Genomic DNA, 72089 nt, shown 5'->3' on the forward strand with positions numbered 1-72089 from the left:
TTTTCCAGATGCTGTCAGACTATTGCTTAGGCTCTGAAGGAATTAAATTATGTGAGTACTCATGCTACTGTCAGAGGCTTGATGCTTTCCAAGAGCAAACACTGCTATCTTGAAATGTATCTAGTATGCCTGAAGATTGTAAGGTTCTACCTCATTGATCAATTTACTAAAAAGCCAGAAAAACACTCCCATGAAAATCTAGAACTGCTAATTATCAGTGGTGTGTAGGATGGATGTATACCAGAATGTGAATCCAGCTTCTCTCTATTAGAAGTTACAAAACTCTGGAAAATCAGAGCTGGCCTAGATTGAGGTCAGGCTGGATGTGGCTCTGAGCATCCTGATGTAGTGTGAGGTGTCCCTGCTCATGGCAGGAGGGTTGCAATGAGATGATCCTTGAGGTCCCTTCCAACCCTAACAATTTATGACAATATGACCTCAAGCAGTTCTGGGCCCCTCAGTTTAAGAAGGACATCGAAACACTTGAAGGTGTCCAGAGAAGGGCAACAAGGCTGGGGAGAGGCCTTGAACACAAGCCCTATGAGGAGAGGCTGAGGGAGCTGGGATTGTTTAGACTGGAGAAGAGGAGGCTCAGGGGTGACCTCATTGCCCTCTACAGCTACCTGAAAAGTGGTTGTAGCCAGGAAGGGGTTGGTCTCTTCTCCCAGGCAACCAGCACCAGAACAAGGGGACACAGTCTCAAGCTGCACCAGGGGAAGTTTAGGCTTGAGATGAGAAGAAAGTTCTTCACCGAGCGAGTCATTCATCATTGGAATGTGCTGCCCAGGGAGGTGGTGGAGTCACCATCCCTGGAGGTGTTCAAGAGAAGATAGGACATGGCACTTGGTGCCATGGTCTAGTAGTCATGAGGTCTGTGGTGACAGGTTGGACTCGATGATCCTCGAGGTCTCTTCCAACCTTTGTGCTACTGTGATACTGTGAGGCACTAGAAGGAATGGCTTCTGTAGAGGCAGTGTCTGCAGCTTTTATAGGTGAGGTTTTTCCTTTTATTTTGACAGGGTTGGTTTTGAAAAGCTTCCCATGTCATTCCTAGGACAAAGAGCAGACAGGCAGAATTCGTTTTGCTAAAACCTTTGCTACATCCCGTTGGCAAACTGCCTTTTGTCAAGCTCTTTTGTTCGTAGCGCTCGCAAACGACGTTCCGTCGCCGATTTTTGTCAACAGAATGTAATTTTATTCCAATCATTCTGTCAACAAAGAGAAATACCATAAAATCACTTTGCTCACAAACATAAATTATATGTTGATTTTTGTTTGTAGAAGAAATGAAAGTATTGAAACTTTTTCTTTCTTTTTTTTTTTTTTTGTGGTTTTTTTCCTTTTCTGGGGAGACAATGCAGACAGATCCCGTTCATTCTGTGGACAAAATATTCGTGTCACAGGCAGCAGTTGGTAATTTCCAGGCTGGCTGGAGGGCAGAGCATGCATGAAAATCAGGGTGAGGCAAAGGAGTGTATGAATGTGCTCATTTCAACCCTAGTTGGGCACATTGGGATGAAATCAATGGGCTTTGGATCAGGCCTGTACACAGAGAAGAAGGCAAGGAGCCCCCGAGAGGACCTGTGCCTTCATGGAGAGGTGGCTGGGATGCCAGGAGGATACTGCAGGGCATTTCACATGGCATGAGTGAGCTGTGTTTAGGTGGCAGAAGGGAGTCCCAGTTCTGCTCTTTCACTGGGGATGTTTGTGGGGTTTTGCCCCTAAATAACTGCTTTCTTGCACAGCGTAAGTAATACATTAGTTCAAAGATGTGTCCTTTTGAAGTGGCTATTTACAGTGCAGGACCATTGCTCAAGAGTCTCCATACTCTAGGAGGAAAAGCTCTGTGTATTTTAGAGCAATTGCCAGCCACTTTCCATTTTCCCTGTTGCAGTACGTGAACAGCCTCTTCCTTTGTCCTTGCCTTTCAGCCTAATAGTCTAAACATAGCAAAAGAGGCATCTCAAATAATTGTTGGATTTTGAGTGCTTGGCTCACAACTGTATGTACTTCCTAGCTGCTGGTCACAAACATCTCCACAGAATACAGATTTCATTCAGATGTATTTGGGGAACATGGCTTTTTTTTTAGCTACTAGCTTTTCAAGAAACTTGGTACACAGTCAGGGTATCAAGACAATGCTGCAGTATTGACTCCTCACACCACAAATCATCACTAGTGAATAACCAGTGTAGTCAGAGGGTAGGAAAAAGCTTGTCAGTTAAAGATTAATTATTTTTTGACAGTTACAAGCAACTTGTAGAGCTGTGTTTTTTTTTTTCTCCATTAAAATGATGGTAAATGGAAAACCAGGTTCAAATATTGGCCTGGATGAGGATTAGAGATCTTTGAGATCTTATTTGTCAGCTCTGCCACTGATCTGCTGGGTAACTTTGGGGAAATGATTTTGGTTTTCAATGTGCAATGGTCCCATCTGTGAAAAAGAGGCAACTGTTTATGTTGCTGTAGTGCTTAATACCTGTGTGAGGAATGCTGCAGATAGACCAGGTTTTGGATTGAATTAATGACCACCTCCTTTTCAGTTTTTCATTTTGATGTGTCTCCTTTCCTTCTCTGTGTGCTTGGATGATGGCTCAAGGATGATGGGCCTTTCTCCAAATGGTCTCAGAGAGTGATCCTCCTTCCCTTGCTTGCATGCAAAATCTGGCTGATGCTCCTACTCTTCATCTTGACTGCTGCAGACTACTCCTTACCCAGCCTTTCATTTTCTCACAGCTTCTTCCTTGAAGTGATCTGAAACACTGCTGCCAAAACCTTGTTCGCATTCATGCTGTGGTGTGGCTCTGACACAAACTTGTATCTGAACATCACTTCCCAGTCTCTTGGCATGCTGCTTTCTGATCTCCATCTCCCCTTGGCTCAACTTAACAGTACCAGATGTGCTGCCAACTTGGCTTGTTGCCAGCACTTACCTTTCCCTCTGGCTCCTCCTCCTGTCCCAAGTCTGCACTTCCCTTCCAGGCCACCTCCATCCTCCATGGATGCTACACTGGAGGGAGGATTGCCTAAAACAGGTGGTGCTTCATTGTGGTAGGTTCTCAGGGCTGGGTCCAAAATGAAGCAGGATGGCAGCAGGAGCAGGGAAATACATCTGCATTTTTGGTGTCCCTCTGGAGAAAGCTACAGGGAAGGCAGGTAAGATTTTTGTGGTCATGAGAATAATTACCATGGAAGCTACTGTGTATGACAAACTGACTTTCAACATCATCTCCTGCGAGAAGCCATGCACTTCCCTCAGCCTATCTTCTGGTCAAAGATAGAAGCCAAGCAGAACATGAAATAAAATGTGCATCTTCTGATTAATTCTTACAAGGTTTGTGCTGATTACTTAAAAAAAAAAAGATAAAAAAAAGGTGAAAGCTGGGATTAGAGGCTTAGCAAGGGGAGTGCATATTTCAGCACACACTGGGCTCTTTGTCATTCTGTCACACTCATAAAATGAGACTATTAATGCATTGTCCCAGCTTGGCTGCATTATAAAGCCCAGTGGCTAAGTTAAATGAAAAATGCTCTAAGAAGAGGAGAATCCAGCTTCCTGCTGCTCTCTCTTTCCTGCAAACCTGTCTAGGTGAGGTGGGGAGATACAGGGGATGAAATCATAGGAGCTTTTCATAGAAGGGAAACTCATGATAAGCAGTAAGCTTAGTGGGCAAAGCCAGTTTCCAGTCTCTGCTCACTGTCTTACAAGTTCTCCTGACTTTCTGAAGTGCTGTTTGCAGCAGGTGGCAAAGACTCCCTCTTTGTGTGCAGGGAAGGTATGACATGGTGGACTGTACCAAGATTGTCAGGGGCATGGAGGGGCACAGAGATCCTGCTTTTAGCCATAATATTAGGATGAAAACAAAGTCACCACTTTTGCAAAGCACTCAAACTACAGATTGTACATCAGTCTGAGTTATCTCTGGGTGAAGGCTTGCCTAGTAACTACCTGGTACACCAGTGACTGGCAGGTTCAGGTATCCCTTGTGGAAGACAGGAGGACCAGCAGTGGACTCAGTTCACTTTGGGAAGTCCCATCTCTTAATATCAGTTAGGAGGTCAGGTATGTTAGTTGAGCTCCCTAGCAGTGGTGTAACTCACACTTTTTCTTGCTTCCCAGATGTCTGCACTTGCAGATAGCTGCTGCTGAGCCATATTGGCAAAGTTTGCTGTTATTCACAGAGTTTAGTTGTTTAAGCAACTGCAACCTATCTGAATTAATACTATCTCCCTCAAATTTTGGCCACCCCTATCAGGTCAATCCCTAAGGTAGTTGCTTAGGTTGTGCAGCAGACCCAAAGCCACCACCCCCCCACTTAGCAAGGATGAAGCAACCTCCCTTTCAGCACTGGCTATCCAGTGGCTGAGAATGAAAACCCACTTTTGAGAAATTAGTGCTAATTACAGCTCATAACAGATGTCTCCACCCCACAGTGTTAGCACAGGAGTCTCCCATGAGACCTGCTGTTGCTTTCTGAGACTCAGAAATGAGTGCTGAGGTCTTTCTTCTGCTGTTTGCACTGCTTCAGCATCCCACCACAGCACCCAGGCAGCTGCTGGACCAGCATGGACCACAGTGTGAGAAGGTCTGGGCTGGCTGAGTGGACCACAGTGTGGAGGCCAGGCTCTGCCAGAGGGGCTGTGGCAGGATCAGGCGGATGTGCTGAGCCCATGCCTCCTCTGGGGTGGGTTGGAGGAGCCACTGTGCCCTACTGGCACCCAGGGTTTCTCTTCCCGTGTCTGAAAGCCTCTTGTGGTGTCACCTTGCACAAATTCCTTCACCTGCTCATGTCTAAATTCCAGTTGCTATGAACTCTGTTATATAAATGCCTAAAAATCCACGCCCTAGCAGAGTGTCTATTGTACCAGACATTTCAGAGAGAAGGAACAGAGGTCAGGTTATGCTAGGAAAAACTACTCTTTTAATCCACAGAAATGCCACATAGTTTAATGGACATTTACAGAAGGCCTGGAGTACTAGAGTCAGGAAGAGTGCTATAAAGGCAGAAAATGTTGTTTTGACATGATGCTTCTCAGCTGTGGTTCTTCTCTTTCCAGGACTGAATGAGTTGGGAATGTCTCTCTTTTTTCCTCCCTTAATACTCACAATGTTTTGTTCTCTAGTTTGTATCCTTCACAGGCAACACTGCAAATGGGAAGAGCTGCCAGTATGAAGCAGACCATGTCTCTGGGAGTCACTTCTCCCATGGGTTTGCCACACAGAGGCTGCTGGTTGACAAATAGGTCACAGGTAGCTTTTGATGGAGCAGAGCCTATATCCTGCTGGGCTTTCAATGCCATCTGACTGCTGGGGTCCCTGGCACACTTTTGGGGGGCCCATCCAGCCCCAGGTGGGAGTTAGCATGCAGCTGCTGCAGGTGGTCCAGCAGCATCCTGCTAATCTACATCTGACTGGGTGGGAGCTGGAGGGACATTTCTTCCCACATTTCTCTAGCCTGGGCAGAACCGAGCTGCATTTTGGGCTGCTGTCATGGCAGAGATGGTGTTAAATGTCAGGTAATCTGGCAACCTGTCTTCCTCCTGATTCATTCTGTAGGAAAACCAGGCTGAAATAAAAGGGCCCTTTCCTTTTTTATTTGTCCTGCTACTAATTGGTGTGTTACAGCATTTTCCAAGACCGATTACACCCTGTTTGGGGAGACCAGCAGAGTGCAAAACCAAGCAGGGTTTATGACACAGCGATGCCTCATGGAGGGAAAGGAGCTGAATTCAAGCCCTTAAACCATTTGGTGTATTTATCCCAATGCAGGTTTCATATATACATGTGTATAATAGGAGCTGCACAACAGTCAGCAATGTTTAAAACAGAATTTCTTCCCCACAAGGGAAGGAATAAGAGTCATTTGTCATATGTTTCCTTTAATTCATGGCTACAGAGCAGTTTAGAATTGCTTGATGTAAATCTGTCTCATCTATTTGACAACTCTGATATTGAGTCATTCATTTTTATTCTATGACTTAAAAAATTTCTATATTGCAGCTGGAGATGGGTGGCTAAAGTGCTAGTTTTGGACTATGGCTTGAATGTAACAATAGCTTTTGACCCTAGCTCCAGTCCCAAGGAAAGTGAATTTGGCAATCTCATTTCAATTCATAGTGAATAGCTGTTCACATAAAAAAATCAGCACCTACCATTTGTCATACTTGGCAGCTTCTGCTTAAGAATGGTCCAGAACTGCATTACCATGGAAACTAAATTACCTACTCCTACTCCTGGCTCAGAAGGTGATTTCAGCCGGTTGTGGAGGTTTCATATTGCTGACAGAAGGAGATGGGGGTAATCTGGGGGAACTGCAACATGTATGACCTATAAGTGCGCTTGTATCAGTCCTCTGGTTGGGCTATTGCCATCTTCTGGTCACGTGCCGTTGGGCTCAGGCCAAATGGCTTTCTTGCACATCATGGTTTATTTACTGATTTTTATTATGATAACAGCTACCAGCTCCAATCAAGGAGCAGGACTGGGTGGTGGTTGGTGCTGCACATACATATGTTGAAAGATGGTTTCTACTCTGAAGACCGGGCAAGCATGGGAGGCTCCATATATTCCTTTTTAAGTAGAAAATTGAAGCAAGGGAAATGATTTGACTGAGATTACACAGGACAGTGGTGGCAGACCTAGCAAATTAATGACCCTTTCATTAGACTCAGCCCTGTGTTACTTCCCCAAACCATGTGATCCTTCTTCAGAATTATTTCTAATCTGTGCTAGACAAACTGGGAATACCACGAGGTTTGATAGTTTTTGTTTCCTGCCATCTACCAAAAGGTTGGTGATTCCAGACCAGTTTATGTAAGACTGCTCAGTCCTGGAATGAGCAAACATAATGGATTTGAGATCAATGTTTGCTAGTCTCTAAAAGTTTTTAAGGTTAATTTTATACTGTATGTTGATTTTTATAAATGCAAGCAGAAACTCAGCTGTAACCACTCCATCCTTCAATAATGACTGAAACAAAAGTTCATTTCAATCTGCTGAGCTGCATATACCATCCTTTTTCCTCCTAGATACTGCCTCTTAGTGAGATGCACACTGGTGGAAAGACTAGACAATAAATAAACATACAAAAGCAGACCAATATGAATTACTCTGAAACTCCTGGAGCTAGGAACTCAGCAGAGAGAAACAAGAAAAACAAAAGCAGCTTTGCCATTCCTGGTGTGGTGTCTGTGTGAGGATGTAGGAGTCATGAGCATCCCATGGTAGTTTGGCTTTTGAAACCTGAGCCCTGACATTGGGTCTGTGATGCAAGCAGTGCAGCTGGGAGAATTTGGGAGCAGATCCTGTGGCTGAGCTGTCTTTGCTTTAGAAGATAACAGCTCTGCAAAGGTTACCAAGTCTTGCTACAGGGCTGGTAAAATCAGGCAGAAAAGCACACAGAAGCACTGAGGCTGTTGAGGACTTTCTCACCCTATGGAGAAGCCTCAGCCCAATAGAGAAGGTCCCTTCCTCATGTAGTGATCACCAGCTCCAGGGCTGCTGCTTTGCAGACACTGACAGGGCAAAGTCCCCCCACCCTTCCCCATCTGCTCACCCTGAGCAGGGTGACCACACTAGAGGTGGCCACAGCTGAAGCCTTCTTCTTAGTGATCTCTGTGCCTCCTGCCATGACATTCCTTTGTCTTCACCCCAGCAGAGCCAGTACCTGAGTCTTTTATTTTGAGCTGGGCCAAAATGTGCTGTCTGGGCTGGAGTGGAAGGACCTGGCTGTTTGTGGCTGTTGGCCCATTGTTGGTCCTTGACCTCGTGCCAGTTTTGCACTGTGGAGGAAAAGAGTCCTTCACTTCTGGGCTTCAAGGCAGATGCTGCTGGGAGAAAGCTGGGCCATGAGCACCCATCCCTGCAAGAAACCCTGGTGCCCAGGTGCTTCCCACCCCACAGACCCTTGACCATATCCTCCTCCACCCACGGACATGGACTGCTCTCACTCCTTGGGGCACAACAGTAGCAGGAGAGCTCTCTCTCTTTGACATGTCCCTTTGCAGGATGCTGATGGTAGACACCCCTCTTGCTTTGCCCTTGTCATGGCGTTGGCAGAGTATTTGGGTCCCTTCTGCTCTGCCTTTGCTTTTTATATGCATCTTTCTTATTTAAGTGTCACAGATGACTGCACCAGCTGATTAGCCTATACATGGATGGAATATAAAAAAGCAAGTCCCTAAGTTGTAGGTAAGACCTTTTGTGAGATTGACTGGCTAAAAATAAAACAGAAATTGGCTCTGAGCTTTGGAGAATCTGCCTCTTCCTCAGGCCATGGGAAAGCAGAGCAAGGGGTAGCATTTCATAATTAATTGTGAATTTATAATTAATTTCAAGCCTGAATCAACAGCCTGCTGGTAGAGCTGGTATTACTTACTCTGTGTTCACACAGTCTGCCAGAGAGTTTGATCCTCATGAGGAGATTTCAAAATTTCAGGGTGGTTTTTTTGTTCATTTTGCCTTTTTTTTTTCCCAGCCTATTAGTCTTGCATACAACTCTGGGGTTTGATAGTTTTTCTGTTTAAGGGGCAAGATCAATAGCAGTAATTTGGGTCCCTAGACTATACATGTGAGTGCAAACAAAGTCACCCTCCCTGGGCAGGAAAAAAACCCTGTTTATTTGTGTAGGTTTATGCATTATTTTGAAGGTTCACTCTTTTGACAGATCAGCAATGCAAAAGCATTCTGTGCTTCTGCAGCACATAATCCGATGCTCATCGTATACAAAGTCTCCTCACTCTGTGCAATAAACACGACAAAACTTCTCTCCCCACAGGGTTGCACAGAGCTTAAGCAGATTGGTGGGGTGGGATTTTGGAAAGCATTAGAGGCTGACCTTTCCCTACCTCCCCCCTAAAGCTGGTGGTTAAAATTCCTGCTGAGTTCAAGGGGAGCAGAGCTGGGTCAGTGTGGAACACTACTGAAAATCCCACCTGTAAAGCCTGCAGAGTTCATTATAGGGGCACAATTTTGTATAAAGCCCAGCAGGAACATACAGAAATTGTTAGCGGCTTATTAATGGCCTCCATGGTGGATGTGTGTATTGAATTTAATTGGGCTGCATCCCAGTAAGGTTCTGATATGCTTCTGATTAATTTTCTCTACAGTCTACCCTTTACTTCTCCTCTTAGAGGCTGGACAGACGCTCCACGTTTGCACTTGCATAAAAGACTGGCAGTGAGATAAAGCGTGCAGGTAATTATTTATTGTGCCTCCAGGAAGAGCACTGAGCAAGGCAGGCCCTGAGTTAATGTAGCTGGGTGCTAGCAGTTTGGTATCAATCCCTCTTGATGTCATCCTAAAATAAAGTAGCATTAAATGTGGTACTGTTTAATTTTGTGGGTGCGAGCGTGATTAAGGTTCTTTGTACAAGGTCTGGTTAGCAGTGTGAAGACTGAAAGTAAGCTCTGAGCGCAGTGACACACTTGAAAGGGCAGGTTATATTTATTCTGTGTTGTGTCAAGGGCATGCTGCTTGCTAACTGCAATTAGGCAGCGTATCTGGAGGTCCAAACAGTGAAGACGTCTTTGCAGAGTATAAAAGGGCTATTGTGTTAGTCCTTGGGTCTCAAAGAGTATGAAGATGCTTCCCTCTCCTGCCTGTTATTACTCATACTTGGTTACTTTTATGTAAATCAAGTGACAAGGAGTGCTGACAAGACTGTGACATAGAGAAATTTCACCTTTTCCATTGAAGCAGGGCCTTTCATTGTTGTGTAACACTGTCTTAGTCCTCTGCAAAGGGAAGAAAGAGATGCTGTTGAAAATCCCATAATTAGCAGCTTAAGGTATAAACCATCTAAAACCCTGTGTTCTACCCTAAACTCCCTAATTAGCTTTGTAGGGTCTGTTTAAAAGCAAACAGACATGCATCCTTATCACGAAATAATTATTTGCAAATAAACTCAGCACATCTTAGGAAAACACAAGATTATTAGTTGGCAGAGTTAAGCCAGCTGAGTAGCTGAAAAAGCATGAAAAGAGCTACAGAAGTTCTTTTCAGAACCCTGCTCTCTTTAGCTTCTTCTTCTTTTTTTCCCCCCCCTCTAAAGCTTGATTTATCAAGAGGAGAATACAGTATTTGGTTTCCCCACAAGTAAGCTCTTTTCATGTTTTGTCTTTGAAATGAAAATCGTCTTTTGGAACAAATATCTGCTCTATCAGATAACTGCATGCTTGTCATCCCTAACAGTGTGCTGGCAGGAAGGCTGGGCGAGGATTTTTCTGCAGTACATTGAGTACACAGTGCTGGCAGCAGATCAAGAATCAATTCCTCTGATATCGAAATATTGACTTTGCATGGCCAGTCTGATTTAAATGCTTATCATTCTTGACTTTGTAGGCTACATACATACTGCAAACATTTTTCATGTGGCTCTGAGAATAAACATCTTTACAGCTGCCTGGCCATTCCTAGCGGAGTAACAAAGGGGCTGTGTGCATGTATGGGAGCCTGTGCGTGTGAGCGAGGCTGCCAGCAGATTAATGCCACATCTGCGCAGGGCCCGCTCGGAAGAAGTTGGGAAGGGTATTTTTAAATCCTTGGATTTCCCCAGTGTTGTCCCTCTGAGTGTTAAACACAGGTTTCGCTGCTCACCGTTGGACGGGTGTTGACCTCAGAGCTGGGGGGCAGAAAAGAAAGAAGAAAACCACCCCAAAAAAAGCACACAAAGAATCCCTAACAGAATTATTAAAACGCTTTAAAACCTTTGTGGTGTGAAATAATACTAATGCTACTAATAAAAAGGGGGGGAAAAAAAAAAAAGAAAGGTAAAGATGATTTCCCACAGGCAATCAGAACACCTATTAAGTTAGCAACGACGTCTAATTGGCATTATCGCATGCTTGAGTGAGGAAGACAATGGATCCTGCGTGTGCGCAAGTGGAACGCATTTGCATTTCATAGATGATTAAAATAGATTTGATTGCATTTGTCTGAAGCCTGGCAAGTGAGGGCACATCTGCTGCATTCGACGTGCCCCCGTGTTTCCTAGGACTAATGGAGTGCACTGAGTCACCGAGAGACGGGCTTTTACCTCTCAAAGTCCCACGGCACCTTCTGCTGCGTGGCCAGCTCCTTTGTTAGCCCCGGAGACCTCTTCTTATAAAGAATTGATGTAAAGTGGAGCAAGATGGGAAGGATTCGAGGCAGTGAACTTGTCTTCATCTGGTTATGCAAGAGCCCTTGGGCTTTCTGCTGCTTCAAGGTAGAATTTATAAGGTGAGATGAAAGGTAATTTAAGTCATTAATTTGTGTTAAGGGCTGGCAGAACAACAACGGTGCATTTAATCTCGCTGTGGAAAGAAATGGTAATGTGCAGAGTAGGGGTCACTGTTAGGGGTCTGATTTCCTCTTCCACTCTGCTTTAAAAGAGCTGCTTCAAAATGGAGATTTTTATTTACTGGAAACATAAAGCTGAGTTAATTGACTTTGAAAAAAACATCCAAGAACTTTAAATATAATCTAGAAAGCAATTAATTAATGGTACTAAAATGTTTTCCTTGTGCTTTTCATTACTTTCCCATCTAAATTCAACATTACAAATACATTCCCAGCAGCACTTCAGCTCAGACTCATCACTCGCCACCCGAGCCCAGGGCTGTGGTGAAGGGCAGGTTCTGCCCTGCTCTGTGCACTGGGGTGAAACCCTCAACTCCTGTGAGCCCACCTCTCCTTCCCTAGCCCAGTGGCTACTCAGCAGCTTTACTTTTTGGCAGTGCTGTGCTTTTTTCCCAACCATCATGGCCATCCTGTGGCTAACAAGTAACTCACAGTGCTCTTGTCCTTCTCTATTACTTCCTCTGCTGCCTCTGGCATGTTTCCTGGCCCCTTATCAGGGACTATGGATTTCTGCTCTTTATTGTTTTCTCCACTCTGAGGTGCCTTCTGGTTTTGCTGCCTTTGTGTTCCCTCTGCTCTTGCTACATGTCATGCTCTGCTGTCCCTTATTCTCATGGTGCTGCTCTCTTTCATGTGCCAAATGACTGCTCTTCTATCTTTGAGAAATGTCTCTTAAAACACACTGCCCCTACATCAAAGAGTGAAATAAAGATGAGCTGGCTTGACTGGGAAAACCTGGAAAATATGCCTCCTTGTCTGATGAAAGTGGCTTGCCCTGGGCACTAGTATTTCAGAACAGATGGACACATTCCACAGCAAAGAGGATGGCTACCTAAAGGAGTAGGCTGCATGGGCTACCACCTCCAGTGGCCCTTGGCTGTTAGTGAGCACGACTCTACCCGTTCTCATCATGGTGGGCTGTTAGGGTTCCTCATCTTGCCTTTTGGTTCTGGCCCTTGATCATTGCATCCCTGCCGTAACTACAGCTCTGTACTAGCTCTGGCATTGCCCATTTCTTTTCTTTCATCCTTTCCACTGCTCAGTTCTCTCAACAACAGCTTGGAGGGAATGGAGCAAATGGACCTTCTGCTCTTACAAGAGCTCAGATACCACACCTGCCTTATGCTTTTCAATAGGATCTCCCTGCAGCCCCTGCTTGCTGAACTGCTCCTGACTGTGGCTATGCCTTGTTGATTTACACTCTGTGATGCAGGACATGCTTCATGGCTTGGGTGACGGCCATATGGAGATGCAATGCACAGGTGCTGGAGTTGTGTTCCAACAATGTTGTGTTTGGAAGGAAAACAGAAAATTACCAGTGATGTATGTAATAGTGTTTAACTAATAATTACATTTTGCCTGTTGTGAGACTAATTTTAATCATGTATATGCTGCTGATAGTTTTGTTTTGTTTTGTTTTTAACTTGAACAAAGTCGTCCTGTAGAGTGCTTACAAAATATTTGTCACCACTTACTGCCAAAGCTTTTCCCTCCAGCTTTGTTGTTACTTAATCTTAGCCCCCAGAGGCAAGTTGCACATATTAACCTGTCAGAGCAATGTTAAAATTGTGTGACACTTAGGTATATAACCAGAAAGTCCATAAAACCATCATAATGGCTCTGGTTTTCCTCCTCATCTGGTCATGCACTGTAACAGCATTTCCCCATATACTGTACCTCTGACCCTATTGTTTGTTTAACATGGTCTTCCAGTTGGAAAAGGCTTTTTGGAGGCTTTGTTTGTGTTCATCACTGCTCTAGGGTCCCTAAGACCTCAAGATGCAGGCAATGGAGACACAATTCGAGGCCTCCTTTGAGTACTCCTGCTGGGCTGTGAGAAAAGCAGCAGGATGGAAACTAGAGCTGAGTCCTTCTCAGCTAACTGCTGGAGTGGTGTTGGCTGTTATCTCTGTAGAAAAATTAGCAAGCTGCCTGACCTGTGTCTGCTTATGCACGACTCCCTTTCATAAATTACTGATGATTGTTTGCTGTAAACCTCTAATGGACCAAGGAGATTTATTAACCTATGGGGAAGGTCTGTTTTCTCAGGTGTCCTTGGCCATCATTTCTGAGGATGGAGAGGGAGAAAGAGAAGTAAAGACCAGGGGAAGAGGAGCTTGAGGAGTAAGAAACTGTGGTTAACATCATCTACTTATGAATAACATTTTCACCATAGGTTTCAGATTGTTGAACACAGATTTGGGCAGCCAGCTTTAGACACAGAGAATCTGGGAAACAAACACTGTAGGTGGGTGCCCTGGATGCTGCAGTTGAGAGGAGCCCCACGTAATACAAATTGTTCTTTCTGCATGACAGCATGGACACCAAATCGAGGGGGTAATATGGCTTTAGCTTCAGTAGTGCTTATCTGTGATAAGCTTCTGGAATATTATTTATCAGGGCATATAAATGTGTCGTGGTGTTCAGGCCCCTCCGCTTTGGAATGTAAAAATCATCATTAATACACAGGTCATGAGTTTGTAGATTTAATTTTTATTCAGATAAGGAAAATGTTTCTTGTTTGCAAGTCAGTAAGCATGTACATGCTAAAAAATTGTTTACCCTGTTTGAGGAAGGCAAACATAAGGCTCAATGAAGCTTGAGCAGCCAAGTCTGACTGTACCCTCTTTAATACAGCACGGTCTGCAACTCTAATCTTGAAGCTTGCAAGCTGTAGAAAAAGCCTAATTTTCATTCACCTTTGGGAAAGTGGATCCTTCCCTGGTAGCTAAGAGGTTTCTCTCCCAAGCTCAGAAAGAAAAATGTTCATGTGCAACAGAGAGATCTTCATTTGAAGGCAAAAATAGTGCCTCTCTGTCATGTGCTCTAATTAACTTGCTGTAATGTCGCTCTGGTGATGGACACAGAAATAGACATTTGCTTTCCTAAATCCTGAAGTAGAAAATGAGGCATGAGTCAGGAGGATACAAGAGGGCAGAACTCATTTTCTTTTAATTACTTTTATTCAGGTTATATCATCCAGCAGCTGTTCAAGTTTCATTTTGAGAAGTTGAATCCTCCTGAAATCCCAGCATGTCATTTTCGATGTGGGACTAGCTCACTTCTGCTTTGTACATCCCTAAGTTTTTGGGTTTTATCTTAGTGCTGATAAGGAAAGCAGACGTGGTGAACAGTGTTCCACTTCACCACTGAAGGATATCTAAAGGATATAACTGGCCACCAACTCTCTGCCAATAAAATGGAGAAGGAGGAAATGCTCAGCAAAAACAAATGTGGCCAACTAATATGAGAGTTCTGATGGCTGAGCAAAGAGCCAGGGAATTGTTTAACCTTTTCTCAGGCTGGCCTGCTTTGGGGGAGATCAATGAGATCTGCAGTTGAATGGCAAGCTCTGGATGGATGTGCAGGCTCCTCACAACCTCTGCTTAGCAGCTGGGTTTGAGGGAACTTTGCTCACTGTGGCACTATATAGAATTGGCATAAGTGAGGCTGTAACCAGATTAGTGTTATTCCCTAGTGGCTATCTCTACTTTTTAGTCTATGAGGTGGGCATGGCTGATGGCTGAAGATGGCCCTCCAGAGGTATGTTTCTGCTGTATTTCCCAGACATCTGGACACTATCATCAATGTCTGTGGTGCTAATTCAAGCCCTCAGACCCTGTGCCTCAGCTACTATCCCCCAGAACAAAAATAATAAGATTCTGTTCTCCAAAACATATGAAAATAAAGACATAATTCCTTGTGCTACCAATCCCCACCCTGCAGTTGTAAATGATGCTGAAGTTAGTGTCTGTGTGAAGCAGACAGGGCTCATCCTCTTCTAGGGGAGAAAATGGATGGACTTTCTGAGGACTTCATGGACTTACTACTTCAAATATTTTTTGTGCCTTTTTGAGAAAGAGAAGGAAATTTGGCATAAACACTACTTAGGAAATCCTGATTTTCACTTCCTCTTTTGTCTCAGTCTCTGAGTTTTTGTAGTAATGGGCAAAGTACTGGATGTTCCTTCTGTGTGGTGGCCTTATTTTTGATTACAAGGTTTGTAAATGCAGTCTCCTGTAGGAAAACACATCTATGATTTGGGGGGTGGGTGGGTGTTTGGTGGGTAGTTCTTTCTTGCATCATCTGAGCACTGGAGAATGGGTGACAACCATTTGGCCTTGTGATTTGAGATGCGACTCTTATCTGCTTGACTTCAGAGGGGTTACAGAGTTCCACAGTTTTGAAGCTATTAAAAGTTTGTTAGGTGTCTGCAGCTTGTTTTCTGTGTATGTTTAGGATTCCTTGACAACACAAATTCAGTATGTCACTATTGAAAACATAGGAAATGAATTGTGTGTAAAATGGAGTACCTGAATGAATTTTGACAACAGTTCCTATATGCATTATTAATTTCTTATTGTTCTGTCTTTTACAGATATGGATGATGACTGAGCCACTAATGTAAACTTGTATCCTGGTGGCTTCCAAACATATTATTAGCCTGGTTCATAGTAATAATGTAGTTTAGTTATAAAATAGCTTCTGTTACAAACAGCTTTACAAGCTTAAAATATAGACATCAAACTGCTGAATATGTAAGAAACGCTTTCATCCATACCTGAACCACTCTTACATGGAGTGGATGATTCCTAACTGATCCAGAAGACATATAGACTCCTCCCAAGACATTTAGGAAAGGAAGTGAAGGCTATTTTAAATTTATGGGGAGCTGGAACTTAAAGTGCCTACAACAGTGAAACTTACACACAAAGTCCTCTGAAGAGAGAGTATCACACCTTAGGATTTACAGACTGACCAGGGATGTGATTTCATTTTCTGCTTCCAAGGAACCACCTCTTCCTACCATCATGAGTAGCACATTGTGCCTCTTGTTTCCCAGTTTGACAATGGCATCACTGTCAGTCAGCATCTCCAGGTTATATAGCACAGATCTGTATCCTGAAGTTCTCACAAGACCTTGGGTCCATCCTTGATCAACTTTACAGTTACTGACACCATTCTTTCCAAGTCAAATATAAAAGCTTGATACTCTAATTAAACCCTGAAGCCTGCTCTGGTTTAGAGCATTTTTTTCTCTCTGCAAGTTCTTTACATTTAAGATTCTTCCAAATGGATGCAAATGGCACTTATTAGAATACCACAAAACCACTCCCAGATAAAAGCTATCCCAGCATGTTTTAGTGTTCAAATTAGAGTGCCCTCCCTAGTGCTGAAATGGGGTTTATAATGGAACTGCTGACATCCTCCCCAGACTGTATGTGCCTGTTGCTCTTTTGTCCTGCAAGTTATTAAAATCTAGCCTGGTTGCCTAAGAGATAGGGTAGCTACTTAGCAGCTATTTAGCCATCAGTAAAAATTAATGTCCTACAACGTATTTATTGGAGAAATACACTTAATTAAGTGCTCAAGTTACACGAACCACCCACCAACTACAACTGTGTTCTGGCAACAGAAGTATTGTTGTTACCGTGGTTCTGCTTCATGATGTTATTTTCTTAAGTAAATGCATTTTTCAGCCTAACAGTTCAGGCTACAGCACATTGATAAGATAACTCTGCACTAAAGGGAGCCATAGTATTTTTAGGCTCTTGTTCCCGGCTACCACTAGTTCATTAGTGATACTGTTGTGAGAGTGTTGATTCATTAAGAGTCTTTTCATTAACAGCCTGACATTCATACATAGAAGAAAAACCCAGGGAAAGTAAGGAGGCACTCAGCATTTTCTGCTGGGATTTTTGGGTGCTTTTATCTTTTGTAATGTCAACAGAGGAGCTGGCAGCTTTCAAGGATGTAGGTTTTAAGATCATAGAGTCATAGAATCGATAAGGTTCATAGACCTCAAAGTTCATCAAGCCCAACCTGTCACCCAACACCTCATGACTACTAAACAATGGCTTCAAGTGCCACATCCAATCCCTTTTTGAACACCTCCAGGGATGGTGACTCCACCACCTCCCTGGGCAGCACATTCCAATGGCCAATTGCTCTTTCTGGGAAGAACTTTCTCTTCATCCCCAGCCTAAACTACCCCTGGTTCAGTTTGAGACTGTGTCCTCTTGTTCTGGTGCTGGTTTCCTGGGAGAAGAGACCAACCCCCTCCTGGCTACAGCCTCCCTTCAGGTAGTTGTAGACAGCAATAAGGTCTCCCCTGAGCCTCCTCTTCTCCAGGCTAAGCAACCCCAGCTCCTTCCACCTCTCCTCACAGGGCTTGTGCCCGAGACCTCTCCCCAGCCTCGTTGCCCTTCTCTGGACACATTCAGAAGTCTGAATATCCTTCTTAAATGATGAACCTGAATGTGTGCAAGTGTTTGGGGTTTTGGTTTGGTTTGGGTTTTTTTTGTCATTTGTACACTTAATGTGATTTCAGGGACAAATCTGTATATTGCACACCTAAGAAGTCTGGTAGGTGGCAACTGCATGGGAAAAGTAGATGTAAAAGTTCTGTTCTTAAATTGCTTTTAATTGGAGCCTTAAAGGCTATCATGGAAACACAGGGGAAAATATGACTTTTGCTTTGTTATTTAAATGGGCTCTTGGCCATATCCCTAAACTTTATCTGGCTTTGCCTGGATTAGGAGCTCTCTGCTAAGCTATCAAATATGTCATGCTCATGTAAATTCCTAGCAAATATACAAATATGAATTTTTCATTGTTTATAATTGCCACTTAATTGTAGGATCAAATTCCATAGCTTAACATTTATATAGCACTTGATACTTTAAGCGTTGCACAAATATGAACTAATTAATAAAAATGTCTGAGCAGCTCTTCTGAGACTGGCAGAGTCCAAAGAGCTGAATTTCGCTTCTTGAAGAAAGAAGAAAGAAAAAAGATAGATGAAAAAAAGGGGGAAAAAGGAGAGAAGAGAGAAGAGAGAAGAGAGAAGAGAGAAGAGAAAAGAGAAAAGTGAAAAGAGAAAAGAGGAAAGAGAAAAGAGAAAGGTGGTTGTAGCCAGGAAGGGGTTGGTCTCTTCTCCCAGGCAACCAGCACCAGAACAAGGGGACACAGTCTCAAGTTGTGCCAGGGGAGGTTTAGACTCGGGGTGAGGAGAAAGTTCTTCACTGAGCGAGTCGTTCATCATTGGAATGTGCTGCCCGGGGAGGTGGTAGAGTCACCATTCCTGGAGGCGTTCAAGGGGAGATTGGATGTGGCACTTGGTGCCATGGTCTAGTCATGGGGTCTGTGTTGATAGGTTGGACTTAATGATCCTCGAGGTCTCTTCCAACCTTACTTATACTGTGATACTGTGATACTGTGAAAAGAGAGAAGAGAAAAGAGAAAAGAGAGGAGAGAGAAGAGAAAAGAGAGAAGAGAAAAGAGAAAGGAGAAAAAAGAGAGAAGAGTGAAGAGAGAAGAGAAAAGAGAAAAGAGAAAAGAGAAAAGAGAAAGGAGAAAAAAGAGAGAAGAGTGAAGAGAGAAGAGAGAAGAGAAAAAAAAGAAAAAAGAGAAAGTAGAAAAGAGAGAAGGAAAAGAGAAAAGAGAGGAGTGAAGAGAGAAGAGAGAAGAGAAAAAAAAAGAAAAAAGAGAAAGTAGAAAAGAGAGAAGGAAAAGATAAAAGAGAGAAGAGAGAAGGAAAAGAGAAAAGAGAGGAGAAGGAAAAGAGAGAAGAGAGAAAAGAGAGAAGAGAGAAGGGAGAAGAGAAAAAAGAGAAGAGAAAAAAGAAAAAAGAAAAGAGAGAAGGAAAAGAGAGAAACGAGAGAAGAGAGAAGAGAAAAGAGAAAAAAGAGAGAAAAGAGAAAAGGGACTTGTCAAGCAAATGGCAAATCCAGAATGGCACAGTGGGACACCATTTCATGCCTGAAATCTGAGCACAAAGCCTTTATTTTTCCAAGATTTCTTCCCCCTCCCTTCCCCCCCCCCCCCCCCCCCCCCAAATCTTGTAAATAAACAGGAGGTAATGACTCCTCTTAGGAAGCAGAGGGGAGGCAGGCCAGAGATGAGCTTGACATTGGCACTTGCTTTGTTTTCAGCTGCGTGTAGTATTTCATTGGAATATAGTGTTACACTGACTTATGTATTCATTCAGTCGTGAAATTCAACAGGACTTTTCAGTTCTGTCATCAAACCCAAAAAAAAAAAGCCACAAGAGCAGCAAAGCAAACTCTATGGTTTTGACCTTTGTTCTCCTTAATGAGAATTTGTCAAACAAAACTGTGGCCTTTGAGTCCTTCACAAGTGGTTTTGGCTCTGAAAGGTCTGATTCAGTGATACAAAACTCCGTGAATACTACTGGCTTGCAAAAAAATATGGGGGGAAAAAAGGCAACAACAAACCAACAAATCAACAGCCCCAACTCAAAACAGGGCAACAAAGTTGGTAAGGGTTAGCAAGCCCTATGAAGAGAGGTTGAAGGAGCTCGGGTTGCTTAGCCTGGAGAAGAGGAGGCTCAGGGGAGACCTTATTGCTCTCTACAACTACCTGAAGGGAAATTGTATACAGGCAGAGGTTGGTCTCTTCTCCCAGGCAATCAGCAGCAGAACAAGAGGACACAGTCTCAAGATGCACCAGGGGAGGTTCATACTGGATGTTAGGAAGAAATTCTTCACAGAGAGAGTGGTTGCCCATTGGAATGTGCTGCCTGGGGAGCTGGTGGAGTCACCATCATTGAAGGTGTTTAGGAGGAGACTGGATGGGGTGCTTGGTGCCATGGTTTAGTTGATCAGGTGGTGTTGGATGGTAGGTTGGACGCGATGATCTTGAAGGTCTCTTCCAACCTGGTCTGGTCTGGTCTATTCTATTCTATTCTATTCTATTCTATTCTATTCTATTCTATTCTATTCTATTCTATTCTATTCTATTCTATTCCCACATTGTTTGATAACTTCAAGCTATACTGGTCCTTTGCTTCTCCTAGACTCAGGGCTTTGCTTGCCATGATGATCTTGCATTTCTGGTTCCCTCTGTCTCAGTCAAAGCGATGACATTTCATAACACAGGTGACCACAAGTTGCCATTACTTTATATTTTGATATTCATCATTGTGGCTGTAGGACTGTTAAGACAGTAAGTCTCTGCTGTAAGCATATTACAATTTAAGATGGACATAGTGTAGTAGAAAGCAAGAATGAGCAAAGGGCAAAAACCATCTCAGGAAGATGGGGACCTTCTTTTGAAACTTTTGTCCTTGGAAATTGTCTTCTGAGACATACAAATATCATTAATTTTTAATACTTTATTGCCTAAAATAGAAATATCTGGCAGAGCTTTTTCTGTTGGTTTGGTTTGGTTCTTTTTTGGGGGGGGTTTGTTGTGTTTTTGCTGTTGTTTTTTCTTAAATTTCTTAAGATGCTTTCCTTTTTGGGAGGAGTGTCAGCCAGAGCTGCAAGACTGCAAGCACGGCATTGTAGCTGCAGTATCACCTTTGGTCTATTCTACTTGGGGAGCCGTGTTAAGGATGAATGCTTTGGTAGCAGGGATCCTCAGAAAGTTAATCCCAGAAGTAACTTCTAAAAATGGAGTTGAGGCAATGAAAATGACACTGACACAAGCAGCAGGAGCCTCAGAACCTATCCAACAGTTTGATCTGTTGCCATGTTGTCAGGATGTCTAATTAAAGAGCTATATATATAAAGGACAATTTGATAGTGGTGAAAAAATATTAAAGTTAATATAGATGTGATTCCACAAGAGATGTGCCATTTATTTTGTCTGACAGCCAGGGATAACTGAATGAGAATGAGAGCAGGAGGGTATGACTGCAGCATATTCATTACCTAAGCAGGATTTTGACTCTAAAACAGCTTTCTGCAGCTTCTGATCACAGTTCTCCTTTATATTGCTCAGCCTGCTATATTAATATTTATGGATTTGGGATAACCAACAAATATCCTACAGCTTGATCTACTGGTTTTGGTGCTTGTTCTTTTTTTCAGGAACTGTGTTTCAGCTTGTCAGTTCTATGGATACCACCTCAAGCATAAACTCTGGGCCCCCTCCTAGCAAGATTTGGCTGTTTTGACAGCCGTCCTTGCGTGGCAAAGACAAGAGTTTAATATTATGAGATGAATGGAGACTGAAGACAAAATAAAACCCTTCAAATAAGTCACCCTAGATAGAAGTGTCTGGAGCAGGAGGGAAATTAATAATCACTAAGTGTGAATTTACAAGGTCTGCTCACATTAATAAATTAAACTACTCTCAGAGGATGAGCAGATCTGAGCAGGCTGGACCACAACTCCACAGCAGAACCACGAGTAATTAAAAAGTATTTAAAAGTAGAGGAATTTAGGATTGGCCATGCATGATCAAAGTTGTGTTGCTCTGCTTTGAACAGAATCCCTGCAAATAGTTCTTAAAATGAACAATACCAACAACAAAAAAGCAAGGGACCCTGAAATGAGAAATTCTAAACCATCCTAACTGTAGAGCAAACCTTTTTGGTAACCTAATCAATCACTGCATGACTGTGCCCTAAATCTACTGTTCTTGAATAGTTAATAAAGACTTAATTAATCTATTAACAAAAGCATGTATTTAACCAAGCCTAGAATATCCATAAAAACAATCCCCAAATATCCCATATGTTTTCCAGCTTGCTCGCATCAGAGTGATGTGAGAACTCAAAGCTGATGTGGATCTCATCCCCACCTGGATCGAGCCCCTGGCAGCAGGTGAAGTATGGGTGGTGGGAAAAATGTTTCCTCCTTTTTGTGTTATGAAGCACATCAGCAGCCTTGTGTTGCAAGAAAAACGTGCAGGCTTACAGTAGTATCACAGTATCACTAAGGTTGGAAGAGACCTCGAGGATAATCGAGTCCAACCTGTCACCACAGACCTCATGACTAGACCATGGCACCAAGTGCCACGCACAATCCCCTCTTGAACACCTCCAGGGACGGTGACTCCACCACCTCCCTGGGCAGCACGTTCCAATGACGAACGACTCTCTCAGTGAAGAACTTTCTCCTCACCTTGAGCCTAAACTTCCCCTGGTGCAACTTGAGACTGTGTCCCCTTGTTCTGGTGCTGGTTGCCTGGGAGAAGAGACCAACCCCTTCCTGGCTACAACCTCCCTTCAGGCTCCCCACACACACCTATTCTGCACCTTCTCCAGCTCATCTTTTTCAGATGGGGTTTCTTGTGACCCCTGTGAAGGATTTTGTGTCCTTTTCTAGTCTGATTATAATTTTGTCAGGAAGCTGAGATGTTCTGGTTCAGATCCTCACCTGGCAGCAGTCAGAAGCCACTCCACAGCTGCAGTTGGTCTAGTTTGTCTCAACATTTGGAAGGTATTTATTGCAATTTTTTGGAAGGTATTTAAAATTCTACTTCTTGGTGATTCTGGTTTTTTTTTCCCCTATTTTTGTTTTGGTTTGGTTTTTGGTGATGATCTGGTGGACCTGATTTTCTTTTTCAAGTGTTTCTTTGGTGTTTTTTTTTTTTTCTGTTCCAAAATCCTATTCATATTTTCCAGTAAAGGAAAAATCTCTCTACTCTGCACAGCGCTGTTTTGAAGTGACATTATTCTTTCAGTTAGAAAGTATGCTGATGCTTTTGATTTCTTTCATTTTCCCTATTGCTGCTGGTAGCTGCAGTTTCTGAAGTTTTAAATATACTTACCTTTTTGAAGCTATGTGAAATAAAAATTGGTTGAACCTCTCCCAGACTGCCATGCCAGTAATCTCATAATTTACATACATCAAAGGATTTTAGAAAGTACCACAGCTATTTAGAAAGTACCACAGCTATTGAGCACAGGGTGCCCAAGCAGTGTGGAGAACGAGTCCAGAGAAGAGCAACAAAGTTGGTGAGGGGTTTGGAACGCAAGCCCAATGAGGAAAGACTGAGGGAGCTGGGGTTGCTCAGCCTGGAGAAGAGGAGACTCAGGGGTGACCTTATCACTCCCTACAACTACCTGAAGGGAGGTTGTAGACAGGCGGATGATGGTCTCTTCTCCCAGGCAGCCAGTACCAGAACAAGAGGACACAGTCTCAGGCTGCACCAGGGGAGGTTCAGGTTGGATATTAGGAAGAAATTCTATACAGAAAGAGTGATTGCCCATTGGAATGGGCTGCCCAGGGAGGTGATGGAGTCGCCATCATTGAAGGTGTTCAGGAGGAGACTTGATGGGGTGCTTGGTGCCATGGGTTAGCTGTTTGGGTGGGTTGGATTGGTTGATGGGTTGGACGCGATGATCTTGAAGGTCTCTTCCAACCTGGTTTGGTTTATTCTATTCTAAATAAAGAAGTTCCTAGAGACAGTGCAACAAGGTGAAGAAGGGCTGCAGTCACAGCAGGAGAGTGCTGTGGGACTGTGCCACTGGAAGATGTGCAAAAAAAAAAAAGAGCAAAGTTTCTGCCCATTAATCTGGTGGCTCTTGAAGCAGTGCTATGCATGGAGCAGCTGCTGAAACAGCAGGAGGTGAAGACAGCAGGAGATGGTTTGGAGTACAGGGAGATGCCTGAACTGAAACAGAGAATGCAAATATTGGTACTATGAAAAACAAGAGGAAACAGAGGTGGGTAGGGGCATTATCCAGAAATTAAGTTAGCACAGCTGGACTGGGAGACTCTATGCTATGACTGTTACCATTGTTGCCAGCAGCTAGTACTTCATAACTGTGTCCAGCAATGTAGGGCATCTCCTTTTAGAGTAGGAGATATTGGGGCTGAGAGATCTGCTGAAGGGCACCTTCCAGGACAGTGAATAACCAGGGGTATGACTTACTCTCCAAAAGCTCTTTAGTGCCATAGCCACAAGATTCCACTACTCCAAGTGAGGCCAGGTAGAGCCTGAACCTGAGCATTGGTGTCAGTGTTGGGGCAGAACACCAAGGAGCCACAAAGGGTTTGGGTTTTAGTTAGTCTGTACTATGAGTTTTAATCAGACTTCTGCTATCTTTGTTGTCCAAGAAGGAGACTAAGTTGAAAGGCACTCAGCCCCTTCAGCTAGCAGGCCATACACTGTTTGAATGGCATCATGTCCCCACTCACCTGACACTGTCTCAGACAGTTACATTCAGATATTGCTTTGTATTTAAAACTGAAGGAATAAAGGGGCAGGAAATGGAGGGGCAAATAAGGAAAGAGTGCAAGTAAAGTTGGCAGGGGTTTTGTGTGGCTGAAGGGCAAAGATGGTGCAGTAGGAAGAAACCCTGGAAAGGGGAGGGGAAGGGTGATTAGATAGCCTAATACATTTTTCCTTTAGCATTTAATTTCCTTAGGAGTATGTGCTGCTTTTTATGACAGTGACAGATAATGAAGGAGTCGTAAGATAATAAGCTGGGTATTCAGAGAAGATCCCAGAAAGTGGAATGTTACAGGTCTGTTTGGAAAGCTGAAATTCTCTGGTGATGGGAGATGGATGGGTTGGCTGGATGCCCCATGAGATTTTCCTCAGCCAATCTAAAATTAATTCCCCTTCATAATTAAAATACATTTTAGGAGCAGCTCTTTAAGTGTGGTTTTTTTTTTCCCCTAGCCCTTTTTCCTGTGTTGCAGAAAAAGGCCACTTTAATTGCTCCTTTGCCAGATTTAGGATGGAAAAAAACCCCAGGATGTTCATGTCTGCCTGTCTTAGCTACTCATTTGACCTTGAACCCATCATATAAGCTATAATGTATTTATCTCTGCAATAGATCTTTGGAGCAGTGAACTGCTAGTATTAATTTACTGATAAAAAGCTGTGTCACAGTCAGACAATGAAGGTTTCCCAAAGTCCCACAGGAAGTAGATTTTGGACCAGGATTTTGAGTTTTAGCCTTTCAGCCTTGGGCTGTTCTTTCTGTGCAGGTATCTTGGCTCATACCTGTCCCAGAAGGCATATGGGTGCCATGTGGTGTCCTGAAGGCGGCATTTGGTCTTGGGGAGCCTCATGCCCAAAGGGCCAAGCGGAGTTGACATAAAGATGGTGCGGTGGTTCGTGCCCACAGTCATTGATAAAGCTCCCACAGGTTTCAGTTCAGGTGGTCAGTTCATTGCTGAAGCCCTCTGGAAAGAAGCAAACAGCAAACAAACAAGAATAAATTTGTCATCCTGCTTTGGTAGAAAGTTCTCTGGGAAAAACAAACAAACACACACAGAAAGTCACTTCCACTTCCCTCCCTGTTTTTATTTTGGCTGTTTAACAGAAAATATCCTAGTACTGACCCCAGCCTATGAACTGCCTTCTGGTTCTGTTGAAGGCAGTGGGAGTCCAGCACCAGGAATGACAATAAGAGGAGCATCTAACTGAATGTCCTTGCAAACTGGAAGAGGGAAATTCAGTCATACATTTGGCAGATTTCCTGGTGCTCCCAGACACTGGATCACCGCAATTCATCTGGATTCCAGTTTACCCCATAGGAATACAATGAGTCAATTAACCCTTTAAATAAATCAACTAATTCCAGAGCAATTGCATGGCATCTGTTTCTGTGTTCTATCAGTAGCATAATAGAAATCTTCCTGCCTTTTTGTTTCCTATTGCATTCTGTGCTGTGGATAAACACCACCAGTGCCTGCCAAGTCAGAGTTGCAGGGACCTAGCGCAGAAAATGGAACCAGAAAGATCTGGAGACATGTAATGGGAGAAATCCTCTTTAATGCAGTGCCTCAAATTGAATGCCTGCAGTGCTACATCGCAAATTTAAAGCTAAAATCCACACCTCATTAACAATGAATCCTGATGAGTAAGTTAAGTAGAAAAAAACATCAATAATTTATGGTGACGAACTCAGCATTTTCTCTCTCCCTTTTTCTTTTTGTGTTATATCTGCCTTTGGAAGCCTTTAGTATGTTACAAATGAAGTGCCAGAGATGAGCTAGAAAGAAAAAGAGCTGGGAGCTTTTCTGGGGAGACAGAAAATAAATACAGAGCCTCCACAAATGCAAACACACTTGCCTTGGACAGTTGAGAATTTTTAATCATGTAGTGTTTTATCTTCTCAGAACTTCCCAAGTGGCAAAAATATATCCCCAGGAAAAGGAATGACAGCAGACACAGAAGCAAAGAGAACCAGAAAACAAAATTCAAATCATAAAGCCTGGGATAATACACAATTGCTTGTCCCTTGAATGAGAAAAGAAAAGTAGTAGTCATGACTATGATCAATTTTGCTCACAGAAGGTTACCAATTTAATGGTGGGTAAATGTCTTACAGATATCCTGGCTGAAATAGCATGGAGGGAATGAACCAAATGATTAGATTTCAAAGTGTGAGTGAGCTTGTGTCATTTCTAAGAGACTCCTTTGGAAGATAGCTGAGGTTTGTGTTGATGTTCATCACTCTGTGTTATTTCTCCAGTTGCCTAGCATGGCTTTTCCTTAGAGCTTTATCATACAATAGTTTCCAGATCAGATATCCCATGTGTAACACTAGGAAGGGCATTTTTAGAAAGCCTACTGTATGTTGAGGATCTCTTTTATCCAGCTCTGTTACTGTTACCTCCTTTTTTTGCATAAGCATTTAGCAAATGTATTTTCTGCTGGCGAAGGAAATTGAGGATGGAGCCAAATGTTCCTTTGGGAAAAACAAAAAAAAAAAAAGAAGTTCTTTATTTTCAAATGCTGTAAAAATTCTGCTACCTTGAATACAATAAGAGAAACCCAAACGTTATTATCTTGAAGCTTTAAATGAAATGGTCCCTTTGTTCACAGTCCCCAGATCCTTTCTATGATACTACACCCATTCTTTTGTTTTTTTCAGAGTACAGTAAAGTACAGGAAGCTTTCCTAAAGTGTATCTCTTCTTTGTCTCCTTTGGAGATAGTCATCTGCATGAAAGTGTACTTAAATCAAACCTCAGTCTGTCTTCTTGGAGTCAGTGTAACCTTCAGATGGTGCTTCCATTGTTTCAGCAATCAATAAGAAGAAATGTTGAGGCTGGTGATAGAGTTGTCCATGGAACAAGCAACGCTGAGTGTGTGGTAGGTAGAGGGTAAAGATATAATGTGATATAAATGTGGCAGCTCTAGGGAATCCACATTTTTCTAGAAGCCAGTAGAATCATGAACTCACGTTGAAAGTTCTTGCCTCTCTTGAGTAAAACCAGGTTAAGAGAGCAGAGGTACTAGTACCTTGGCATTACTGCCCTGCATTGCTTTATTGTGAGTTTGCTCATGGAAACAGTGATTACTTGGTTCCATAAGTGTACTTTCAGTGAGTGAAGAAGGTGATACTATGGTCATACACCTCCTAGGAAGTGTGCCTGTAGGATCCACAAACACCAGGTGATGGAGAAGCATGTAGGCTAACTGTCATTTAGTAAGGGAATTAAAGACTTCCAACAGACCTGGGTAAATCTGCAATTGCTATACCACAACTAATGCACACAGAGGAAAGAACTTGATGCCAAACACACCAAAAGTTTAACTTCATACCAACAGATAAGGAAGTGTGTCAGCTGTGTTTTCTGAGGGATTGTTTTACAGAGAATTCAAAGATGTGTGGTAGGTGTAACGTGTAATTAGCATCTGTATTGCCTCAGGACTGAACTGAAGTAATCCGAGACTGCAGCTAGATAAACTTCCCCTCTCCTGTAAGGGGAAGTTTTCCTTGGGTGATGGCAGGCTGCAGAGTTGGGTCCAATTGTGTAAATATCAATTTAACTATTTCCAACTCCTTGGAGACACTGGCTGAGCTGGGCAAGAGTGACTTCCCCATTCCCTTAAAATTTCATTTATTTATTTTAGGTTGGACATAAGGACAGAAAGAAATGAAGAAAAACAGGTTCTCCACTAACTTCTGTATCCCTCTTGGTAGCTGAACTCCATGCTCTTAGAGGTCTTTTCCAACCTTAATGGTTGTGTGATTCCATGACTGCTAGTGAGGGATGTTTCTATAAGCAGTACTTCTGTTCTTTACCTCAGGTACAGGGTTACTGGGCAGTACAACTGAGATGTGAGAAGAAAAATGTCATTGCCACAGCCTCGTACAGTCTGTGCCCCATGCCAAATGAGGCAGTAGCTGTGTGAAGAATCAGCATGCACATCTCCTCTGAGTCCAGAAGTACCTTGTAAAGATCTGAACACTTATTTCCTTTTCTTTCTTTCTTAATGCAAAAGGTACCAGTGCCTTTCTATACAAAAACCTGCTTTGCTGGAATGATCTTGAAAGAGGAACCTGATCATTTGGACTTAGTAATAATCTTCCTGTGTCAGAGAGGGTGGTTTTAATTAACCTAGTGTTCCAGCTATTTTAATTACCTTTGTAATTCAAGGTAAGCCAAATATTCACTGCTTCCCAGGCTGAATTAAAAAGCAGTGATGGTCTGCACATTGTAATACAGTGCTTCTGTATTCCCATGGTTCAGAGACTGCTTGGAAAAAAAATGTTACTTTAAACATATAGAATCATAGAATGGTTTGGGTTGGAAGAGACCTCCCAAAGGTCAGCTAGTCTAACCTTCCTGCAGTGAGCAGGGACAGCCTTCATTAGACTGGGTTGCCCAGAGCCCAGTCAATCCTGACCTTGAATATCTCCAAGGATGGGGCCTCAACTACCTCCCTGGGCAACCTGTTCCAGTGTTCCACTACCCTCAAGGTAAGGTTGCTCCTAGCATCCAATCTAAATCTGTTCTTCTCTAATTTCAAACCATTGCTCCTCACCCTATCACTGCAGGCCTTTGCAAACAGTCCCTCTCCAGCCTTGCTGTAAGCCCCCTTCAGCTACTGGAAGGCTGCTACTAAGTCTCCTCGGAGTCTTCATATCTGTTTAAACTGGGATTTATTTTAGGATGAAAGACAGTAGGGGGAGGGGAAGGGGAGTAGAGGGGAGTGGGGGGGGTGGGAAATATGGTATTGATCTTCCTCTTAGAAAAAGACCAACCCCCAAACTTCAAAATGAAGTATCAGTGAGCATTACCAGGAGATCAGCTTTACCACTAAAATGCTGCTCCTGCCCTTTATAATTGCTTGCTGAATGGGAGCAGGGCCCTGGCACTCCAGCCTGTGTAAAGGGTGATGTCTGTGCACATCGTTTGCCTGTGTTTCAAAACAGAGACTCTGAATGCAATTTGTGGAAATCTGAGCCAAAGAGGAGAGTCAATGGCTCAGATGATAGTCTGGGCTCCACATAGCTAGCCTGGGTGGGGTCCCTCTCTGAGCGTGGAGCTGCCAAGCTCCATCCCTGAGTGAGCAAGCCGCCTTGTGAAATAGGTCTTCCAGGCCGTGGAAGAGAGGAGACTCTCATTAAATAACATAGTGAATTGTCCCTAAGCCAGTCCTAGAGGGTTAGTGGTTTGGCAGCCAGCCAGCATCTTGTTATAAACTTTCTGGCTCCAACTAGTGATATTTGTAACAAATTCTATTGCTACGTTAATGTAAGGAATTTGGAAACACTCACTTGGATGTCCCAAAAGAGGATGAATTTCAGTACTTTCATGACTTAGTTCACCAAGAAGTTCCTCACCAAAAAGAACCCCAAACAACAAACAACAGCAACACCTGTGTTGAAGAAATGAACCAGAAAACCTTGTGTCTGATTAACTCTGCATGCCAGTGCGTATCCATAAGCATGCCACAAGTACTTCCTATGTATGTCTGATAAATATTTTTCCTCTGCCTCAATGACAAAAGTTTGCAGTCTGCACAGCAACATTCAAACATTGTTGCTTAATAGCAGTTGGTAATGTAAGTCACAGTAACATTGGGCTCTTCCTTACATAGTTTCCATAACTGCATGGATAAGAAAGAAATTCTGAAACAACTGTTTCCAGACAACAATTAGGCTTTCTATCTTCTGGAGAAAAGAAGGCTCCAAGGTGACCTAATTGTGGCCTTCCAGTATCTGAAGGGGGCCTACAGGAAGGCTGGGGAGGGACTTCTTAGGATATCAGGTAGTGATAGGACTAGGGGGAATGGAATGAAGCTGGAGGTGGGGAGATTCAGACTGGATGTGAGGAAGTTCTTCCCCATGAGAGTGGTGAAGCCCTGGAATGGGTTGTCCAGGGAGGTGGTTGAAGCCCCATCCCTGGACGTGTTTTAAGACCAGGCTGGATGAAGCTCTGCCAGCCTGATCTAGTGTGGGGTGTCCCTGCCCATGGCAGGGGGGTTGGAACTAGATGATCCTTGTGGTCTCTTCCAACCCTGACTGATTCTATGATTCTGTGATCTGTAAACAAGCACCTTACTGGATGCCCTGGTGTCCTTGTAACTCCATGCTAAGGCACACAGCTGTATACTAGTGCCTCTAGCTTGAAAACAGTTTGGCAAATTCTCATACACGCCTTTCAAGCCTGTTGAAGTCCCTTTGGATGGGATCTTGTTCCTCAGGTATGCCAACTGCACCACTCAGCTTGATGTCAATTACTGAGCACAAAATCAATTTCCTACATGAAAATTGCCATTTAAAAGCAGGGGCAGAAATGTACAAATGTGAACAATGTTGAAATACATCATTTACTTTACATTTCTACCCCTATTTTAGGATCATTGTAATGGAAGGTGTCTAAGCCATCCTCTGAGGCTGATTTAGACTGCTTTCAGCAAATATACTTCTCTCTCCTGTGTTTTTTGTCTGTGGTATAGATGCAGTGTCTCTAGTTCTTCTCTTCATACCACAGTAAACTTCAGTGAAGACAATAGCTGTCCTGGCAGCAAAGTAGAATGAATGAAACTCTATTTTCAGATCTCTGGAATAGCCTCTGAGCTGTCCTTTGGAAAGTTCTGGTGTCAGGGAGGTCTTGTTCAGTGGCCTTGGGTTTCCAAAGCAGCACGGAAACAGAAGACTGTACTGAGTATTTCACACTGACTTTCTGTGAAGTGACAAGGATGGCTTCCCTGGAGGGCAGGCTGACTTTAGGGGCAAGATTAAATAGCTGACTCTACCTCTCCTAAAGAATGTGCCAGAGAGATTTCTGCCTCTTCTTTTTCAGTGCCCACTCAGTGGAACTTCTGTTGGCACTGAGGTCTGGTTAACATGGTAGCAAGCTCTATCACCAGGGTCCCCTGCCACTTGAAAGTACATATTTAAACACAATCTTGAATCCGGAAGGGAAGAAGGAAGAGAGTGTAATGCTGTGCTGTTTCAGCTGCTAATTGTGCCCAGATTAGTTAATTAGATAATTAACATAAGAATGCTCTCTTTTCATATTAGAGCATCATACATTTACAATAGAGCTGTTCATAAGTAGAGTGCTATGCAGTGGGAAACACTAATTAATTTTGCAAATTTGGACCTTTAATTGCTAAAGTGCTGTGCTTTCTCAATGTTTGTTTTAGAGTAATGTTAACTGATTACTGCCTGCTCAGAGAAGTATTTATTCTCCCTGCCAGTTGGACACATTCCTCTTGCTGTGCAACGAGAACACTAGTTTGCTTCCAATATTAACTGCATTGCACTTCAGAGGAGCCTGCAAGAGCAGAGGCTGCCTATAAGTCCCGCTGGCATTTGATCCCCTACCTGCAAAAAGCAATGCATCCCATCATTTCCAGTTAGGACTGGTCCTAGTCAGATGTCTCTGCTGCCTGCATACTTGATTATTACAACAGCATTCATCCTGGCTTGAAAGCAGGGTCTGGAAAAGATGCAGCTGGCAGATGCAGCTGCCTGCTTCCTTTGCAGTAGTTCTCAGAAAACACCAATCCATGCACCAGGCACTTTGCTCCCTAATGATCTCTGGGTCGGTTTTCAAGGGCTGGCTTCTCAGAAGCACTTATGTGAGTTGGGGAAATGGCAGCAACGTTTGCACAACCTTGATGGTCTCCTTGGACTTTAGCTTGTACCACCGTCTCAAGAGGATTACCCTATGAGCAACTCTATGGCACAGGCACAACCCACACCTCCTTCTGAAGCCATGCCACTGCCCAAGGAAGAATTGAGCAGTTAATGAACCAGAGAAAAAGCAAGCCTCAACAGGATTCTCTTGCCCAATAAGACTAGCATTTGTTTAGGTGAAGTGAGACATGGCTTTGTGGCCTGCTCCAAGGCTTCTTTGTGCAACACATAGAAAATTTTGAGGTAGGAAATTGCAGCACAGGTCTTCAGCATTCTTGGCCAATGCTTTCATCTCTCAGCTAGGTCACCTCTTGTAGCCATTTTTCTTCTGTGTGGAAGTGGCACAGCATTCCCACCCTGTTCTATCTGACCAAGGAAACACAGAAATACCCGAGTTAGGAAAAAGTCTGTGATGCCACACCTGTCATGAACTCCTTGAAGATGAGGCTTTAGACATATTTCTATCTTGTTCTACTGGCTGGCAGCTGCAGTAATGGTGTAGATGCCATGCCAAAGTACTGACTGCATTACACAGAGGCCTTAGCTGCCTAGCTCAGGGTCATTTGGTCTATTCTGAATAGATGTCTATGCTGCTTTCTAAGCATAGCCCATAATTCTTACTTTCAAATCTTTTGGTGAGCGAGAGCTGACTCAACTGAATAAAAGCCTTACCTGTGACTAAATGCTGGCTGAAAAGTTTCAAGTTAGCCACTCAATCAGCAACCCTGAGTTGGCAAAACGCAGATACCAAAGCTGAATACAGGGATGAACTTTAAATCTGCCCATTCAACCTTTTCCACTTGTTCAACTCATTTTTCTAGCAATGTAATGGGCTTCAGCACAAGAAGCAGAACAGAAAAGAGTGGAAATACAGGCTGAGGAAATCTTTTAATACAGGCTTAAGAAATTAGCACAAATCTTTCCACCGTGAATCTTGCTGTCTCAAAAAGCTCCTTGTACATTAGCAGTGTTCCTGGGAGTAAGAGAAACAAGAAGTAAATACCTCAGTAACTATGGGATGAAGATGAAGGGTGTGGAAAAGGACCTTTAGTGAGGGAGGGGCAGTATGACAGAAGAAACTACATGATACATTTGCTTGTTACTCATATTTTGCTTTCTGCCTAAACTGCTGCTGTTTTCTTTGCAGGCTCTAAGGTGCTGCAATCATTCATCGAGGCAACAGTTCAAAGCTGCCAATTTGAAGGAAAGAGCTTGCTCAGTAGCAGAAGAAAATGAAGAATTCAAGGGTAAGTTTGAAGATTACAGGGACCTTGAAAATTCTGCAGAAAATGAGACTTTTAATTTAGGCAAGGAAAGAGATTGAGGTACAGATTTTGCTCTCTGCCTGCTGAGTTAGTCCTATTGATTGCAGGTAGGCTGCACATTGTTAAGTACCATAGCAGGTTTTATATAATTACAGTATTCATCCCTGGGATAACATACTTTTTAAAGTTTATGTCTGGAATTTTATCCCTTAGATTATTTCCAGTGGTATAAAGTTTTGCAAGCATGAAAAGATTGGACGAAATGTTTCAAAGAAACACCTCCAGTACTTTCTTTCTTGAGGATAATTATTTGGTCTTAAGTACCTGGTCCATCCAAAGATATCCTCTAATTCCTTCTAAGCCTTTGTATTTCTGAACCAACAAGGTTCATGTTTGATTGAGCAAGGGGCAGAACATGGGATTCATGTCCTTGTTTTATTGTATTGTGAAGATATGTCTACATCTGATTATGCAGTTTCTGAATGGCTGCTTTCATCTGCTTTTTCTTTGACTCACAGTATTTTCCCTGAAGCAAAGCCCTTCACTTATTCCAGCTCAGTGTTTACTATGCTGCCCAGTAATGTTTTCCATCATTTGTTAGGATTACTGTGCTCATTTTGTTTCTTTGAAAACATCCTCCATAATGTTTAGCAGCCTGTGCTGGCTGTGGTAGAGTCATCTTTACCCAAGGACCTCAGAAAGCAGCACTGTGCAGAAGGCAACCCTTCAGTATTTATTTTGATAGCAGTTCCACCAGGCAGCAGATGAGGGAGGTTTCTCCAGCTGGGGGATGTCTAGCTGGATCCCAGTAGGGCAACATTGAGTAGTAAGGCTCGAAGACAACACTTTCTCCCTTGTGCTTTCTCTCTCTCTTAATTTCTTGCATTCACAAGCATGCACTTGCTGTTGAAACAGGGAGTTCAGCTGGTATATCTGCAAAAGGGTCACTCTCTCTCCTGAGAATGTTTCCCCACATGCATAAGCTGTTGTATATAACAAGTGATACTACAAGGTGCCCTATTTGTACCAATACTCACATGAGACATTTTTTGTACCTCACACCAAGGGTGCCTGTGTGACAGGAGCAGAGACAAAGCTGCTGCCAGATCTCACAGGGGAATACTCTGCTCATATTGAACTACTGGGTTTGGATGTAAATTGTTTTCCCCTGCAGCATTTCAGTACTGGTAAAAGCGCTAGTGTGGACCCAGCTCAAACTAACATGGAAAAGAAGATTTTGCTGGTGCAGGTAAACTTTTGGGGAGCAATAGGCAGAAGCACAGCTCTGTCAACAGGAGCTACATGACTACATAGAGAGTCTCCCACCTAGTTGTGGAGGAAAATACTTCTTGGTATCAATGAAGCTTGAGTGGGAGTCTGCAATTAATGTGAGAGTGTGGGGACAGACATAGCCATGGAATTAATAAGGTGTTAAGAAGGGAAATGTGTTCTAGCAAAGAATTGTCAAAAAGTATTGATGGCCAAAAGTGAAAATATAAGGCTACTCTGAGTTAAAGTGTTGGCAGAGCATTTCTGTGTGAGAGGCAGGGTATTTATGGCAGCTTCTCAAGGAATTAGTGACCTTTGGAGTGGTGCTGAAGTGGCAGAAGCAGCAGAATGACATTTGTTTTCTGTAGTACTGATTCAGACAAGCAACACTGACTTTATCAAGACATTTGCTTTCAGTCTAGGTTACTCAACTGAAAAAGAGTGCCCAGGCAACAAAAGATAATGTATACAATGGGTGATAAAGAAATGCCATGTAAAGCATTATCTCCTAGCCAAAGGATAAAAAGGGGGTAGATTCTACTTTAAGTCCAGAAACCTTGTTGACTTGAGTGGGTTTTGGCTCAGATGATGAAGCTATGGAGAGATGACCACTTTGGAAGAAATATGTTGATGAAAGAAGTTTCTGTTCTTGTGTACTCATCACTGTCTTCAGCAGTGATTACTGTCCTAAATTTCCCAGCTAAAGTGACCTAAGCTATCTTAATTGATTTTTCCTGAAGTAAATTAGAGTGCTCTGTCATCCCTTTGATGGAAGCTGTAGCCTCCAGGAGGAGGGTGGTTTTTCTGGCACATCTGATTCTAAAGTATGGAGGTCAAGAGAATGGGGCTGGGCTCTTTTCAGTGGCAGCCAGTGACAGGACAAAGAACAACAGGTACAAACTAGAACACAGGAGCTTAAGTAAAAACATCTTTCCTGTGAGGGTGCTGGAGCACTGGAAGAGGCTGCCCAGAGAGGTTGTGGAGTTTCAATCTCTGGAGACTCAAAACCTGCCTGGACACATTCCTGTGCAACCTGATCTAGGTGAACCTGTGTTAGCAGGAGGGTTGGACTAGATGATTTCCAGAGGTCCCTTCCAAGCTGTACTGTTCTGTGATTTATAAGAGGACATCTGTCTGTCCCCTAAAGAAAGGGAGGAAGTTTGCTGTTTGTCTAGACCATATCAGACATTTAATTTGCCAGGGGGGAGCTTTCATTGGACTTCTAAATCTTTAAGAAATCCTTGTTGTTGTCTCTAGATTATAAACAATGTAAAGTACCATGCTCATTGTGATTCATTATATTTTTTTTTTTAATGCTGTGCTCACTTTTAGCTAAAGCACAAAGAAAAAAAAATAATTAATATGGCCAACACTTTATTTAATACTTGTCCTCTGGAAAATGCTGTGATGTTTAAAAACAAATGTCCTTCAAGACCATATTGATTTGAATGCAGTCCTGCTGTGAAAAATGGCTTAAACAGAGTTGATATAATGCTTTATGAAAATTCTGGAATAGAAATAATGTAATTTGTCATTTTAATGTTATTTCTCTTTTTTTTTTTTTTTTTGAAGTTTACCTTCATCTTTGTGCTGAAAGAAAACATTTTTTTGATTAAGGAGAAAAAGGTTGACCCAAAATGGCTTTTTATTTATTTATTTATTTATTATTAAGAATTTGGAAGTAACACAATGGCTTTGTGTTGATTTGCCCTCAGACCTGTATTACAAATGGCAGAGTTTTAGGGACCTGTTACCATCGATCAGTGCTTGGTGCCATGGTTTAGATAGTGTTGGATGATAGGTTGGACAGGATGATCTCAAAGGTCTCTTCCAACCTGGTTAATTCCATTCCATTCCATTCCATTCCATTCCATTCCATTCCATTCCATTCCATTCCATTCCATTCCATTCCATTCCATTCCATTCCATTCCATTCCATTCCATTATCACAGTATCACAGTATTATCAAGGTTGGAAGAGACCTCAAGGATCATCGAGTCCAACCTATCAACACAGACCCCATGACTAGACCATGGCACCAAGTGCCACATCCAATCCCTCTTGAACACCTCCAGGAACGGTGACTCTACCACCTCCCCGGGCAGCACATTCCAATGACGAACGACTTGCTCAGTGAAGAACTTTCTCCTCACCTCGAGCCTACTTCCCCTGGCACAGCTGAGACTGTGTCCCCTTGTTCTGGTGCTGGTTGCCTGGGAGAAGAGCCCAACCCCTTCCTGGCTACAACCACCTTTCAGGTAGTTGTAGAGGGCAATGAGGTCACCCCTGAGCCTCCTCTTATTATATTCTATATTCTATATTCTATATTCTATATTCTATATTCTATATTCTATACTCTATATTCTATATTCTATATTCTATTCTATTCTATTCTATTCTATTCTATTCTATTCTATTCTATCCCATTCTATAGGTAGAACTGTATGCAATTAGGCAGATGGTGTAGGTGATTTCTCAAGGCCCTCTTTAGTTTCAAGCTTTAAGACCCCCCCCCAAAGGCATACCTTAGCTTTATCAGGACAGCTAGTTTGATAAAAAACACTTATGTGGATACTCCTGCTGTGCATGCAGTTTTTTATACTGTGATGACATTTAAAAGGTTTCTTGTTGTCATAACTACATTAGCTCAAGTTAGCTGCAATAGAAAAATCCACTGATAAATTTTCCTACAGTATGCAAAGCCTGAATGCCTGAAGAAAAATAGGAAGTTGGATTCTTGTTCCATTTACATGGGTAAAAATCCAAATTAACTTGGTTTTGCTCACCTCTTATCTGCATTGCCTTTTAACATGATAAAGTGAGAGACAACGCAGCTGAGATGCAGAGAAGTTGCCTTTTCAGAGAGAGAAAGCAACGGCCATATTACTTGAAACCCTCAGAAAACACAAACTGCTGCTCTGAACATGCTGAAGCCTTGTTTGCTGTAAACTTCTTATAAAAAGGGGAAGGAAAGTGATGCTGGGGATCCTGCTGTGCAAGAGGACAGCAGGAATGACCGCAATACTGGGAAGATAAATGAGCGTACAGAAGGGAGCGTTGGTAACAGCGACCTCTCGTTATTAGGCACTGTCCTCTCCAGTGCCATCATTTTGGTAGTAATTGCCACTAATTATTTTAATTTCTCCCTCCTGAGCTTTCTTATAGCTCATACCATGAGGTCAGTTTTCCTTGGCTGCCTCCAAATATGATAAATGTAAATTTTATTTTTATACTTGAGTCATGACTTTGCGGAAATGCCTCCTCCGTCTCTTTGTGCCAGTACAGAAAGGAAGCAGGAGAAAATGCTAGAGGCTCCACTGCTTGGCTTTGATCCTTCTCTCAGACTTATTAAAAATGAAGCCTTTGAGTAAACAGTTGTATAAATTGAACCACTTACATGGGGCTGAAACCACAGCTACAGGAACTGCGGGGTTTGTTGCAGCCCCTGTCAAACGTTGTGGCATTACTTTTATCTCAGGTTAGGGCAGGAGGAGCAGCAATTGCATCTGCACAGTGCTGTGCCTGGCCAAATTAGTCCCATGTCATCCCCAGGTGCTTCAGGGCAGGTGCTGTGCAATGCCACTATTGACATACCACTTGAGTTCTGCCTGGTGCTGAGCTCCAGCTCCTCTTGGCTGGGTGTGGAAGCTGGGGCAAGGGCTCCACGGTGACCTAATTGTGGCCTTCCAGTATCTGAAGGGGGCCTACAGGAAGGCTGGGGAAGGACTTCTCAGGATCTCAGGTAGTGACAGGACTAGGGGGAATGGAATGAAGCTGGAGGTGGGGAGGTTCAGGCTAGATGTGAGGAGGAAGTTCTTCACCATGAGAGTGGTGAAACCCTGGAATGTGTTGTCCAGGGAGGTGGTCGAGGCCCCGTCCCTGGAGGTGTTTAAGAGCAGGCTGGATGAGGCTCTGTCCAGCCTGATCTAGTGTGGGGTGTCCCTGCCCATGGCAGGGGGGTTGGAACAAGATGATCCTTGTGGTCCCTTCCAACCCTGAATGAAACTATGAAACTACCAGGGAATAGGCAGCAGCACCCTGCTGAGGATGAAGGTGGATCTTTCATTTAGAGGTGTCCTCCTGTTAAGGTGAAGGGCTTTCTGAAATATAATTCCATCAAAAAATGACAACAAATACTCCAAAAGAAAAAATAACAATACAATTATCTGTTAGTTAAAGACAAATGGTAACTATGTTAAGGTGAGTAAAGCTGTCAAAGTGGAGCTTTCTAACCCATAGTTTAATAAATCAAGGTGAAATAATAAAGGAAATTTAGAACAAGTTTCCATTTTCTATGTTGTTTTTACCTTTTCTGCATCCCCTGAGTTAAATTGGATGTTTTTGTGACATTCTTTTTCACACCAAAATGACTTTAATTAGCTCTCCTATGGTGTGAAGCCTTTCCAGCTTAAAAAAAAATACAGTTACATTAAATGTCCATGTTCTGGGGCTTGCAGCTGCCTGCTCCAGTGATGCAGCCATGGAAAAGGGAAAAAAGAAAAAGAACCCACAAAACTGAGATTGGAGGAGGGTTTTGATTTGGATCCTTCCTGGTGGGAACAAGTCATAAAACAAATGTTCAGTTTCCGAATTTGGACAAATTACAGAGTATTTTTTTTTTGCAGAGTTGCTTCAAAAGCAACTGGGTACGAGCATGGTGTCCTGACAGCAGGCCCTGCCTTTGAATTTTAGAGGAGGAAACAGCAGACTATGACTTTGGGAAAGTCACATAAAGGCCAAAAGCAGGATATGGCTTGCCAAAGGAAAATAACTCCAGTCTAAATGGCGTGGAATCTTTTGAGTTCTTGCTTTATGTTCTGCTCTTTTCATTTTCACTCTTTGAAGCAGCAATTAAGAAAATCCCTAAATGTGTAGACTGGCAGAAAAAAAACCCAAACATCTCTTGCAGACAAAGCACTGATAGTAACACATATGGGTACTGCTGGTTTCAGTAGGACTGCTCAGTTCAAATGAGGACAAATGAATATCATCAGTTTTTATCTTTGGTGCAACTGGGAACTCTTGGCCATCTGATTATGGGCTGGCAACACTTTCATGGAAACTTATCAGCCTGCTTTGAAGTTTTCTAAACTTCCACTTAGCACAGGGATCATGTTGATAAGAGACCTCGTGGTCCTGTGTTCACACATCAAAATTAAGTGCATTGTCAGAGCAGTGAGGTTGCAGTTTAAAAACTGCAGCTTCAACCTGAGCTCCTTTCCTCACTGCCTTACAGCTGCTGTGAGACGCTTTGTATTTCACAGGTATCTAACAGCCCCTATCAAGATCAGAGCTCCACTGAATATCCTTTAATGGGTGGATATCCATAGGCAAGCCTAGTTCAAAAGTACAGTCAAAGGGTAGACTCTGCCATTTATGCTCATTTTCAAAAATCCTGTGTTCCACCAAAGGTGCCTCTTGCCTCAGACACATTAGACTTACAAATTCCCTGACACTTTATTTTTATCATGTCATTGAAATGGGAAACTCACACAACATAAGGCTTTCTTTTGCATTTAATGGGCATTGTCCCCCATATCAGCATTGCTTTTTATAGAGAAGGACACACAAATGCCTGCAGTAGGGGAGGATTCAAAGCTGTTCAATAGTACAAGGCCATTATTAGAAATGTACACACTCAGATGTTATTTTATGGAATTGACAACACAAACCTTGCTGCAAAGGATCTTTTGAATGTAAAACATGCAGCTTTCCCAAATGAATACAGATACTGACATTCCATTCATATCCCAGGAGTCTCCCACTAATACAGCTATCCTAGTATCCTGATTAGATACTATACCTCTCATTGTCTGATCAGCCAAGACTCTGTAAGAATGAAGAAAATTGCTATTCTGCTGGAATCTGCCTAGCTCACATCTGTAACCCCTAACCCATGTAAACCTGAATTAATGTAAATTCAGACCTTGCTTTCTAGAGTAGAGTTCACCAGAATGGAAATAAACCTATCACCCAAAACTGGGTCAGTTTGGTATGTGTCATACTGGGTTAAAAATTCTTCATAGCAGGGAGAGATTTCTTTTCCATGCCCTTGGGTATTCTGAGGCACGAACTGGAGTCACCTGAAGCCCAGAAAAGCCCCTGCAGAGGCAGGCACAGGCTACTGGCAGCACCAGCCCTGGGGACCTTGTCAGGCATCACTGACCATGGAGCTGGGCAATCCGTATGGTCATAAACATGGAACGAGAGTCCACACACAGCTGGGAGTGAGAAAAATGGCTTTGATGTTATTGCCCTCTTTACACAGACTGGCCCAGGTGTGGGAGCACACTCTGGCTGCACACTCTGTGGCTGGGGAAAGCTCTCAGCAGAAGCTGGTGTTAAGCTGTCTTTAGGCTACATCAGTTCTGTCTGGCTTCTCTCTCCTGCTTTTCTGCTCATCCCTGCCCCTGAGAGCAGTTCTGGGAGCTGGAATCTGGCATGCTACAGGCAGAGGGCCAGACAGGAGGGCAGCCAGGCACCATGAAGGGGCTGTATGGCTTCACCCACACCATCCAGCAACAAGCAGGATAGGAGGGCACATGGGCCATACAGGAAACTGGTGGGGTTGATTAGCTGTGCCATGCAGAGATGGGACCCTGCTGGGTGGGGGAGTCCATTGCCCAGCTCTGCTCCATGGACCAGTCTGCCCTGCTGAGTGCTGCCAAGAGACCCTCTCTGCCGAATGTCTCAGATGAAGTTTGAGTGGAGGCTCACCTTGTTCTCCCCAGGATGCTTTGGGACCAGGCCCACCACCGTTCAGGTTTTGGTTTCTCTTCTGTTGTCAGAGGCATGGAATATGCTAGGGAGAGGAAGGAGAGATTGATCCTCACTTCCCAGCTGCCAGTCCACAGATTTCTCTTCATAAATGAAAAGTGTAAAACCACTGTGACACAGACTGTAGCTGCTCATCTGAAAATGTGATTGGAAATGATGCATCTTCATTTAACTTGGAAAAAAACACCCCACATTTATATTTTGAGACATTCATCAACTTCACGAGACAAGTATCTGCAAGGCTTTGCTCCCAAGAAGCCACGGCATGCTATATCTTAGGAAACCCCTGTAAGCCTTATTTCTGCTGTTTTATACCTAGATATAGAAAATAACTTCTGATTCTCTTTAGATTATCACAGCTGACAGTGTATCAGTGAATGTGTCACTTCTCAGACTATAAATGTTGCAGTTTTCGTGACTCTCATAGCCCTGTGTTCCCAGACCAGCCGCTGCCTGTACCTCAGCCTCTGTGGCTGCATTGGCTCTGTGCTACCCACCAGCACACTGCATGCAAAGTTTTGTAAGTGCCTTTGCCACAGCAGCCATTAGCAACTTTATTGCCTATATGAAATGATGCTCTGGGATGTATTTCTTTACTTTGCTGCAGTGGTATCTGCACATGATGACTACTTGGAGACAAAGAGCCATGTCAAAAAGGAAGAAGCAGCTTCAGAAAGTAGTGGGGAAATGCTACTTTGCTCTGAGCAAAGAGCGAGCTTAAAACATCTAACTGCTCCATGCTGAATACAAGATAGGACTGCTTCTGGAGAGAAAAAGCAATTTAGTCCATACACAAGCCCTCAAGGCAGCTTATGGATCTGACTCTAAGGAATCAAACCCCCACAGCAAGCACATACAGTTTTTCTGTGAGGCTTTCCATGTTTCTGAAATACACATCTGGTATGCAGAGAGATCAAGCTCATGTTTCAGAATGCAACAGGGATAACAAAGTTTTGCATATATATATCTATATAATTAAAAAACCCACCTTAAATAACTAAAATGTATAAATATAGATTAAAACATGCCTTGTAACACCCCCACCCCCACCCCCCCCCACCACCCCAAAAGCCCTTTGAGCAGGTTGTCCATCCTGACGTTTCAGCCACTGAGCACCTGTGTTTTACAGAGCTCCCAGTTTCATTCCATCAATCCTGCTTTGGTCTCTCTCCAGGATGACAGCCTTTGGAAATTACACAGCTGGTTTTCCCCGCTTCATGTGAAATATTTTGCACTTTAAGAAAGAAATTAGCTTGTAAGTCACTGGGATATAAAACAACCACTGCAACCACATTGCTGATAGTATGTATGGAAGGGAAATATCAGTTGGAGTCTAGGAGTGAGGGAGAGAAAAGAGGGGAAGGAGCTTGTATTGGGCACTGGCTGCATTAGAAAGGCATTAGTGACAGGTGGGGACAGCATGCACAGCAAAGAGAAGGAATATAAAATAGCTAGTCACCGGTTTTACCATAAAAGCCAGGCCTTGGCAGTTTCTGCCACTGAAGAGAATTAGACAGGAACAGTCTCCCCAAGCATCCTATGATGCCATCTGGCTTATTACTGAGGAAATCCCCATTGGCAGTCTGGTGTTTTTTTTTTTTCCCCTTCTTTTTTCTCCACAACAACCTGAACTAGTGCCAAGATTATTTCTCTCTCTCTCATGCTTCCTCTCTGTGGCATTGAAACATCATTCTGTAGAAGGGGGGAAATATGCACTGCACTGGCTTAGGTGGAGACAGCAATTTAAGGAGCAGGAGCTTTTGCAAGGCTGAGAGGGAAGCAGGACTGATAAAGGAGATTAAACAAGATGAGACTCTTTTGATGAACAAACAGAACCATCTTGCTGCTGAAAAAGTGCAGATATAGTCGATAGCCCTGATATATTCTCTGTTGCTTGCCAGGAGAGCTATCTATTCCCATTATTAGCCTAAAGGGTGGTGTAGGCAATGAAAGTGGGAATAGGAGGAGTTCAGGTGAGATGAAGGTAGCGTGAGCAGGGAGCTCCTCTTTATTACAGCTCTTCAAATCACCTGCTGTGGGCAATTACTTTGTCACCCCCTTGTCTTTTCTGCAGTGTTTCCTTCCCTGAGATTAGCAATGTGCATGCACAACAGTGGTCTGTTTCTGACAGGTGAAGAGTTGCAAGTAGTGTGGTTAGTTTTAATTATTTTTCAGTGGAATATCCATATTAGATGCAGAATGGAGCTGATTTAAATTACTGCTTGTCTGTAAACTGTGATTGACCTGCAAAAAGGTCCTACCATGTTTTAAAAAGATGATTATACTGGAGGGAAATGTTGAATACTTGGCCAGATACTGAATATTAATCCTCATCCTAGCTACGTGTGTGTGCAGTCACACATGTCCATACCCAGAACTAGATATTCTAGATCAGAAGGGGGGTTTAAAATGTTAATTGCAATGTGGTTTTTTTCTTTGGTGAATAACTCTCTTGTGAGGTACTTAGTAAATCTTAGTAAATATTTCCACTGCAGAAATCATTGTGATGAAAAGCAGGAAACAGATCTTTTTCTCAGTCTAATGATTTTCACCACAGTTTGAAGTGTTAATGAATGTTTAGTGAATGGTATAGTGTACAACAGGACACGTCTATGCCCTGCATGGAAGTCCATCCCTTATATTTGATGTCACACTGTGGAGAGGTAGGACGCTTGCTCAGTTCTGGCCCTGATACAATACACATCCCTCCAATCTGTGTTATGACTGCCTCATATTTAATCTTTGGGATAGAAATGGGACTGTCACAGCTCCCACTCTCCTTCTATTGTTTGTCCAGTCATAAAATTAGAGATTTATCTCTCAGCCATGCGACTTTGTGAAGATAATAGTTCAGCTGCATTATCTTTGTGTTTTCCCCACTTCTTTCCTGTGATATAAAACACACTGAAGCATTTGCTTTAAAAACACAGGATTTGTTCAAGGCACTTAATGCCACACATGCCATGCCCAGCTGATAATGAGGTGTCTGGGGCTGGGGGGTGTTTAACAGAGGGCAAAAAGCAATGCACCCAGAAGGTTTGGATGGATTGTATCAGCTGTCTGCAAAGCAACTGTTCTTATGTTAACCCTAATGCTTGGCTTTGAAGAGTACTGTGTGCATATGAAGTCCATTGCTTGAAGTCTAGGGATTGATTCTTATTTTTCCATTTTTCACTTTATAATTCACAGCAAAATTTTCTGTTGATTCTTTTGCCATATAGCAATTAAATTCAGAAAATAACAGCAATAGTTCCAGGAACAAAGAAGTTTTATTCTTTTACAGAACAGGAAATAAATATTAAAATAGGGACTTTCATGTACTACCAAAAGCAACCCATTGCTCCATGGAAAAAAACAACACAGTAGTAGTAGAAGGAAGAAATTAAGAAGGGATTTCAGTGTTGTGTGTGAATAAGGACAAGTGAGTTGTGTTTTCTCTGGACAGGTTTTGGGTTTGAATTTTTCTTCCATTTGTTTTATTTATTAAGATTGTTTTCTCACTGCTATAAAAGCTTTTTGAGGTGGATTTCAGCTCTACACTGAGAAACTTCACCTGGAAGGGGACCTGGCTCCATGCACACAGCAAAAAACTGGGGCAGCGTCACTGAAGTCAGCTGAGTGGTAGAGGTGTGGCAGTGGTACTACCACAGAACTGAGTGTGGCCTCAATCTTTTCAAAGCCAGAGAGATTGAGGTCAGGATTCAGAGGTGTCCTTGAAGAGATGGCCTTTGTGGCCTTTGTGCAGGATAACCTCGTGGTGAAGTGTCTGCCACCTCTCCTACTGCACTGAGCCCTTTACTTTGCCAATCTCAGCAAATGATGACTTTATGATCTCAACAAATAATGGCATTGTCTACAGTGCATGATTTTCCCCCTTCAGCATGGTGAAGTGGTGCTGACTAGCCTGGGTTTATGCTGCTCATGGCCAGACCCTCCAATCTACATGCCCTGGAGGGCACAGTGAGGGAAAAGATGGGCTGATGATGCTGGAGAAAGACCAGGGAATTGGGAATAAAACTGTCTGCAGCCTGGTCTTCCAGCTGTATGAGGGTGACCTCTGTAAGAAGCTATTCTCCTAGACCTGAGATTTCAAAGGGAAACTTCCCAGGCAGAGCTTGTGAGCAAACCCACACTGATGAATGAAAAAAACACGAGATCAGTCACCAAGACCTGTGAGCCAGCTGGGAGAGCTGTTAGCTGATGGTAGAGGTGTATCTATTAGCAATGAAGACTCAAGATCTTTATTAGGTATTTGTTACTGTTCTTGATCATCAATGCATGAGGAATTATTTGAGTAACCCTTTCCATGAAGTTTGAAAGGTGAAAAAAATAAAAGAAGCAAGAAGTCACCATGCAGCCTAACAAAGTGTAGGTCCAAAGCTAACCCAGAAGTTATCTTATTCAAAGCTAATGAACTGCCTGGTTGTTTGAACAGCACTGATAAGTTCTTGATAAAAGGCCCTATACTGTTGCTTTTACTCGGTTACATTGCCCTTGCAAAAGACAAATTGCTCAAAACAGAGGACAAATGTACTTCCTTGGAAGTCTCTTCACAGAATGTACACAAAATTAATGAAACAAATGAAAAAGAAAATAGTGACATTTATGTGCAGAAGGCATAGAAAGATTGCCTTTGCAATAGAAAAGACATCTTGATTGTGAAATTGGCTGCTGCTGGAATAGCACAATTTTATTAATCTCTCCATCCCAGGCACAATATTTTACTCCTATTTGCCTTCAAATCCATCACTCAGTTTGCTTGACTATAGGGGTTTTCACCAACACACATTGTACCAACTGTATCAGTAATTTATATCCGATAAGAAATGAAAATATTCATGGGTTTCTGCAAACCATCTGCACGTTGCTGGAAGTGTGGGAAGGAGCAATGAATAGCCCCAGGCACCTAAAGGTATTTTGTGCCTTGTGTTACCTCCAAAAGCACAGGTTTTGGGAATGTGAGATCTGCATTTTAGGCTTTGTTGCAGTGGTCTTAAGTAGTTCAGTTCATCTCCAGGAAAGAAGAAAATATTCAGGTTCCAGCAGCAACTTAAATTCATGTTCCCCCATCCTCCTCCCTGGCAGACTAGGAGGTGTTCAGGATACTATGTATAACCTGTGCCAGAATTAGTGAGCTTTTGGTGTAGTTTTGCCTCTTCATTCAGATACTTGGCCCAGGGGTAAAAAAAACCCAACAACAGAAAAAAAAGTGTGTGGAGAATTTAGGGTCTGCCTGGTCACTGGAGTTCACCTTTCCTCAGAAGAGATGTGTATGTTGGTTAGTCATGTAAATCTGGCCCATGTCATGGTCAAATAACCTTGCAAGCTGCAGGATGATCTCTGCCTGTGTACAGATGCTAAATGAAGTGGTTTCATTTCCTCTAGCTTCTGGTTCAGAATTTGTGCTGGGATAGGACAGGGCAGGACACTTTTGGTCACTTTGCAGTACAAATGGACAGATACTGTCTCCCCTAGGAAGAGAGACTGAGAGACCTGGGACTGTTTAGTTTTGAGAAGACTGAGAGGGGATCTGAGGTGGGTGGGTGTCAAGTGGAGGGGGCCAATCTCTTTTGGATGGTGCACAGTAATAAGACAAGGAACAATGGACACAAAGTTCAACATAGAAGGTTTTACCTCAACATGAGGAGAAAATTCTTTACAGTGAGAGTGCCAGAGCCCTGAACAGGCTTCCCAGAGAGGTTGTGGAGTCTCCTTCTCCAGAGATTTTCCAAACCCACCTGGATGCCTTCCTGTGCAGACTACCCTGGGTGATCCTGCTTTTGGCAGGGGAGTTGAGCTCAATGATCTCTGGAGTTCCCTTCCAACCTGTAACATTCTGTGATTCAGGAACAAAACAGACTTGTCCATTTCTTAACATAAAGACTGGATGTTGACAGAGGACTGGATGATAGCAAGACACAAGGTGTGGTTGGGTTCTTCCCCAAACAGCTCATTCCAAAGCATAGGAAGCACTAGAGGCAGACCAGCTCTTGCTGCTTCCTGCAAATCCAGCTGGCTGGCAAAATCCAGCTGGCTATGATACTTCATTGTAACTGCTGCTCAATGGGGAGTTCCAGGATGGTTCTCATCCTTCTGAGTGCGTTCACATTAAGAATAGTTCCGATCTTAGCACTCTGTGTCCAAACATTTTGTATGTACTGTGTCTTAGCAGTGCCTCCCAGGAAATATTACCCTGTCGGTAGGCAAACAATTGCTTAGCTTGAAAGAAATGTAATTATTTAAGGCATGCACAAATGTTTTTTGGCTGCATGGTGCTGTAACGTTATTAACTGCAGGGAAAAAGAGAGCTAGCTCTGCTTTAGAAAATATATTACCATTGTCCTAATATGCAAAATGGCTGTGAGTCCTATCCTGACCAGAATTCCACATTTGCTCTTGATAGTAGATTGGATTTCAGAACAGGATTAAGTAAATAAGTCATATTAAAATGACAAAATGGGTAAATAGAATATAATGTGAAATGAAATGTAAATTGGATTTAGGCAAACACTTTTATACAGACCTCCCGTCAAACCCTATCAGACTGCTTCAAATTCCTACTGTGATTCCTGCTCGCAGTTCTATTACATGTTGCCACTCAAGGGCATTTGATGTTTTCTCTCTCTGGAAATTCATTTGCATTTAAATGATTTGAAATAATCATAAAAGCCAAGTGCTATGAAGTTTGAAATTAGTTACTGTCTATAAATTGCGATGCCATTAAAAGATGATTTTGAAGAGCTTTGCTGTCTCAAATGTATGCAGATTAAAATCTAACAAAGTACACCTTGTTACAAAACTGTAAAGAATGGTGTGACATGGACTTAAATTGATTTATTCTCCTACTAGTGCCTATAAACTTTACAGTTTCTTCTGAAAGGGGGGGGGGGGGGAAAACTTTCATTTGCCTGCTGAATCAGAGCCAGATCCTGTTCTCAGATGGGATTTCATTGGGTGTATCTGACACCAGCACTTGGCCCTCAGAGTTTAATCTGTACGGTCTATTAAGTTTCTGGAAATGCTGTATGAATAGTTGGGTCTCATAATTTTTTTTATGGTGGAAATAAAGGAGTGGGATCAGGAACAATGGAGGCCATTTACAATTGGCAGTGTACATATGTGCTTTTATACATATATATGCTCGCTTTCCCCCCTTGTCTTTAATTCTGCGTGTTGTCCTGGTGGGTGGTTCTGCAGTGTCTTCTCTCTGAGGCAGCTAGCACTCCTGGTAGGTCTCCCTGGAGCCAGCCTGGCCTTCTGGCCTATGAAAAGCTGAAACACAGTTAGGAACGCGAAAACATTTTGCAGTACCAAAGCCCCCTTTGAAACAGAGCTCTTTTCTCCACCCACCTCTAGACAAGCTTGGGCAATACAGAGCCATCACCTCATAAACTCGTCCTCTACCTCACCTCCCCTAACGCTGTTCCACTTTTTAACCTACTCTTGCTCTCTGCCTGTGAGACTTTATTGGAGTATACTGCCTAGTATAAATCCCTACTTTCTCTTTGTTTATACCACTGGGATATTATAACTGTACATTTTTGGATGCCAGCAGTACATTCCAAATATGTTTTCCTAGCCCCAAATCATTTTGAATGGGCTTAACCACAAATATATGTTCAACTACGTCTCATTGTATGACTTAGACCATAAGATGTTTGTAACGAGGAAAGCAAAGTTGCTTGGGTTTATAGGTCTCAGAACCCAGGGATGGAATTACCTCTTTGTAAACACAGTTATGGGTGCATTTCTTGTTATTCAGCAGAATGAAAGAAATGGGGAGCACATGTCTTAAAGGGCAAGAGAAATCTTTATATTTTATATTTTCAGTGATTAAAAAGAAATCCTAATATAGTTGCCTAGAAGATAACATTAACTCTGCAATTCTTATGGTTTCTACTGCAACAGTAAAGGGTCCTATACTTGTTTGTGTATGAGTCATAAAGCAAAGCAGCTGTTTTAACTACCTCTATAAGAGAGAGCTTATTTTCTGAAGTGCAAACTACCACCTAATCCTTCCTTAATTACAGTGTGCACGCTAGTGTGGAGACAACACCTAGTCCCCCAAGTAAGCTTCTTGGTTGCTGCAGTGTCAGATTAATGATGGAGAGCAGGGAAAATCAGACAGGTCTGAAAAGTATGCGTCCTTTTAGTGTGACACAGGGTCCTGCTTGAAAGTGTGAGTAACAGAAGACATCACTCTTTCCATCAGGCATGGAAAAGATGCCTCAGCACTCAAGATTGGATAAATTTCATAGCTAAGGACCTTGCTATTCTAGCATGTCACAGGCTGCCTATGGTAGGATTCTCATGGAGTCCTGACTGACTTATTAGAAAGAAAATCCTGACAGGTTCACTTTGCAGTTCAGGCTAGATAGCCCTAAATAAAGGGTGATTCTGTTCAGTCCTGATCACTTGCTGGAAGAGCAGACTGAGAACACTGAACTGTGCTGAGGAACTGAGAGGTGAGTCCTTGGCCTGGGCTGGTTTTCATTTCAAAAACAACTTAGGCTTCTGTGCTGGAAATCCCATTGCCTGAAGGGTTGATGCAAGAACAAGCATGCTTTCAGTCCCAGATGGTTTCATCCAAGCAGAACGCACAGACTGCCAGCATCTCTTTCTGTTATGGAAATGACCTGGGCACTTTGCAAGCAGCCATTGACTTCAGTCACTTTTTGACATCCACTTCAGGAGCTCAGAAGGGCAGACAAATTTTTCCCAAATGCATCATCAAGGAAGATACCTGGAGCAGCAGAACATAGAAACAGGGGGTAACCCTTGGAAGTCCTATCTGTGCATGGAAGTGTGAGAAACTGCTGAGATACAGCAGTAATTTGGGTGGGGATGAAGGATGCACCTGTTCACTGTTGAACTAAAGTTTCATAGTTTCATAGTTTCGTAGTTTCATTCAGGGTTGGAAGGGACCACAAGGATCATCTAGTTCCAACCCCCCTGCCATGGGCAGGGACACCCCACACTAGATCAGGCTGGACAGAGCCTCATCCAGCCTGGGCTTAAACACCCCCAGGGACGGGGCCTCGACCAAGTGATCCAAGTGGTTACTCCAGTTGCTGGCTTTTTCCTTGTGAGAGAAATGAGTGTGCCTGAGAACAGCAGATAATCAACATTTCAGTGAGAACTCCTTTTTAGGGTACTCTATGGAAAGGCTGGAAAAACGTATGTTGGAACAGAGTCCTCTCTCAGGACAGAGCTTACTTAAATAAATGAAAAGATTATGAAAACACCATTTTTCTAGATGCCTCTTTTACATACTTCCTTTCAAGAAAGTAGACAAACAACCAACCTATGGTCCCTGCTTCTGTCCTGCTTTAAATCTATATTCACAGCCGACTGAAGAAAGTTTTGCAAATCACCTGTCTTTGAGAACTCTCACTACTCAAAACGAGATCTGGCAAAATAGATAAAGAGTTGCTGGTAACTGTAGATGAAATTGTGGCAGGAGATTTAACTGGAAAAAAAAATATGCATTTTATGAACCCAGGGCAAAACAATATCTCCCAGAACATATTGCAATCTGATCTTCACAGATGTTATTAAAATAATGCAGAGTTTGATAAAAATGCATAAATTATGCTTTGTTGTTATGGATTGTAAAATGTGTTCTGAAAGGAGTGGTAAGCACAGCAAGCATTTTGCTTTATCTACTTTGACAGCGCGTCCTTGCCGTTAAATGAGGAGGCATAGCTTCAGAATATTTGAGAGAGGCAGAGGAAAGGTTCTAGGCTGAAAACTTTCCAAGGATGGGACTAGTTGTGTGTTTAAACAGTGCTTAGCCTGGAGACTCTTGAGTGTTCAGTGCTCTCCCTGGCACAGACACTAACACAAATAACTGGAGAAACTTTTTTCTTTGTTCTGAAATGATAGCTCCTTATAATTCCAAAGCCTCATGTTCTTACATCGAGCTTAAGAGCCCTTGTGCTTTCATCTGCTCTTTCTTCCTAACCACTCCCTACAGGCATCATTTCTGGCTGGGCTCTGACCTATGCTAAGGAACGTAAGGTTTTGGCTCCCCAAACCTGTGTAAGTTCAGTATTGCAGCTCAGACCTGTCACTGCACAAGATGGGTTGGAGGGCCAGAACTGCAGGACTGAATTTAAAACATAGTGGGAGGCAAGCCCATCTCCTACTACTTCAATGCCATTTTTAGTTTCAGGGGTTTTTACCTTCAGGCAAGCATTTCTGAATGTTCTGGAGTGGAAACTAACAGATGGGATTTCTTTAAAAAGATGCAACCCCCATCTTAGGGTTTCAGTTTTATGTGTGTGTGCATATATATATATGTAAGTATTATATATATATGTAAGTATTATATATATATATGTTTTATATATATATGTGCACATATATATATACAATTTTTTTCTCCTATTAGAAGGTATCTAGACTGTGCTGCCTACTTAGATAATTAATGATTCACTGTGCAGCCACCCCACACTGGAATTTAAGCTGCTGGAAATCTCATTTGTAACCATAAGAATGCTAAAAGGGACTCAAAAAAGCTTGATTTGTTTTTGTGGCTTTCCTAAGTCAAAATTAAGCCTACTGCCAAGAGCTGACAACGCAATATCGGTCTCTTGAAGCCATGTTTATATTTCATCATGCAGAATGTTTCCTGTGAATATTGAAAAATAGAATTTGTGGCCTTTTCTTTTTGGAAGGTAGAGGTTAAAGTTGTTATTCTGGTGCTGTAATATCTGTTTGTAGCCATACAAGCTGCCTGTGCGTTTTCTCTCCTGCCTGCACAGAGTTTGCCACCCAGACCATTTCAGTTAATAGAGATATTAGGCATTCACCAGACAATTTAGTTCCTCTTAGCTTTGCAGTGGGAGACTGGATTTTGTGAACACACTGATTGTGTCCCAGATTTATCTTTCTTTAAGCCAGCTCCCTTTGGAGCCAGTGGGTTGCTCATTGCACCTGTGTTCTTCTCTTTCATTTTTGAAGATACTGTGTTATGGGAGTTCTCACTTCTAATTTAGGCAGCTGTAAGCAGGTGGCAACTGCTCCAAAGGAGATCAGTTATTTAATGCATTGATTTAGAATTGTTTAATATAAACATGAGAATAAATGCAAATAAAGGTGAAACTGAATACTTGATTTCTCCGCTGGAACTTGCTTAAGACAGTGGGGAAGTGCATCTGGGTAAAGTTATCTCCCTTCCCCTCCTTGAAGAGACAAGAGTTTTGTGCCTCTTTTTCTTTTTACACTGCCCCTGGGGAGTGAAATGGTCCTCAAGAACAAGGCACTAGTCAGAAATGCAGTAACAGCTTAAGCCTAGAAAGCATTTAACTATATGCTTAACTTTAAGCTCTTTTCTGTTTTCTTTTCTTTTTTTTCAGTCCCACTGGCCTCAACAGGACTTAACAATTCATCTAACATCCTTTCTGAACAAGGATACTTTCCTGGAGTTGGTTTTAGCAGAGAAGCTCACTAACTCCTTTTGCTAATGCTCTTTGAGTCCTGCCTCTTCTGCAACACTTCTGTGGAGCTGACTGTGCTTTAGGCAGGTAAAGAATAAAGGTAAAGGGTGAAGGAATTGGTTGGTATCATATGTTTTCATACCATCCTGGTTGCCTGCAGCCAGTGCATTTTCTCATTCATTCTCACTTGGATCTTGCCCCTTTCATGCTGCAAAAGGTCACAACTGAGTCCCGCCACCTACACCAGAGGCTGACCACACAGAACATACCACAGAGAAAATGAAACAAGGATGGGGAGAGCCAAAAGGTAATTCAGAATTGCTAACTGTTTTCCTCCATAATTTTGGCCAATTATTTTCCTAGCTCTGATTACGCTGTTACTGTTAATTTAAAGTGCAATACTATCAATATTTTTGCATGGTCTTTGCTTAGGAGGAAAGCAAGCAGAAGAATGAACGCTGATTAAGGGAAATGAGAGCAAATCTGTTTACTGATAATATAGGTAGTAACACTGAGGCATGCAAATGGTATTCAGGGACTGCATTCTGGTCACATGTATGCTCTTGAATATATTTGTGCTTTCCCTGCTTAGGAATGCACAGATGACGTTTGAATTTCCAAACTGCAGATGTATCATGAAAGTTTTGGTCAACATGAGGTTCCAAAAGCCGTGGCATTCAACAGATCTACCCTGCTATTTAGTAATACTTCTGAATGTGATTTTACTGGCCTCAGTTCTCATTGGAGTATATAGTGAAATTCAGATTAAAGAAGAATGCCTTCTTTATGTACTGGAGTTTTTCATAGCTTCTTCCTCAGAGCAGCTTTTCTTTCCCCCATTTCATCTTGAAAGGTCATTTTAGGAACTGAAAAGCCCTGTTGCCAACTTTTAAAATAATTATGATCTCCAATAAAATGCCATCTATTTTTAACATTGTACTTTTTAAAGTGTCTCCTTTAAAGACACAAAGTAGATGACTTTTCCCATGAATAATGTATGACTTCAGAGGCTTCATATGCTATGACATAGATTATCAACTTACTTTGCCACTATTTGGTGTTTTCCACATGTTCTGTAGTCAGCTCATGCTGGAGTTGGCTACTTTTTGCTGCTGTATTTGAATGATGACATTTCCTCATAGTTTGTACCACTTGATAGCAGAAAATGTCAGGGGGGAATGATCATAACACTTCTGCAGGTGATAAGTATTCCCTGCCTGTACTCCATGAAGTACAACACAGTGCACTACGTGCACAGTGCACTGTGGCGAAGGCACTAGGATTAGGAACAGGGAGTCTGGCTGGTTTAGCACAGGAAACATCTAGAAGATATCTTTCAGAAAAATATCTGTTGCTTCTTAGAGATTTCCAGGGATGAACAATACTGATAAATGTACGAGAGAGCACCCTAAGCTGTATTCAGTGTCTGGTGGGGTACGATGGCTGGACTTAGCAGTGGGGTTTGACTAGGTGATCTCTTACAGGTCCCTTCCAACCCCTACCATTCTGTGTGACTTTATGATTGCTGGCTGAGGGCCCAGAACAGCAGATACTGATATTAATTGCTCTGTGGTGTAACATCCATGGGCAAAGTAGACGTGTTTCAATGTCTTCATTTGTCAGGCTCCACAGTAGCTGAGAGGTATTCAAGCTGGCAATGCAGACATGAGGTAGGAAAATGCCACACCACATGAAAGAAAAAAAGTGAAGTGCTTAGATGATGCTTTATAGTGGGAGTTAAATAATCAGGTGGCTCAATGTGCTTCAGGAAATAGTGATGTTTAGGATGAAGAGGAGAAGAAAATTAGTGGAAGTGGAGAAAATCAGATAACCTTTTTTTTCAGGCAAGGAGCATATTAAAGCAAATAAAGAAATGGAGGAGGAGAGTCAGCTGGGACCTAGAGCTTAGCAGAGATGTGGTAGAGCAAATAGTGGGAGTTAGAGAGAATAAGAAAGATGGAGACTAAAAGGAGGAAATAGTCTCACAGCATATGGAAGCAAAATATCTGGAGGAGACCCTGGGGGACACTAGCGTGGATTTATGTCCTGCAATTATAATTAGTGAAAATGAGGGGATAAAATGAGATTTTGAATTTTTAGGAAGATAACTATTTCCAAGTTTTTAAGCAAGTTGCATGTTTTCCAGGTCTGCTAATCTCCCTCTGAACTGCCTCATACCATTGCTAGTGCTCCCAGAAAGTGCCTTGTCTGTGACACACTGTGGGACGAACTTCACTCATCAGTGTAAGATACAACAGGAAGAAAACTGGAGGAATGGCAAGATCCATTTGGAACAAACATAATACAATATTGATAAACTGCATGGTCAGAAATAGACCCCCACATAAAACCAGGATGTGGCAACTGAAAAGGGCACATGAAACAATGCTGATTTGCACGGGTACAGAAGTATTTATGATATTTGTCAAAGTACTTAATGGCTTTCAGCAACCTGGAAGCAAGTTCTGGCTTGTGCTGGAACTTCATGAAGGAGTTAGGCAGCAACACGACCCTCTGTCATCCTTGGGAATCTAGAAATGTCTGAATCCTCTGATGGGCTCCAGATGCTGTAACCTGCAGTGAGAAGTGTTTACTCCCAGACTGAGAAACAGACCCCATGTTTGCTACTGAAGTAACATCAAGTCATAGAATTAACAGGGTTGCAAAAGACCTCCAAGATCATCAAGCCCAACCTGTCACCCATGACCCTATGACTACTAGACCATGGCACCAAGTGCCATATCCAATCCCCTCTTGAGCATCTCCAGGGATGGTGACTCCACCACCTCCCTGGGCAGCATATTCCAATGGCAAACAACTCTCTCTGGGAAGAACTTTCTCCTCACCTCGAGCCTAAACTTCCCCGGGCACAGCTTCAGACTCTGTCCTCTAGTTCTGGTGCTGATTGCGTGGGAGAAGAAACCAACCCCCTCCTGGCTACAACCTCCCTTCAGGTAGTTGTGGACAGCAAAAAGGTCACCCCTGAGACTTCTCTTCTCCAGGCTAAGCAACCCCAGCTCCCTCAGACTCTCCTCATAGGGCTTGTGCTCGAAGCCACTCCCCAGCTTTGTTCCCCTTCTCTGGACACGTTCAAGAGTCTCAGTGTCCTCCTTAAATTGAGGGGCTTGCCCTTTGAAGAGGAAGATAATGGAAATATGAGCAGTGAATGTCCATGAGTCCAAGCTTTGTATGAACACTTATTGATGGAAAAAAGCTGTAATGTATGTATGTGTGTATATATATGTCTGTATGTATGCATATATGTCTCTCTATGTACACATATATGCCTGTGGGCACTTGGAATGGCTGTGGTTTAGGGATATGCTGCAAATTTCTGTTGCCTTGGAAAGTACCAAGCCAGCATCTTCAGGCATTTTCAAACATGTAGTCATTTGATATCTTACCAAAGAAAAACTTCTGATTAACCCTGAGAAATGGACAATCCTGGCTAACTTGTAAACCCAAAAGGTGGCTGAGTATTTTCAATATTTAACTACAAACAATTAATTTACAGGCTAGCAGCAATAATGTCAAATCTGGCTAGTAGCACAATAATTGAGGGATTCATAAAGCGTTTGTGGGAATCACCATGTAATTACCATTGTCACCAGTGGTGTTACAGGAAAATAATATGCAATATTTCAAGATATTTAATTAAGTAGTGTCAGTGAGTTACCTTGAAGATAACTTCTATCACCCCCCTATGACAGGCTTGCTGATGACTAGCTGATGGATGAGTCCCCTCAGCATGAGAGACAGATGAACTGAGGAACACCAATGTGATATGCAGAACATGATGGAGTGTGTGTAATTGTTTCTTATTTACTGTACAGAGGTGACCTACAAATGTGATGTTTCAGGGTTGTTTTCTTGCTCTATAGTGTAAGAAAGAAGTCTACAAAGTCCTTTAGTATAAACTCTACTTTTTTCTTTTCTTTCTGTAGAAATTCTTGTCCATTTCATTTTGCCCCAGAGAACTCTTCTCCATGAAGGTAGTAACAGGTTAATGGTATCAGATACCAAGGAAAAACAAGATGTTTGTGTGAGGGTAATTTCTTGTCTGGTCTCCTTTGAACGTTGGAGCTGTTATGAATTCATGTGTGGTTCACTAGTAATGTCATCAGCAAAGCTCATCATCCCTGTCATGGGAACTGTAGAAAAAACCCTGGCAGCTTTCACAACAAAAATGTAATAGGAGGCCAGAGGAAAGGCAGAGAAGGGAAGAAGTTAAAGAAAGAGGACTCTCCTAATAGTTCTTTCTGTCAAAGTAGTTAAGGAACTACCACTGTCTGTTTATGCTATTCAGCATAAACTATGGGCGTTGGGTTCCTTGCTCAAGTAACTGCTCTCTCACGCTCCTCTGTTGGCTGCACTGCCTTGCATGTTGACTAACTACACTTTGTCTCACTGTCACCATGCAGCTGACTCGATCACATCCTTCAGTTTGGAAATCCTTCCTTTTTACTTGTCTGACTCTTGCTTACTAGCCCATTTGTCTTCTACTGTATCAGTGCACTTCTCTGTGGACCCTAAGGTGATAATTACATTAGCTGTACTTCATCACAGGCTTGTTAGGGCTTGACAGTTGATTTTGGCTGACTATAATCAGCCTTGTCCCCACTTGTCATTGTCCCTTTATGCAGTGGTTGAACATGGCTCTTTCTACATTAGCAAGTAGTGTGCTGCATTAGGAGTGAATCTGCTGAGTGAAACAACCTGCATTGACCTCTGCACTCTGTGTGGTTTTGAGGACCTCATGATTACTCTAGTCTGGTCCTGTAGGCTGAATGCTCATTTGTGGCTGGAGCGTGCCTCTGGGTTTCAGCTTCAGCTGAAAGAGATCTGGTTTGCATGCTCTGAGACAGCTCTGTTGTGCAGATCAAAGCACATTAAGGGAGGGAGATGACTGTGGGATTTCAAAAGGCAGGTCTGACCAAGGATCCCTAGGTTTTCCCATAGGTTCTGAATTAAAAGGTAGGGGGAACATAATTTTTTTGTGTGATTGTTCTACAAGTAAATATTCTCATCTGTGCTCGTTTAGCAGGAAATAAAGGTGTTCATTCTGAAAGGGGATAATCTGGGTTTATTCCCATCCCAGTATCTCAGTGCAATATCCAGCTGACTTCAGTGGATCCTCTCAAAACCAGAACTGGTGCGTACTCTTGTCCCTTCTGCCCCTTCAAATGATTAGGGCCCTTTTTAGTTCATTAAGCATAAATTTGAACACAAACAGGAGAATAGCTGCATGCATCCACACTTTCTCCTCCTCTGCTTTTGCAAAAGAACCTCTTGCTTTTTCATGTGCCAAAGAACTTGATCTGGGTTACTGAAGTCCTTGTTCATTTTCTGTTACGTATCTCACATCGTGGACTGTGCATATAATTAACACTAAAAAGAGGTTTAATTAAATTCTCTCAGTGAATGTAAATGTAAAAGAGAAAACTGGAGTTCACTGAAAGCCCATGCACATTGTGTGTGGCTGAGACAGCTTTGTCTTTGAAGAAATGATCCATTTATTTGACAGGGAAAAACTATTTGAAGGTAAGGGCAGAGTCTGCTTTTTGCATTTGCTGCAACCACAAATGCTGGAAGTAGAGCAGGAAGTTTAAGAGTTGAGAAAACTGGTTGGGGTGGATTTGGCATCCACCAGGCAGGGGCTGGTGTTGGGAGTAGGGGTGCATCCATTCTGATTATTTCATTGTAAACCCTGTCATGTGGAAGCATAGTTATGTAGTATTTGCTTGAGTGGGGCTTTGGTTCATATCAGAGATCCTACAAACTTGCTCAGGAGACAATGCTACTGACAATGCTATCTTAGGAAAGATGTTGAGCTGCTGGAATGTGTCCAGAGAAGGGCAACAAAGCTGGGGAGGGGTCTGGAGCACAGCCCTGTGAGGAGAGGCTGAGGGAGCTGGGGTTGCTTAGCCTGGAGAAGAGGAGGCTCAGGGGAGACCTTCTTGCTCTCTACAGCTACCTGAAGGGAGGTTGTAGCCAGGTGGGGGTTGGGCTCTTCTGCCAGGCAACCACCAATAGAACAAGAGGACACAGTCTCACGCTGCACCTGGGGAGGTTTAGGCTGGATGTTAGGAAGAAGTTCTTCATAGAAAGAGAGGCTGGCAATTGGAATGTGCTGCCCAGGGAGGTGGTGGAGTCACCATCACTGGAAGTGTTTAGGAAGAGCCTGGATGGGGTGCTTGGTGCCATGGTTTAGTTGATTAGTGTTGGGTGATAGGTTGGACTCGATGATCTCAAAGGTCTCTTCCAACCTGGTTAATTCTGTTCTATTCTGCTACTACTGTGAGAGGGAAGGCTCCCACAGATGTGATCTAATTTTTCTATGATTATGACTTTGTGGGAAAAAAACATGCTAGCTGATTTTGGGTAAAATGTTTTAAGAAAATCATAGAATAATAGAATACCAGCTTGGAAGGGGCCCCAAGGACCATCTGGTCCAGCCTAGATAGTGAAGCCTAGATAAGAAGGCCCAACACCCTGCCCAGCTAAATCTTAAGTGTCCAGTGTTGGGCACTTGGACTTTATTTTCCTAACACAAACCTATGTTTACCATAGAACCACAGAAAGGTAGGGCTGGAAGGGATCTCTCAACCCTCCTGCTAAAGCAGGTTCACCTAGATCAGGTTGCACAGGAATGCATCCAGGCATGTTTTGAAAGTCTCCAGAGACTCTGAGCAGCCTCATGAAGACTCATAAATAATTTTAATACCGAGAAGCGCTGCTCAAAACTTGCTAACTGCACAGGAGACGTGTTTGCAGACAGGGTGAAAGCATAAACAATGTATTACCCTTGTCTCAGATCAAAAGAATGTAAGCACTAGGTGAAAAGTTTATAAGCATCACATATCACATGAAATATCTTGAGGAGTCAGAAACAGCCAGGTCTTCAGCTCAAAGAAAAAAAATAAGGGCCTAACACCACTGATGTTGCTGGAAGTATGGGAATTTATGCCAGGCTACATCCTGACCTTATTTTTAGTCTGCATTTTACACATCATTTTATTTTTTGCCATTTATCTCTATTAATGTCAATGGAAAATGCACATTTCGGGCAGCAGATGAAGAGGTGCATTCATTATTGTAACAGATAAATTAGGGCCTTTCTTCAAACAACTTGCATTTACCTTCACTGGGAGAGAGAAGGTAAAGCTCCTTAAAAATTTATAAGCTGACTGTGCAGGTTAACTTAAATGTGCAGTCGCACAGTGTTGACTCAGAGTTAAATTTAGGAGCACTTTGCAAAACTAGTGGAAAGTGGAGCATTTGTTCGACATCACAGCCTTGCAAATGGTTGAGCTAAATATAATGGTGAGTATTCAGTCACAGGTCAGGCACAGGCAGAGTGCTTAGAGTGCTTTCCGTGCATTGATTGGTCTAATTTTGGAGATCATTTTGTGTTTTATTGAAAAACAGACAAGGCTGTGAGAAAAACATGGACTTAGGTGATGCAGGAATAGACTGATAAATAGAGCAAGCCTGGTGCTCTGCACCTCTGTGTGTGCCTTATGCAGTCACTGCTGGGAACAGCGGGAGGCTGTGCTGCGCCAAATCCTTGCTGAGCCACCTGAGTTACCTCCTGTAGCTACAGTGGACCTCCCTGGCTCCTGGGGATCTGACATCAAAAGGATTTTACTGTCCATCAATTATTTGTCCAGAGGCCTCCCCCAGATCTTTACAAACTGGGATCTGGACTTCTAAACCCCAATGTGTACTCTGTGAGAAGCTGTGTAATTTATGTGTGTAAATGCCCAGTGTGCTCACATAAATCAGCTGCTTTCATCCACAGGTGACCAGGTAGCTGCCTAACTGGCTGTGTTCCCATACAAATACCTTATTTAGAGACAAGCATCAGGCATCTGTGACACGTGGATGTAACAGCCTGCCCTTAAACTGATTCATGGGAAAGAGTTTTTTCCACCATTTATTTGTTTCACGTTCTCCCCTCTCTCTCCAACCTGTCTCAGGACATAAAACATTCTGAAATGTCCATCCAGTCTTTTAGGTCATAAATTCCTCTAGATGGGAGATTTGCTTTGCATGTTTTCTCTTAGGATCCCAGTGTACTCTCCAGTGTTAGGGAAGCGCTTGTGGGCATGTCTGCTCTTCTCATCAAGATCAGTGTCCAGGGATCATAAACTTGGCATGCTGACCCACCACCTGTCTCCAGAGCTGCCATATAGTCAGCCTGTGTCTGGGGGGTGTCCTGAGTTACTTGGCCCTCTGAGGGTGTGCAGAGGTTGTGATTGACCCACGCTGAGATTGTGCTTCCTCACGTTCCCTATCTGAACAATCTACACAGCTACTCTTCAGGCTACCCTCATGACCACTGGTAGCTTGCTGTGCCAGTGAATCTACCATGCCCAAAGTGCCCTCAAGAGGAATGAGAAGAATCTCTGCTGTTTCACCAGTTTGAATTTTCTGGCCAAAATTTTGCTTCATTTATGTTGGGGTTTGTTTGTCATGGGGAGAAGAAGTTGAGGACTGCCAGGTAATGATTGTTGCAGTGGATGTAGAAAAGAGGATGTCATTTGTGAACTGAACATCCTCCAAGATGGTTCCCAGGCTAATGCCTAGGATTAGTTTAGATTAAGGTCAATCAAAAAAAAAGGAAATCCAACACACAAACCCAAGGCAATACCTGAAGACTTCCCTAGCCCTTCTGAAGGGCCTTTCTGACAGAGTGTTCTGTTGGGGTAAAGAGTCCCATTTATCCTTCAGTTAACTGGGGATGCCATTCAATTAGATCTAAGAAAAAATAGTATATAATTAAACAGAACATGACCACCTAATGCCTGTGCATTTAGAGCATCAAGTAGCTTTAAAGAATGAGATGAGCTCACCTGCAAACAGTGCTTGAAAAGGAGTGATGAGGAAATGGGTGCAAATTAAACATGGGAAGTTCTATCTAAAAATGAAGAGGACTTTCTTCACTTTGAGACTAGACTAAAACAGATTGGAAGAGACCTTCAAGATCATCACGTCCAACCAATCATCCAACACCATCTAATCAACTAAACCATGGCACCAAGTGCCATGAGGGTGCTAGAGCACTGGAAACAGCTTCTCAAAGAGGTGATGGAGTCTCCATCTCTGGAGTCATTCAAAACCTGCCTTGATGTTAACCTGTGCAATCTGTCCTAGGTGATCCTGCTCTAGCAGTGAGGTTGGACTAGATGATCTCCAGAGGTCCATTCCAGCCTCTATCATTCTGGGATTCTGTGATCAGTCCTGCCTGCCTGGTTGCAGGATGCCTCTGATAAGTTACAAGGATGGTTGCAGAGTCCTTTTTGAATTTGTTATGTAGCCAACAACTTGCTGACATCTGAATCTGCACAATTTTCTATGAATAATTTAAACCATAGAAAGTAGAAAGTGTGACTGAATTAAAAGATCCCCCAAAAAAAAGCTTGAAAATGCTTTCATAATCCTTTTTCTTGCTTAAAACTTGAAGATCAAACAAGGGAAAAAAAAAATGCAGTTTAGGATTGCTCCACACTGCAGAAGAAACCAACAGAGTAGCAGTGTTGAGCTCATTGGATTTACCCACTTTAAATGGCATCTCTTTGTAGTCTGTCATGGAAAAGCTGTGGACATTAATAAGGAAATATTAAACATTCATTTTGGATGTTTTGATTTCTCTTCACAGGATTGTTCTGTAAGCAGTTTATGTTGCTAGATAGGCTTCCTTCCACCACTCTGTACAAATTACCTGTTGCTCACTTATCAATCCTGCTTTGCTCTTTACTTTTCAAGCCAGTCTCAGAGGAGCAGCTAGGAAGAGTCCAGAGCAAGGTTGGAATAGGTGGTTTCTGGATTTTCATAATGGATGTCACTACTAGAGCTCTTACACTGGAGTTCAAGATTTCTGCAATAAGCTGTGTTGTGATGACAAAGATTGCCAAACTTGGAGTTTAGTTTGTAAGTTCACAGACATTGAGGGGCAAAGGAAGAATACTGTCTCTCCCCTCTCTGAAGCACCATATCCTGGTGGCAGCAGATGGCTGGATGCTGGGATCAAGGAAATTATGTTCTCTTTCACTGTGACAATTACAACACTCCTTGCTGCTTTCCATGTTCATGATCATGCGTGAATTTCATATATTAGAACAGAAAATGCTCCAGGAAGATGTATTTTCTGTACAGTAATCAAGCTGACTGTACTCTTTGGTAAAATGTTTGTGTGCAAGGCTGTTAACACAGTAAGCAAGTGCAGTTACTGCCAGGCTAGATGCAGCTGTCATTGCTCCCAGCAGTGAGATGTTCCCTTGCTGCTGTTGCATATGAGGGAATGGGGTTTGTGCAGACCATCACTCCATGAGTCAAGAGGTGACTCTCACCTGCATATACAGAAGTTCACTTTTGCCTTACAGCGGTAGATTAGCAGCTTGGAACACTCAATGCAAACAAATGCTTTTCTGTTAGCTGGCTGTTTGCAGTTAGCCAGCCTTTTCTAACTAACTTGGAGGTGTTTTGCATGTCAGTTTTCTATGACTTGCTTTGATGTGTGATGAGGGGGATGCTATGAGCTGAATATTTACTCCCATATTGTCTTGGGATAGTCAGTACATAACAGCTTAACTGTGAACCAATGTGTATTTAAGCCCCTTCCAAAGGCTGTCCAGTCATAAATAACTCTAGATTTCTCAGAGTTTGAAATATGTAGTCAGCAGAGTCCACATTCCACATGTGGATGCAGAAAACTGCCTGGACTGTGCCATGCTCAGAAAAAGAGTTCATGCAGGCAAATGGTCATGGCTCAGTTAGCAGTTAACTAAACATCTTCCAAGGAGCACTCGCCCTCCAGAAACAGGCAACTGCCCCAAACCATGATGAGAAATGTGTGTAAATACCACTTATTTCATCCTACTACTGTTAGCCTAGGATCAGGAATGGAAAGGAGTGAGGGTGCTTGCACAGCAGTAGAATTTCCTATTTGTTTACTTCATGTTCTGCAACAACATTTCAAAGACTTTTTTTTCCCCCCTGGAATTTATTGTTTGTAAAGTTCTCTGTGTAACTGTGATTTCTTCTAGAAGAACCTCAGGAAGACCTGTAAGCTGTTTCCTGACAGGAGATGGAGAGGGAGGAGAAAACAAACTGTTAACAAGAATGCTGCCTGGTGTCTGAATTGCCTTAATTCATGAAGGGACATAAAACGTAGACAAAAAAATTTATGGTGCTTAACCCCTAGGAAAGGCTCAGCTGTTTAGCAGCACAGTTGTGTTCACAAAAACATGGACCTGGCCTGAACCAGAGCATCAGGCTGGAGAGTTGCCAGAGAGAGATAAGGGCTCTTCAGGAAGGATCATCCGGAGGAAAGAAGGGAGTTGCCTTTGCCATGGCTTGCATGGAGCTCTGCCCTGGGATGGACAGTGAGTCAGCTCAAAGATTGCAGGTCAGGATTAGTAGATGAAACAAAGTAGGTGACTTTGTGGTGAATGCCTACTACTGACAGCTGAATTGAAGTGAATGAACCCTGCTGTAGAGAACAGGAAGAAGCCTCATGTTCACAAGCCCTGATCCTCATGGGGGACTTTAACCACTCCAGTATCTGCTGGAAGGACAATGAACAACAGCAAAAGGAAGACTAGGGCAAATGTGAACCCGCTGCTGGTCTGGCTACAGAGGACACAAAAAAGGCTAAGGTACTTGATGTCATCTTCATTTTGGACTTTACCAATAAGACTGACCTTCAGGAGCCCCATATCCTTAGGACCAAAGGGAAAGTTCAGAGCAAGGCAAAATTATCCTTGTTGGAGGAGTAGGGCAGACAATATTTAAACAAACTGGACATAACAGATTCTTGATACCGGAAGAGAGCTGGAGGAATGTCCTGATGGAAAGGGAATTCTGTGTTCTAAGAAGCTCTTGCACCTACTTGTGACAGCTGAGCTTACTTTTGGTTTGTTTGTTTTTTTTTTCTTCTGGGCAAAAAAAAATAATTAAAAAAAATCTACTGAAGACTGATTTGTCTTTTGCTTCACCAACCCTGCAAACTCACTTCATACCTGCAAGGCAAGATAAAACTATTCAACTCTGAGTTTAAAACAAACAAACAGCCATCCGGGCAAGAAATAGAAACAAATAATGGTAAACAACTGAATACCTCCAGTGATCTAGAGGCAAAGTAAACAGTTTATGGAATGTACATAGATAAACTGCTATCTACTGAAACTACAATCAAGAGCAAACTGGAAACAGGAAAAAAATGGCTCTAAACATGCAAGTGAATCCTTAATAGTAATTTGACCACCTCTACAGTTCACCATTTCTTAGGGCCATGTTACACACACGTACACAGAATCACCAGGGTTGGAAAAGACCTCAAAGATCATCAGGTCCAACCTGTCACCCAAGACCTCACGACTAAACCATGGCACCAAGTCCAATCCCCTCCTGAACACCTCCAGGGTACGGTGACTCCACCACCTCCCTGGGCAGCCCATTGCAATGGCTAACAACTCTTTCAAACAAACATGATATTTACAAATGGAGCTTATCAAGAAAGACCCTGAGTGCTGTCCTGAAACTGTTTTATTTCTCATACACGTGGGCTGTTGGGGTTTTTTATTGTCAGAATGTTAATTGCTGTGTTATACTTTTGTGAAAAAAGAAAAGCACTCAATTTACCCAAGCTGCTGTTCCATTTCAAAAGATCTCAGAATAAGATTCTTCACCTATTTAGTTGAAAGATAGCTGTCCCACAGAGCCATTCTTTAATCACTTCAATGCACGCCTTCGTAGAGAGCTGAAAGTGTTCTTGACTTTATTAAAGCAGATTTCTCCTTCCAAATTGATCACTAATCCAGATTCAGAGTCAAAAGATCATCTTGCTCAGTTCTGGAAGGGTTTTTAATTTTATTTGTTTGTTTCTGATGTTAATAAGCCTTGAAAGTCTGAGTACTGTTGCTGGTATATACTTTGATCAGTGGATTTGAAATGTAAGCTCTTTGGCCATGGCCTTTATTTTCATTATGCTCAGGCAATGCTGAGTACAGTGGAGACTAAATTCATTTTGAGGCCTCTTAATACCAGCAACAATACATAGTAATTATATAAAGAACATTAAGAAGAACAAAAGTTTTAGTGAGACAGAAGATTTTGTTTGATTTCAGCCCCTTTTTGCCCTGTGATCATATTATCATAGTATCATAGTATCAGTCAGGGTTGGAAGGGACCACAAGGATCACCTAGTTCCAATCCCCCTGCCATGGGCAGGGACACCCCACACTCGATCAGGCTGACCAGAGCCTCATCCAGCCTGGTCTTGATTTTTGACCTGAAGTCCACCATAAGAACTGAACAGGATTTCCTAAGAATTAGTGTACTTGTCAGACTGTAAATATATCTCTAAACTGAGCTGGGTGATGCAAATGCCCTCTTCCCAGCTGCAGATATATCTGTGGGTCTGGTGACTTTTGCTTTTAAAGTACTAGAAAGGTAGTTTTCCCATATGACTGAGCATGTCTCTGAGCAGCACAATGAAGGAGACAAGCAGATGAGGGTGCTGCAGCTGGCCTTGATCTTCTCCTCCTGTCCCAACTGAATTAATCCCACACAGCTTTACCCCTGCATCTGCTGTAGCATCCTTTTTTTGGAGCTTGAAATCAAGTCTTCATGCCCCTCTTTCCCTTCACCCTGAAGGACATGAAACATGAAGAGGCCTGGTTAGGATGTGACCAGCCACTGAAAAGTAACATTGGTGATTGTTTTGTTAAATGTAGGGCAATAAAATGCAAAGCAAAGGTACCCTGAGGATGCATAGGCTGTCTGCTTCCTGCTTTGAGGGGCACAGAGCTCACCATGTAGCTGTAGGAGGTACAGCAGCTAGGAAGCTGAGAAGTAGTTATGTAAGCTAAAGATGTCCTCGCCATTTCACTGGCTTGGCTTTTCATTTGTTTCCCAAACCCTACAAATGTATCTTATAGCTTGAGAGACTCCAGCCATTTATTTGGATTCTGGTTTTGTTTTCCTGCAGACTACAAAAGGCATTATTCTAAATCACCAAGAGTTCTGGTTTACATTAAAACTTCATGATAATGCCTTTCTCCTCTCTCCTCCTGGCACACTGCTTCAGATCACTGGCATCCAAAAGCTCACCTCACACAGCTGAAGGATTGATCTGAATCACATTTTCAGGGAAAAGACACAATGAATGATCAGTTGTGGTTTGAAAACTTGGATAGCAGGTTCCAGAACGAGCAGCATTTATGGCTGATTTATAAGCACTTAAAAAACAGAACGGAAATACCAGTATAGCCTTGACTACCAAAGAGCCTTCATAAAATCTCCCTCTAAATTATAATGTCTTGAATTTAATGCATTTTAATGTTCTTAATTTTGGATTAGGAAGGAAAAGGAATTAATGACATTTGCACTGTGTGGCTTTGCTATGGAAAGTCACAGCATCTCGTAATGACTTTAGCTGCCAATAATAAATAAACAAAATGGGCCTTAGGTTATTTTTTTTCTACTCATTTGTATGCACAAATATCTTACCAAAGTTGCTTGTTTCCTCTCCATAATGGTTACACAGTCCTTGTTTAACCTAAGGTTGTTATTTAAGTCAGTTACCACCATGTTCTTAGCCTTTCTATCACGTGGTTGCCCTTCTGAGTCCACAGAATTCCTTGTGCTTCCCATTGAGAAGTAGTTGGAAATCTGGACAGAAGAGCATATTGACACAGTTACCTTCCTAATGAAGCAATGGATCAAAAAACCCCAATAATTTTGGACATTCTGCATTGCACTTCAAGTTTTCCATGTCATAAAAGAACCCACTGATGGAGCACAGTAAACAGGGGTGTCTGGATGGGAGTTGGCCTTTGGAGATGGATAAAGAAGTTCTTGTATTTTAGGGATAAGTTAACTGACATTTGTTTGTTGCTCCAGTGGTTTATTAGGTTGCACTTCATCATTTGTAGGTTCACTGGCTTGGTCACAGTTCTTAATGAGAAGGTCTAGTTGTCATTTGTGGTTTAAAGGTAGTTTTATGTTTGTGTGTGGTGAGAGGTCAAGGGTCTGATAGCTAAGAGATTAAGGTTTCCTGTGTTTAATCGCTGCTAATGAATATTCAGCTGTTGAAAGGGACAGGGAAGTATTAAAACTCCAAGTGACTAGTGACTGAGAGAGCCCAAAGAACAGTGCAGAACTTAGTCTGGGATTCATGTGCTTGGTGTTTTATTTATTTATTGTATGAATCAGCAACAGGCTAATGCTGTCCTTGAGGGGTTACCTGAGGAAAGTACTTTTCAAATGAAATTACTCCTGTAAGACTTCATAGACAACAAAATTCAGGGCTATGGGTTATGATGTCATTCAAAAGAGTTTGAAAACAGCAAGGAGGAAAAGGGAAAGGAAATTGCAAGGACAGGTCACAATTTGTGGATGTGTAGGCTACTGGCCAGCCAAATACCCATTGAAAGAGGTGCTTCATAGAAGTACATCCCCTTAAGGACTAGGCAGAACTATGGCTTGGACAATGAAGAGGTGTTTTGTTTGAGGAACAGATGAAATGTTTTCTACACTGAAGAAGGAGGATAAGCAAGCAGAAAAGGGAGACAACAAGAAAGAGGACGTAAGAAAGGTGAGTTTCACAGGAAGAAAGGAAATAAAAACATAAATAGCTGGGGATAAAGACTGCAGGAGAGAATAGCAGATTGTGAATAAAAGGCAGAGTGGGTGAAGAGAGAGCACAGTGCATCAGTACAGGGGAAGTGATGAGACATTCATCAATGTTCAATGAAATGAAACACATTTCCTTTGAGGATGGCAGCTCCCTGAGGACCACAGATGTGGACCACAGCTCAAAAAGTATGTGCAAGAGAGTGGGGAAGAATCTGTGGCTCACCTTCACATCAGAACAAACGGCTGAGGTGACTTTCAGCCCTGAGAAGAGGGTGAGATTTTGAGAGGATAATGCAGTTCAAGAGACAGCCCAAGGTAGGTGCTATACGCTCTTGGATATTTGAACCATGTTAGGTTGGAGTGGACCTTCAGATCAATGAATCCAGCACATTCTCCTGTAGAGAAACAAGTTTTGTAATCTCTGTGGAATCGCATGAAACAGGGACCCTATTCCTTAAAAATTGAATTCAATTATGCTTTGGTATCAAGACTCCTGCAACTGGAAAGAAAAACTTAGATAACTAGGCGTGTCCAGAGAAGGGCCACAAGGATGATCAGAGGGGTGGAGCATCTCTCCTATGAGGACAGACTGAAGGAGTTGGGGCTGTTCAGTCTGCAGAAGAGAAGGCTCCGAGGTGACCTAATTGTGGCCTTCCAGTATCTGAAGGGGGCCTACAGGAAGGCTGGGGAAGGACTTCTCAGGATCACAGGTAGTGATAGGACTAGGGGGAATGGAATGAAGCTGGGGGTGGGGAGATTCAGGCTAGATGTGAGGAGGAGGTTCTTCACCATGAGAGTGGTGAAGCCCTGGAATGGGTTGTCCAGGGAGGTGGTCGAGGCCCCTTCCCTGGGGGTGTTTAAGACCAGGCTGGATGAGACTCTGGCCAGGCTGATCTAGTGTGGGGTGTCCCTGCCCATGGCAGGGGGCTTGGAACTAGATGATCCTTGTGGTCCCTTCCAACCCTGAATGATACTATGATACTATGAAGTGGAAGGAAAGAAAGCTGAAAAGTTTCATAGGCATCCTTCCTGATGTTTCTACATAAGAAAAAGAAAATGGCAGCAGTAAGAGAACATCACAGCTCAGGAGAAAGCAGGCAGAAATGTGAGTCAATAGTCAGTTGGTGGGAATGGGGAAGCTCAACTACAACTCAAGGTACAGAAAATTGCTAAAGCCTGGGGGAAAAATGCTGCTGTGCTGTATGAAGATCCTGATTGTTCAGATGCCACAGAAACCTGCGGTGTAAAAAGAATAGTGATGGAAGTCCAGCTAAGTTAGGACTGACAAAAAATGTCAAAATGAATACAGGGGAAAACAAACAAACAAACAAAAAGTTTGCTTAGCTATAAGAAACTTAGGACAAGGAACTTTCATCTAGAACTGTTCCTGAAGGGAGGTTGTTGCCAGAAGGGAGTTGGTCTCTTCTCCCAGGCAACCACCAACAGAACGAGAGGACACAGTCTCAAGCTGCACCAGGGGAGGGTTAGGCTGGATGTTAGGAAGAAGTTCTTCACAGAGAGATTGGCCATTGGAATGTGCTGCCCAGGGAGGCGGTGGAGGTGTTTAAGAAGAGACTGGATGAGGCACTTTGTGCCATGGTTTAGTTGTTTAGATGGTGTTGGGTGATAGGTTGGACTTGATGATCTCGAAGGTCTATTTCTATCTATTTCTATTTCTTTCTATTTCTATTTCTATTTCTATTTCTATTTCTATTTCTATTTCTATTTCTATTTCTATTTCTATTTCTATTTCTATTATTTCTATTTCTATTATTTCTATTTCTATTCTTTTAATGTGGTCAAAAAATAGATGCATTTTGCACAAGCAGAGACAGAATTATTTAACCTGACAGAGTGAAAGTTGAGAAGGGATATATGAATGCTGTCTGTAAATACATCTGGGTGGGAAGGCACTGCAGAAGAGCAAAAAATTCAGTCTAGAAATTGGAGGAAATTTTTTGACCATGAGAGCTATGGGGCTTTGGAAAGGTCTTCCAGTGGGAATAAGGTGGAGCTGGTACACAGTTTATGGATGAGATTATCACACATCGTTATCTATGACAGCAGGGATTTTCAGTCTGGGAGTTTCCATCCACTGCTTCTAGTTTGAGGGCTAGCAAAGCAAGCCTTTCTGCCAAGGGAGGGAAAGACAATTGTGAGGAAAAAAAGTTGAAAGGATTGTTAGTTTGCATAGTGACATAGATGGCAAGTTTAACAGGAGTTTTGATGGTCTGGGTGTATAATTATTATATCTGGCTTATTATTAGCCAAGATTTGTGAGGTCTGTGTAGTTTTAAAACTCCCTTCTTTAGTTACAAGTCTTCTGTGGCTTATGACACAATATTTCTTTGGCTAGAAATGAAAATATAAATGTCTCAAGAAAACAATGAATATTTTTCTTTCAGGAGAGGAAAATACTTAGGTTAAGGATGGGCAAAGCAGAACGATTCAAATATAATACCTTCTAATAGCCTACCAAACTGAATTCAATTCCTATTGTCTTTTTCCTTGGCTGAAAGCTTTTTGAGTCTTTTGGAAAAGCATTGGGCTGTAGTTCCCTTTCCTGGCTCCCTTGTTCCTTCTGCGTGTCACCTTTTCTAGGGAAAACAGTGCAAAGATTGGAAGAATTATCTTATCTGTTTGAAAACAGATGCAGGAGTGGCCATGCTTCAGATGTAAGATAAATCTGTAAAGGTTTCTTACTGATGACTGCAGCACAGGAGAGAGATATGTCATGAAAATACGTTGTTAAAGCCACCAAGCATTTGGGAGGTAGATGAAGAGGGTTTTAACTGGAGCTGTGCTGTGAAGCAGCAGCTCCAATTAATGTTTGAAGAGCATATTTTTAATGTAATTTGTGCACAAACAGGTGGGTAAACTTCAGAGCATCCTATGCAAGAAAGAGGAGGAAATGGATCTTGCCACAAGTCCCCAGCAACCTTAGGTGGCAGTCAGTTCTCAAGAGGCTACACCAACTTTGTTCAGATATTCAGAGATGCAGCACTACATACCCAAAGGGCAGGAAAACGTGGTTCAGAGCAGAACAGCTGTTGCTAATCATTCAAGTGATGAACTGAAATGAACAATAGATATTAAGTTTTTAAAGTTTTCCTAGTCCCCTCTGGCTAAGCTACCTATTTGTAATAGGCCTGCTTTGATTTCACACCAGAATACATCGTGATTCAATGGGAACTGTACAAGTTAAACCAATATGAAATTCAAATCAGACAATGTCTCTTTGTGGGAACAAATGGGATATAATTTAGATCTTCTGCTGATGTGTTATAGTTTTACTTACTACCAAGGTTTGATGGTTTGTTCTTTTAATATGAATATATATTTATATATTTAGGCTGGATGTTAGGAAGAAATTCTTCCCAGAGAGAGTGATTTGCCATTGTAATGTGCTGCCCAGGGAGGTGGTGGAGTCCCCATCCCTGGAGGTGTTTAGGAAGAGCCTGGATGAGGCACTTGGTGCCCTGGCTTAGTTGATTAGATGGTGTTGGGTGATAGGTTGGACTGGATGATCTCTGAGGTCTTTTCCAACCTGGTTAATTCTATTCTATTCTATTCTATTCTATTCTATTCTATTCTATTCTATTCTATTCTATTCTATTCTATCATCACATCTATCTTCATATATATATATGAAGAATGGACAATCTGAGAAAACTCCTTACAAATCAGAGCAGCAGCAGACCTTTCTTGTGGTGATTTATGACATTATTAGGCTTAAACTGACAGATGCCAGTGCTG

The 72089-nt window shown here is 42.6% G+C and overlaps 1 long non-coding RNA gene across 1 annotated transcript; it reads left to right on the top strand.

The window, feature by feature from the left end:
• The first annotated feature begins 26996 nt into the window (after positions 1 to 26996).
• On the top strand, positions 26997 to 52782 carry LOC137446752 (uncharacterized). Its single transcript, XR_010988707.1, has 3 exons — positions 26997 to 27150; positions 33087 to 33186; positions 52611 to 52782. It is a non-coding gene; the product is annotated as an uncharacterized lncRNA (long non-coding RNA).
• The last annotated feature ends 19307 nt before the right edge of the window (positions 52783 to 72089 follow it).

Source organism: Melanerpes formicivorus, unplaced genomic scaffold, assembly GCF_026170545.1.
Source record: "Melanerpes formicivorus ecotype bairdi unplaced genomic scaffold, bMelFor1.0.p_v2 SCAF_18, whole genome shotgun sequence".
NCBI classification, from domain to species: domain Eukaryota; kingdom Metazoa; phylum Chordata; class Aves; order Piciformes; family Picidae; genus Melanerpes; species Melanerpes formicivorus.